At 50.8% G+C, this 57,348-nt stretch overlaps 1 protein-coding gene and 3 long non-coding RNA genes across 8 annotated transcripts; 3 read left to right on the forward strand and 1 right to left on the reverse strand.

The window, feature by feature from the left end:
* Nucleotides 1–14,609: 14,609 nt before the first annotated feature.
* LOC135284310 (uncharacterized) lies at nt 14,610–18,393 on the forward strand. Its single transcript, XR_010349736.1, has 6 exons — nt 14,610–14,736; nt 15,386–15,562; nt 16,137–16,296; nt 16,914–17,048; nt 17,657–17,769; nt 18,184–18,393. It is a non-coding gene; the product is annotated as an uncharacterized LOC135284310 (long non-coding RNA).
* LOC135284311 (uncharacterized) lies at nt 17,872–23,098 on the reverse strand. The gene is made up of 3 exons (XR_010349737.1): nt 22,636–23,098; nt 21,967–22,065; nt 17,872–17,957 (listed from the first exon to the last, which is right to left on the reverse strand). It is a non-coding gene; the product is annotated as an uncharacterized LOC135284311 (long non-coding RNA).
* LOC135284312 (uncharacterized) lies at nt 18,849–24,113 on the forward strand. The gene is made up of 3 exons (XR_010349738.1): nt 18,849–23,217; nt 23,308–23,402; nt 23,648–24,113. It is a non-coding gene; the product is annotated as an uncharacterized LOC135284312 (long non-coding RNA).
* A 19,381-nt stretch (nt 24,114–43,494) lies between these two features.
* Nucleotides 43,495–51,217, forward strand: LOC135284397 (uncharacterized). Of its 5 annotated transcripts, XR_010349803.1 has the most exons (5): nt 43,495–43,753; nt 43,865–44,072; nt 47,136–47,343; nt 50,427–50,603; nt 50,921–51,214. XR_010349803.1 is itself a non-coding variant. In XM_064395873.1 (3 exons), the coding sequence occupies exons 1-2, from the start codon at nt 43,499–43,501 to the stop codon at nt 44,066–44,068; spliced, it is 459 nt and encodes a 152-aa protein (XP_064251943.1). In that variant the 5' UTR covers nt 43,496–43,498; the 3' UTR covers nt 44,069–44,072; nt 44,390–44,597. The 5 variants fall into 5 exon arrangements, 1 of the variants encoding a protein (XP_064251943.1); XR_010349804.1 differs by lacking the exons at nt 50,427–50,603; nt 50,921–51,214 and adding an exon at nt 47,661–47,900; XR_010349805.1 differs by lacking the exons at nt 43,495–43,753; nt 43,865–44,072 and adding an exon at nt 46,732–47,024 and having other exon boundaries at nt 50,921–51,217.
* The last annotated feature ends 6,131 nt before the right edge of the window (nt 51,218–57,348 follow it).

The following is a 57,348-nucleotide window of genomic DNA, read 5'->3' on the forward strand; positions in this document are numbered from 1 at the left end:
ATGACACACAGATTTCTGAGCTACCAGTTTCAAAGACAGAACAGAGGCAGTGAGATTAAAAAAATGGTGTTAACAAATACTCAATTCATGGTGAGTTCGGGGCTATTTTAAGCATAGCAGAAGGGAAATGCTGAGATATATGTAAGAATTGCATATTGTAGAGCATCTATACTTCTATATAAATTTTACTACAACAGAAGAAGAAGAGGGTATTCACAAATATTTAAATGCAACAGATTTAAAATGCATGAAGACATTCTTACAAAACTTTTCATTAACCTTTGGAACTTGTTGCCATGTGGTATCCCTGGGTCAAGAGTGCAGCAGGATTTAGAAAGAGAGGACATTTTTATGTACAATCAGAAGTTCCCTCGTTACATTAGAGAGAATAAAGTGCTTTTACAGAGGACACAAAGTGCAATGCTTGGGGCCATGAGGCAGACACTTGTTATGAATAGAAAGTTGTATTTTTTAAGTTTCAGAGTTAAAAAAACCAAGCCAGACCGAGTCAGACTCCTTTAGGTTCCCTGCCGAAGAAAAGCCCTTAATCACCAGTTAATGGCAGGTGATTAACTGATTGTTTCCCTGATGCTAGCCGTATGCCAAGGAGATACCAAGGGAAACCCTCCAGGGTAAAGAGAATAGGCAGTGACACCAGAGACAACATGCAAATGAGAAATGCAGTGCAACCTGGGTTTTTACAGTTTTACAGTTTTTATAAAAAAAAACCCTAAAATCACGAGCCAACAAGTGACTTAAAGTGACGTCTAAGGATGGGAGCATTGTCCCGTACCTGCTTGAATCTTTTTATTTCTCACCCTAACCTGAAAAGAAACTGATTAAAGAGACCCCCCCCCGGGTTTCTAAACCAACAAACCAAGGACTCAACGACTCTCCCGTGAGGACAGAGTCCCCAGTTCTGTCTGCAGACCAGCAGACAAAACTGCATCATCCTCCTCCTTCGTGCCACGCCTGGGAGCAGCGGCGGCGAGGGCGCAACCCGTCGATTTCTCCCCACCTGAGCTGATTCTTCTTAATAAAGGCATTAAAAAGGAGAAAGATCTCCTGCCCATTTATTTCAGCTTGGGGGACTCGTCTGGGATAGCCACGCCTGAAGAGGACACCAGGACTGGGACGGCCGCCCACCCTGGACCTGCAGGACAGCTGGCTATCGGGACCAGAGAAGATCGGCTTGGGACAGTGACACGGAGCAGCGTCGGATAGGTGAGAATATCCGGCGGCGGGAGAGGGAGGCGAGCGAGTGTGTGTGAGTGAGACGAGGGCCGGCAGCTCGGCTCCTCGAAGATTTTACTGAGAAGAAGTCTCCAAGTTCTTTAGAGTCTCTTGCTCCTCTGGTTAAACCTCTCTTGATCTGTCCCTGCTAATTTGGTCCCCCCTAGGGGAGCACTCTGGAGAAGATTAACCTGGGGTCTTTGGTACCAAGTTGGGCCGACTTAACCAGAATTACTTATTAACAATTTTTAACTTTTACAAATTTCTTAAAACACTTCAAGACATGTTATGATTCTAAACTTTTTTCTTACGCAGTTCATCAGTCTTTTTGAATGTCAGTTTTAAGTCATTTGGTCCTTTTATAATAGTATACTCAGCTGAATTAACTCCTGATGCGGTTGAATCCTGTCCCGAGTTAGGGTGTGAGGGTGGTGTGGAATCTGGTCCAATACCAGAAGGAGACACTGACGAATCTTGTCCAATGCCCGGGGGTGAGAGTGGTGTGGAATCTGGTCCAATACCAGACACTGAAGAATCTTGTCCAATGCTCGGGGGTGGGACTGGTCCTTTAATTCTCGTAATGTGAGTCCAACCTTTTTCTCTGGTTCGCACAGCCGAATTAGTGATGAGGAGTACCTGAAAGGGGCCTTCAAATTTAGGCATTAATGGTCTATAATTCCAGGATTTTATTAAAACCCAATCTCCTGGGTTGATGTCATGTGCTTTTGTATCAAGAGGGGAGGTTTGGGGGAGGTATCCTCTTTTTCTAAGTCCTTCTAGAGTTCTTCCAATTACTTCTAAATATTTCCTTGTAGCTTCTTCTCCTTCCAGGTAGTCTCCTGTGCTATAGGGTGTTAACAAGAATGGCAATCCGAACATCATTTCATAGGGTGAAATCCCTATATCAGACCGGGGTCTTGTCCTGATGCGCAAGAGCGCTAGGGGCAAACACTTTAGCCAATTCATTTTTGTTTCTTCTATCAATTTAGTCAATACATTTTTGAGAGTTTTGTTCATTCGTTCCACCCTCCCAGAACTCTGGGGGTGCCACGGAGTATGCAATCTCCATTTTATTCCTAAAACTTCAATTATATTGTGCAATGTTTGAGCTACAAAATGTGGACCTCGGTCCGAGTCTATGGTATTCACCATTCCGTATCTGGGGATAATGTTTTCTAAGATTACCTTTGCTACTACTTGGGCTGTTTCCCTTTTGGTTGGGAAGGCTTCTACCCAGTGAATGAGATGATCTACTATAACTAGTAAATATTTGTATCCTTGTACTGGGGGCATCTCAGTAAAATCTATTTGTATGCTCTGGAAAGGTCTTGAGAGTTAGTTCTCTCCCTCCAGGTGTTACTTTTCTCATGACTTTCTGGTTTACTTTTTGGCAAATTAAACACCCTTTTGTGATTGCTTTTGCTAGGTCATATGCACCTATGCACCGGTTATTTCTTAGGAAATGATCACATAGTCCTTGGACTCCCCAGTGGGTTAGTTTCTGTAGTTCTGTTAGCACTATCCCAGCAAGTGCTTTTGTTTAGCAACACCCGTCCGTCAGATATTAACCACTCTCCCATATCCCTTGATGTAACTTTAAATTTCACAAAATATGAGTTCTTTTTTTCTTTTTCCCTACTCGGGTGTGGTTTCTGCTTAAAAAAAACTTTTACCAGATCTTCTGGTCTTAAAGCTGCTTCCTTTGCTATCTTGATCAGCTAGCAAAGATTTCACAACTTTAGACTAAACACTCTGGGGGGGGTGGTCCAGTTGCTCCACAGTAATAGCAGCAGCTTTCACTCAAATGGACTCAAGGCCTCTCCATGCCTCCTGTCTCTGACAGTACTGGCTTATCCTTGCCTGCTGCTGGTGGTGGACCCCCCCACTCTTTTGTGGCCTTGTACTTTAGGAAAGAGTTGTTTGCTCCCACACTTTCTCTGGCTACAGCAAGCATGATCTTGGCTTTGGCTATTGCTTTTTCTTCTTCCCTCCTTAAATACACTTTCAATGCTTCCCTCAATAACTCATTAATATCTTTTCCTTGCCAATCCTCAATCTTTTCCAGTTTTCTCCGTATATCAGGCCAAGATTTAGTAACAAAATGGACTTTTAGTAGCATTTCACCTTCGCTGGTGTCCAGGTCTGTTTTGGAGTACAATTGAAAGTTCCGCCTCAGGCGATTAAGCCAAGTGGCAGGAGTTTCATCTTTCTCTTGTATACTCTCAAATGCCAGTTTTGTATTTGTTCCTTTGGGAATTGATTCTCTGATCCCCCGAATTATCAAAGACCTGTACTCCATCATGGCCTTCCTCCCTTCCTCCTGGTTAGGATTCCAATTGGGATCCACTAGTGGCAATTTTTCTTCACCTGATGGCACTTGGGGCCCTGGACGGTTATCTTTTTCCCAAACTCTTATGCTTGCGGCCCTAATCATTCGGGACTCTTCTGGGGAAAATAATATATTAAGAATGGAATTCATCTCTCCCCAAGTGTAGAAATTTGGACCTAAAAACTGATCCACTTGGTTAGCAATGCCCACAGGGTCTTCAACTAGATTCCCTAACTCCTTCTTGAATCCTCTCACCTCAGAAGCAGTTAGAGGAGCATTTACAAAACCAACACCTCCTGCTACTCCTCCCATAGGAACTTCTCTAAGGGGAAAAAGTCTCTCTGCCTTGGAGGTCTTGGATCGGGTACCACAGTATGGCCCATCTTCAGACACAAGATTGTTCACTTGAGGGGTAATAGCATTAACTTGGATCTGCTGTAGGTTAACGGCTATACCTGGTGATAAGGGGTTATTAGATAAGGAGGTATTTATGTCCCAGTTAGGAGGAGGTGGAGGGACTGCCGTAGGAGGGGGAGAAGAGCTTGGGTGCATGTTAGGTGGAGCTGGAGAAGGGGTGGAGCATGCAGCAGGTGTAGTAGGTATTAGTGGTGGTGCAGAAGCAGCTGAAGGAGTCGAAGGGGGTGGTGAGGGAATGGCCCCCATGGCAGCCGGGAGAAGAACTGGATCTGCTATTTGAGGTGCTTGAAGGAGAGGGTTATAAGGTGGAGGGGCATCAGGAGGCAAGTAGTCTAGTGGGTCCCACCTTTTACCAATTTCCTTAATTCTAGCATCTTCTCTTTCATTCCCTTCTTTCTTGCTCTGCACTTTACAAATTTGCACTCCTTCTTTCTGTATAGCATTCAACCAACAAGCTATATACAATAATTCCTCAGCATCAGTATTTTCTCTAGCCGTCAGATACTGACTCAGTTGTTGACACATCCACTTGTCTTTCGTCCCACACCATGGCCATCCTCCTTGCACTTCTAATTCTGGCCACACTTCTGAACAGTAATGAATCATCTTAACTTTATCTAATCCTTCTGTGCCTTCTATAAAGTTCCATTTCTCTAATAGTTCACCTAGGGGACTGTGGGAAGGTATATTCTTCAATCTTTGGCCACTTTTCTTACTACCGCACCCTCCCATTATTTTCTGCCTCTAAACAAATCACAAAGATGTCTTTTTCTCTAAAGGAAATATATCTTATTTAAGAAGTCTCGACCTCCTGCCAAAACTCCAATTTCACTGACCCTTTTCGTCAGGACTTTGTTAAGACCTTGGCCTTCTTGCCAAGACTCAACAAACAACCAAAATACAAAAAAACATCCTCGAGGTCTTGACCTCTGAGGTTCGCTTGACCTCCTTCGTCAGGACTTAGAGAGACCTTGGCCTTCCCTTGCCAAGGCTCAAACAGTCAAACCTCGAAACCCTGGCTTCTGAGGTGCCCGACCTCTTTTGTCTGGGCCAAACTGCCTGATATCCTAAATCCTAACTTCTTTCGTTAGGACCTGTATCAGGGCCTTTGGGGTGCGTGCCACTCACACAGCTATTTCCTCCGCACGCCTGGAGGGGGGTCCTCTTTACCCCTTTGGAGGCGCCTCAATCACCAGTTCCACTCGCTTCCCCCTGTTCCCGGCCGGCCCCCTCGCGGGGGTGTGGAACCGCGGTACTGAGGGGTCCAAACTCGCTTCGAGGAGCCGAGCTGCCGGCCCTCGTCTCACTCACACACACTCGCTCGCCTCCCTCTCCCGCTGCCGGATATTCTCACCTATCCGACGCTGCTCCGTGTCACTGTCCCAAGCCGATCTTCTCTGGTCCCGATAGCCAGCTGTCCTGCAGGTCCAGGGTGGGCGGCCGTCCCAGTCCTGGTGTCCTCTTCAGGCGTGGCTATCCCAGACGAGTCCCCCAAGCTGAAATAAATGGGCAGGAGATCTTTCTCCTTTTTAATGCCTTTATTAAGAAGAATCAGCTCAGGTGGGGAGAAATCGACGGGTTGCGCCCTCGCCGCCGCTGCTCCCAGGCGTGGCACGAAGGAGGAGGATGATGCAGTTTTGTCTGCTGGTCTGCAGACAGAACTGGGGACTCTGTCCTCACGGGAGAGTCGTTGAGTCCTTGGTTTGTTGGTTTAGAAACCCGGGGGGGGTCTCTTTAATCAGTTTCTTTTCAGGTTAGGGTGAGAAATAAAAAGATTCAAGCAGGTACGGGACAATGCTCCCATCCTTAGACGTCACTTTAAGTCACTTGTTGGCTCGTGATTTTAGGGTTTTTTTTTATAAAAACTGTAAAACTGTAAAAACCCAGGTTGCACTGCATTTCTCATTTGCATGTTGTCTCTGGTGTCACTGCCTATTCTCTTTACCCTGGAGGGTTTCCCTTGGTATCTCCTTGGCATAAGGCTAGCATCAGGGAAACAATCAGTTAATCACCCGCCATTAACTGGTGATTAAGGGCTTTTCTTCGGCAGGGAACCTAAAGGAGTCTGACTCGGTCTGGCTTGGTTTTTTTAACTCTGAAACTTAAAAAATACAACTTTCTATTCATAACAACACTCAGGGGGTGAGGAGGGGTGTTTTCAGCTGGCAGCTTGCTCTGTCCTGGCCCCTGCAGGCTCCTTGGAGCTGCTGCCATGCTTTGGCTGCAGTCAGGGGCAGGTGAGGCTGCTGCCAGCCCATCGTGGCATCACAGCTCTGCCTGCTTCATCTCTGCTCCTACTGCTGCCCTCGGTTTTGTTCATTTATTCCTTTGCAGCACTGTTTTGCTAGCTGTTTGTGTTACAGGCAAAGCCAGCCTGGCAATCCTGTGTACGCTTTGCTCAGTAAAGAGAAATGGCTGTGATTTCCTGTGCAACACATCTGCTGCATGCTCCTTTTTTTGAGGCAAACAAGCTGCTAATCCAAGGCAGATGTTGCAGTATTTGTTTCACTCTTCGCCAAAGAAGCCAGCAGATCTCCTTTCAGGGAAATGCTTTCAACTCAACTCACTCGTCTATTAATTCTTGGTAACTGATTGTAAGAACTGTGTTAGTAAAATTGATATTTCAGAGCTGCCCTGCAAGGGATATTTTTAACACGCAGCAGCACAGCCCCTGTCTCTCGTCACTCGTGTCATGCTGTCACCGTGTGTGCCTTCAGACACAGGCAGGATGCTGCTAATGAGCTCACCACTCCATGTTCCTCTAACATGGAGTTCACTACTAATGAGAAAAATCCCCAGACTGTACTCACACTCTAAATCAACTTGGCAAGATTGATCAAAATATTCATTAAAACAGTTTGTTCTTCAGCTCAGCCTGAGCCCTGCAGGCATAACTCTCCTGCTTCTGGGAGGGTTGGTGTGTGTGCCTGCGTGCACGCATGAGTGTGTGAAATTAAAACAAGGGGCTTGCTTTTCCTCCTCACAGTGTTCAAGCAACACTTTCAGAAGGGAAAAAAATAAAATGAAAAAGAATAGCTGAATTGTCATTACTCTTTCCTCCTTGAAAAGTGCCCAGGAGTCCAGAGAGGCTAAGAAAAATATTCTGCACTCCTCTTCTCATGTGCCTGTCATCAGGAGGCCTGAGAATGACCAAAATGAAGAAGCAAATTGTCGTCAAAAGGGCAACAAGCAAAATAACAAATGGAGATCTGTCAGAGAAAGAGAGACATCACTGGCCACACAACCCTGGGAATTTGATGTATCTTCTGCCTGTCATCTGCATGCTAAATTTCCATGTCCTCCTTCAACAGAATTTCCTCTTGCTTTGTCAGCCTTGATAAGTATAGGTTAGCTCACACTGTCTACTTTTTCACATGCATTTCAAGATAAAACACAGCCCAGAGAGGCAGGAATGACAGTAACTGACTAATGCTCAGTGAGCTGGACTCTGCTCAGAAGGCTCTAGACAGAAAACCAGAGCAGCATAAATTGCAGGGAGGGATGAGCAGGGGATAGATTTAAAAATCTCAGCTATGATGTTATCTATCCCCCCAAAGGGACAAGAATAATTCTTGTTGGTACCAGTTTGAAAGCCAGACACCTTGACTAGTCATATATTATATATTTCTGGTTCATTTCAGCAATAGAGAAGGTTGCTCTTGGTCATCTGACTTCACTATTCATTGCCTAGACATCAGGAGCTTTTTCCAAACGACTGAGAGAAAACTTAAACCAGACATGGTTTTAAAATACATCATGTGGTACTGTTCACAACATTGCAAACCCCTTTAGTTTAAAATGTTAATGAATTCCCAACAGCCCATTTCTTAGATCTATTATGTGCTATAAAATGAGCTCCTGTGTTCCAAGAAGACTGCATTGGGGTTCTGAATCAATCACTCAGAAACTCCAGAGCAAGCTGCACAGGCAGTGTCCTGCTGAGCTGGAGCAGCAGCTGGTGGTGGGGCTCCCGCAGTGGGGCATCAGGAGGCACTCTGCCTTGGCTCAGAGCACAGAGCCTCAGCAGCTCAAACTGCAGCAGGCAGAAAGGATTCCTCCAAAAACTGCCAGTGGCACACAAAGGCTGTGATCCAGATTTCGTTGTTATGTCATTTCCACAGCTTTGTATTCCAAAGGTGCCAAATTGAAAGTGGTTGCACAACTGACTGGGACATGGAAAGCTCTTTCACCATGTGCACTGTGGTATGAGATTTTCTTCTCATTTAAACACTGCTGGCTGTTCAGAAACTTTTGCTGTGGCCTGCCTGCATGCTGAGCACCCCAGAGTTCCCAGAGCAGTGTACCAGCAGCCAGCGAGGCTCCAGGCAGCAGGTGCCCATCCAGGCTGGTTGAGTCTGCCTGGAGGAGCAAGAGCTCCTGCAGTGCAAGCGCTCACAAATGAAACCACTGCTTCAATGCAATGATGCCAGCCTTCTTCACAAGAACAGTCCAGGCTCTGCCAATGCAGAAAGCTGTTTCTTTTTCCTTTAAAACAGAAAATAATGCTGCTACAAAGCAAAAAAAAAACAAACCTGTAGTCATATTGTCCAGACAGGTTCTCTGGAGATAAGGTGCTATTAATCAAATGCTCATTTACAAGCATATCATCTGCCATAGAAAGTGAGGACCAGCTCTTAGCACTTTCCTTTCACAGTGCAAGATGCTGCTTCTAATGTGCTTCCTGCTCACCCACTTTCATTAGGCTGGTGAGGTTTATTTCTCTTGACAGAAGCTGTCCCCAGGCATCTATTTCCACAAATGGAGGGAAAAGCAGATACTGGAACTGCTTGACTCTGTTCTGTGGATAGACTCTACTGAAGGCCTTTGAAATTTTCATTAAAAGAGAAGTTTTAGGGAGCCCAAATACTAACATCCTTTTAAAATATTTTTTTCTATTTATGCAAGACAACAGCTTTTAGGAATGAGTTAATATTTCGTTTATTCAGTTATTGAAAGTATTTCTGCTAAAATTTTAAGTCAAAAGTAAAAAAAAATCAAAACATGGTGTCTAATAATAGAATATTGTCTACTAATTCAAAACATAATTTTGTCTAAAGGGGTGTGTCTCAAGTAGGTTTTGTGAAGATTTTGCTTTCTGCACTGGATTAATAACTGAATAGATAGCAGAGAAAATTAAGCACACAGTTCCTCCTTCCCCTTCTTTGATCTTAATAGGCTGATTCATTCATTTTAAAATCATGCAGGAAAAATATTAATGAAAGTCATCTATTCAGAAGAGTGAGATCTTTGATTTACAAGAGACTTCTGAATCACTCCATATTCCATGTATAGCTTGTTTTAAATTGTCATGTTTCTTTTTCTGTAGCTTTGAAGCATCTCAGACATTTTCATCATCAGCTGGAGATTACTTTGCTTAGCACAGTTTTTTATTTATACATTTTTTCCCTCAGATTCTTAGGCAGTAGGTACAGAAGGAGGTAGAGAAGTTTGGTTCAGTGGCAGAAAATGCCTTGGCTTACTCTTGTGATGTTCTCTCTGATTTTGCCCCTCACTTCCCACCAGTGCCAGAGTGTTCTCGGAGAGCTGCTGCAGCCCATGGCTGAAGGGAAATATTTCACCTCCTCCCGGAAGGAAGGAAGGGCGCCCAAGGGCGCTGGGGCGGCATCACCGGCTTTTGGCTCCGCCTGGCCCAAGCCTGGCCCCAGCCCCGACTGAGGGTCCAGTCCCGGCCCCGACCCCGGTGATGCACCCTCTTTTTAACCTCTAAATTCCTGCAAAAGCTCTATGCCCAGCCAGGCCAGTCATTTCCCCCTCAGGGTCATCTTTCTGCACAAAGGGACAGCCTACTCTTGCTCCTTCAAGATTTCTTTTTTGCAGTGTTTCCATCCTTCCTGGAACTCGTTGTTTTTACAGGCTGTTTCTCTTTAAAAAATCAGTACCTGATTTGGTACTTCCCAAATCTGCGTCCTCAACAGGCCGAAGTCTGCCCTCAAAAGTCCAGTGTAGAAGATTTATTGATGCCCCATCTTCTTTTACAGAATATTTAAAAACTCAATAATTTCATGATCACTGTGCCCCAAACAGCCTCTGACCAGCACATCTCCCACCAGCCCTTCTCTGTTCATGAACAGCAGCAGACAGAGCTTTCCTTGGGAGTGGGGATTGCAGGAAACATACCCAAAGTGCAGCTTGGAAGGTTCAGCCTGGAGCTGAGGAGAAAGCAAAGTCCCTGCCAGGGTGGAATTGTGGTGCTCGAGGTGTGGCAGCGTGAGGCTGGGCCATGGCCGGCTCTGTGTGCCAGGAGCCGGCAGCGCTGGGTGCAGGGAGCCCAGGGAGGGCACAGAAACGCTGGGTGAGAAATGCTGGGGCACAGCGAGATGGGCGAGTGCAGCCGGCCAGGGCACAGGAGCAGCATGCACAGGGGGCACAGCCTGCAGGACAGATGGCCGAGGGCTGGGCAGGGCTGGCAGGGCCACAGGCACCCAGGCCTTTGTGCCCTGGGCTCGGGCAGCGCCTCTGGAGGCCCCACAGCAGGAACTTTCCTGGCAGGGGCTGCACTTTGGCTCTCCCTCGGCCTCCCTGGCCAGGCTGGCAGGGGCTGCAGGTTGATGGCATTTGTCCTTGCTGCCCCTCACATCCCCCTGCCCCACAGAGAGCCCCGAGCCACCCATGAGGGACAGGCCCTGCTGGCCCAGGCTGGGCTCAGGGCTTGGCCTTTCTGCTTCCTGCAGCCAAGCCAGGCCTTGCTCAGCATTGCAGTTCCCTGCCTGAGCCTTGGGCTCCCTGCACTCCTGGCCTCAAGGATCTGCTCTCACCAGTCCCTGGGGAGCCTTTGGCACTCCCTGCCCTCACTGGGGCCCAGCCATGCTCCACGGCACTTGGAGTTTTGCTGCTGACTCCTTGAGCAGCTTCTTCATCCTTCTCTCAGTGCCTGAGGCTCCTGGACCCAGCCCCAAATCCACCGTGGGGCTGATTAAAACACAGAAAGCCCTCAGGAGCTCTTTGTCTCCCTTCAATTGTCTTTAAGTCTCCAGGGCTTGTGCAGTGATTGGAGTCAGTTTGGAGTTCTGTTAAGGAGGAAGATGTCAAAGTGCACCAAACACATGATGTTTGGATTTAATCATATGGGTGGTTTTTTATTTTTCAGTTCAGAAAAGAGGTGATAGAAGCATTCCTGAAGTGATCTTGATTCTGAATGTCTGCTTAGGAGGTCTGGGCATGGAGAAGAACAAGCCCCTTTTTGGGCTGACCCTGTTTGTACAGCCTGCTCCTCACCCCAGCCTCACCATGTCTGACATGGCCCAGCTGGGACTGACATCCTAAAACATGCAAAAATGTTGCTGTAATTTATTCTTTTATTTCATTCTGTAACAAATTATTTTGTGTTATTATGTAACTACATATATATTTATTATATTCATTTCTATTTATAATAATAACATTGTTTTTTCTTACCTAGTTTTTATGTTGTGAAATACAAAGCTATGTTTTGTGTCAGGTACATGCAGGCAACCTCTGTATCTGTGATTGGGATATGTGTGGAAACTGACCATGGGACAGTTACAAAGACAATTCTAATAAATAACTGAGGAAGTAAAGCATGGAAGAAGGCCTTTGAACCTACCCTTTGTTCGCAATTAACCTTTATAACTCTTCAGTTGATTTAGGAGCATTTGAATTAAAGCTTTAAGGATGTTGCTGCTTGACAGGAACTTTCTGCTTCTAGCTAAAAAGAGTTTTGCAATAATAACCTTTTGAAGTATAATTTTAGAATATTGCTTGTAGTAAGGATCTTTGAAACTGTAGCTTTAGAAGATATCAAAAGGAAACATGCTTATCTCAACGCCTTAACAAAACAGTGAAAAGCAGCTTGAGAAAGGAAGATGAACATCAACTCTATCAAGGACTGATCATTTCAACCAAGGGAAGTTGGACATCACTCTTATGAGATTTATAGTCCTTGCAATTAAAAGGTGAACCCACATCTGGAATCTGGACCTCACCAGCTTGGAGACTTCTTTCTTCTTTTGGAAGCTGGACCCCACCATACAGGGATACTCTTTTCTGGGATACAACCTGAGAAAAACTAAATCACAATAGTGTATAGAATTGTGACGTAAAAATTTGGAACAGAAATTGCTGAGAAAGCTTATGAGTACCCCTATAAATATCTGTAAGCCCCAACTATCAGCGTGCAGTTGGAGGGAAAATTTCCCCCACTGTACCCAGCGCTGTATTGCTCATACTTTACCATATTAATTAATAAATTGATTGCTGCTTGAGTATTGGCCTAGTCAAGCTTCTCATTTATAACATTTCACATCCTTTTCTCTTGGATGCAGTTGGCAAACTTTCTCATGCTGGCTGCCCAAGGGCAGTGTGCTTCTGCTATCAGGCACGTACACAGAGTTTTTGCAAGCATGCTTCTAAATCCACAGAATGTCCATTGTTTTGCCTGCAGGGTTGTGCACATAGGCTACAGTGTCTGCCCAAAATGCTCTCTAACAGGGAAATCTTTTCCTGAACTGGTAGGGAGAGGGGCTGCTTGAACTTGCTTTCTAGACCGACCCCTTTTGGAGGTTTCCTCCCAAAATTTGCCCTAAACCAGCACAAACAGTTAAAATGAAAACTTCACCAGTAGCACAATTCCACAGCCCACCAGCAAAAGAAAGGACGTGTAATGTTCTCCAAACATTTGTCCTGCTTTGCTGCAAAAGTCGTGCTGCACACACAGTGCAATGTGGAAAGCCAAGAGAAGCTGCAGCTGGTGGCAAATCTTGTGACACAAGCTTGACCTTGCTCTCCATGAAAGGTTCTTGAGAAGAGCAGACAGGAGAAGATTCCTGGAAAACTGAAATAGCTTTCCAGAAGTGAAATGAAAGTGAGAGAAACATTCCACGATGTTTTCCTCTATTTAAGTCTATGATGCCCTTTCCCATGTTGCACTACTTCTCTATCCCATTCATTCCAAATGCACCTCACCTCTAAGATCAGTGACTTAGCATGTTTTAGACACTCTAAAATACCATGAGACACACAACAGTTTTCCTTCCCCTGTTTTTACTGGAAAGCAACACTGCAGATGTAAGTGCAGTGCTTGGGTCAGGTAGGAATCCTACACCAAGGGAATGTGCCCCGACAGTGTTTGACCCGCAGCAAGGACAATGCACAGCAGCGATTGAGGGGATTCCTCTGCCGGCGTGCAGCAGTCAGGGCTCTGCATGTGGGCTCAACACTGCCAAGTTCCCGTGTTTGGACAGACCAAGGGGCTGTCCCGGGGCACGCGGGGCTTGCCCGTGGGGCTCGAGCGGGGAACGGACACGCGGACAAACGGCCCCGGGGCTTCAGCTGCAGAGGCAGCAGCAGCAGCAGCAGCAGCAGCAGCGGCAGTGGCAGTGGCGGCAACAAAAGCAGCGCAAGACCAGAGAGTCTAAAACACTTTCTCTTTTTCTCTCTCTTTGTCACCCTTTCCCGCTGTCGGGCACCCTTTTCTCCGTGTCCGTTTCACGGCGTCCCTCTCCTCTCCCCGCCTCCCTTTCCCCGTGCCGGGCCGGGCCATGCCCCCGGCCCGCCCCCGGCCCCGGGCGGGGCTGCCCCGTGCCCGCCCCCGGCCGTCCCGCAGCTGCTCGCCTCTGCCCGGCTCTGGCCGTGCTGGCGGTGGTGCTGCTGGGCGGGGATCAGTGCCTGGGGCTGGGGCGGCATCGCCGGCTTTTGGCTCCGCCTGGCCCGCGGCCGAGCCCGGCCCCGGCTCCTCCCGGGGCCCGCGGAGGACGCAGGCGGCGTTGCCTCTCCCGCCGCCTCCGCTGCGGCTTCCCCGTCCCGAGCTCCGCCGCTCGGCAGCGCAGCCGCCGGCCCCGAGCCTCCCGTGTCGCTTTCCGAAAAGCGAACGCCGGGGGATGGCCGGGCCAGGGCGCTCGGGGGCCGTTGCTGGCCCCGGGCCGAGCGCTGACAGCCGCGTCCCGCCCGCAGGGAAGGCGCAGGAGGCCCTGCAGGAGCGCTACCGCCTGGGTTCCCTGCTGGGGCGTGGAGAATTCGGCAGCGTCTGCTCGGGGACGCGGCTCTCGGTGAGCGGCGGGGCCAGCGGCGGGCGGAGGAGGGGGCGCAGGAGGAGGAGGAGGATGGGGCTCGGCAGGGCGGGCGTTGAGCCCAGCCCGCTGCTCCCCTTGGCTTGCAGGTGGCCATCAAAAAAGTGCCACGGAACCGCATCTGGCATTGGAGCGAGCTGGTGAGTGAGCCGGGACAGCGGGAGAAGCCGGGCCGTGCGGGGCGGGGATGAGCCGAGCCCCAGCATGGTGGAAGCCACCAGGACGTCCCGAGGGCCAGCGGGCGTGGGGCCAGCGCAGGGTGCAGAGCATCCCGGGCTGGCTGAGGGGTTTCCCAGCCCTGGCCTGGCATCGGCCCCACTGACGGCATCGTGCTCCTCCCGCAGCCCGACGGCACCAGCGCTCCCCTGGAGGTTGTGCTGCAGGACAAGGTGTCCACTGGCTTCCCTTGTGTGGTCCAGCTGCTGGAGTGGCTTGAGCTCCCCAGCGACATTGTGATGGAGCTGGAGCAGCCATAGCAGTCTCAGGACCTCCTGCATTTCATTCAGGCACGGGGGTTCCTGCCGGAGGAGGAGGCGCGGCAGCTGTTCCGCCAGGTGCTGGAGGCCATGCGGCACTGCACCAGCTGCGGGGTCCTGCACCGTGACATCAAACCAGAGAACATCCTGGTTGACCTGGCCACCGGGCAGGCAAAGGTGATCGACTTTGGCTGTGGCACCTAGCTGCAAGAGACAGCCTACACTCACTTTGCAGGTGAGCCTACACAGGGCTGTGCTCCCCCTCCTGGCATCTCACAGCCCAACATCTCACAGCCCAAGCTGGGTGTGGAAGCGGGGATTCTCCCTTTTGCTGCCACTCAGGGGACTGAATCTGCAGCTGAGTTGCTTTAGAGCAGGGGTGGATGGGGAGTCATCTTCCAGCCCTGCTGGCAGCCTTTGCCCACCACTGTGCCCAGGACTGGGTCTGGGCTGGGGCAGCCAGTCTGAAAAAAACACCTGTGGGTGGGGGTAGCAGAGAGGGAGGCTGGAACCTGTGCCTCAGCCAGTTTGGTGTGCAGGCAAGAGGAAGGGCTTGGACTGCTCCACTCGCCCTGTTTGCCTTGGCTTCATAATATGTTTGGGGCAATGTAGGCAGGGAGAATGAGGGCATGGTTTTTCCCCAGCACGCAGTGGGTTTTTCCTTTGCGTGTCATGGTCAAGCCTAGCCAGGGCTTCCGCTGTCCCCTTCCCACACCAGTGGCTTCTTTTCCAACCCAAAGTTTGTACACCAGTCCCAGGTGCTGGTGAGAGGGCAGTGCGTCCCCCTGTGTGTCACTGGGGCAGCCCCTGCACACCCAGGGATGCTGGGGCCAGGCTCTGGGAGCAGCAGCATCCCCCTGATGAACTCCATCTGTATTCCACAGGAACACCATCATACAGCCCCCCGGAATGGACCCATTTTGGCTGGTACTATGGCAAGCCAGCTACCATCTGGTCCATGGGCATCCTGCTGCACCAGATGGTCTGTGGGAAGATGCCTTTCAGGAGGGACCAGAACATCAGCTGGGGCCAGCTCTCGCTGCCACAACGGCTCTCTCCAGGTGAATCCTCTTCTCTGGGCATGGGGGAAATACCAGTGCTGGGAGACAGCAGCGGGCTCGGGAGCGTCCCGCTCTGGCAGCTGCTGAGGAGGTGGCACATGTCCTGCTCTCCTCCAAAACCAAGAATTGATGGGAAAGTTCAGGCCCAGCTCTGAGCGCATCCATCATGGCCTGGGCAGGGAGAATAGTGGAGCAAAGCAGACAGGAGCCTTCTCCAGCTGACGGGCAGTTTCTGGTTTCTCTGCCCAGAGTGCCAAAATCTGATCGGGTGGTGTTTATCCATGCACTCCTTGGACAGACCCTCATTAGAAGAGGTGCTCTGTCATCCTTGGATGCAGGATATTCATCTGCCCTAGAAGAAGGGAGAGAGTCACAGGCACACTGTGATCCAGGGCCCTGGTAAGTTACAGCTGCACACATGCCTTGGCAATGAGAAGCAAAGGAACCCAGCCTGTGTCACTGCACCAGGGTCATGGGATGGGAACATGCAGCCCTTGTGCTGGAGCTGAGCTGCTCTGCCCAGCACTGGTGGCTGCCATCCAAGCAGGTTTTGCTTGTCCTGGTTCCCTGACAGCTGGGATCCTGGGCAGAGCCCTGACAGCTTGGTCTGAGCCCAGGGAAGGAGAAGGAGCTCCCAGAGAAGCTGTACCAGGTGGGGCTGCTGCTGCAGGAGACAGCGAGGATGACATCAAGGATGACAACCTCTTCCTCTACCTGGCCACCAACAGCTGAAGGTGATGCACTTTGATTCTGGCACCTTCTTCAAAGCCAGACTCCACAGGGAATTTGCAGATGAGTCCACACCTGGGGAAATGCTCCCAGATTTGGGCATTGCCCAGCCTGGCTGGGAAGCAAAGGTTCCCCCTTTGCTGGTGCAGATGCAATTAATTCTTCAGTCGGCTGCCCAGCTGCTTTTTGGCAGGGCTGGTGGGATGGGCTGGGGTGGGTACGAAATGGGAGTGGGCTCCTGGCCCTGCCAACAGCCCCCAGCACCCACCGTGCCCCAGGCTGGAGCTGGGGCTGGGGCAGCCAGTCCAACACAAACAAACCCCCGTGATGGGAGCAGAGGTGGGATTCCAGAACCTGTGCACAGCTGCTTTGCTGTGCAGGCAAGGAAGGGCTTGGGCTGCTCCACTGCCCTTGTTTGCTTTGGGATCATGGTTATTTTGGGGGCAGTGCAGGGGGGAAGAGAGAAAGTGCGGACTTCCCTCAGCCATGGCTGGGTTTTTCCCTAGCATGTAGGGGTTGGGCCTTCCTCAAGGCCCTGACAGAGATATGATTTTTACCTTTGTTCTTCTTTTCCCTTTTTGTCTCTAACCTCTTTTCAACAATTTGTTGTTTGTTTTCCTAGAGGAAGCAATCTAGATGGTTCAGTCTGGATCGGGAAATGCTTGGGAGCAGCTGTGGCGTGGATGGGCCGTGCCCTTGGAGCAGGCTGAGGACATTGTTTGGGACCAGCTTTTCTTCCAGCCATGGATGGCATGAGGTGGGTGCCTGTCTGCTTGGCATGATGGGATCAGAGCTTTTGGGAGATGGCAGTGAGCACAGGAGCATCCCGCTCTGTGCAGCTGCTGAGGGCTGCATGTGCCATGGCTGGCTGCAGGCTGGGCACATGTCCTGCCCTCCTGCTCTGCTCCCAAAGGCAGCACTCATGGGCAGCTCTGGGCACAGCTCTGGGCACAGCCAGCACAGCCTGGGAACCGTGGGCAGCTGGGACAAGGGGACAGGAGCCTTCAGCTGACGGGCAGTTTCTGCTTTCTCTCCTTGCAGCCGGGCTCTGCAGATGCTGAGGCTGCTCTGGGCTCTGCCAGGGCTCTGCTTGGCTCAGCCCTGGACACAGCTGGGTTGGCTCTGCCCTCACATTGCTCTGACAGCTTTGCATCAGACGAGCCTGTTCCGAGCACAGCGCCTGAGCTTTCTGCTTTGGCAGGTGCAAGGCAAGAGATTGCAGTTGGGGACACACATCCAATTGGCAAGAACCCAAACTCTCCCAGTCCAATCTAAATGCCTGGATCTCCACAGGATGTTTTGTCTGTCCCATTCTTCCTTCTTTATTGGCTGGAATTGTGCAGTTGCACTTTCTTCCTCCCCTAGAAGTGCCACGAGTGGGCCAACGTGGCGAGTGGGCCGTGTTCCTGAGGCAGTGCAGTCTGGAGCTACTGGATGGAGAATTGCCCTTCTGCACTTCCAAACCAGAGCAAAAAGCTGTAAGTGGGACTTTGTGTCTTTGAGAAATCCCTGACAGTTTCAAAGGGAATGTGCAGCTCATTAACAGGGGGAGAAAGAAGGTCATCTTCTAAAGGATTGGGGTTTGACACAGTTTTTATTCCCAGTGCTGCTTGGAGCTGGAAGGGCACGCAGCAATTTCCTCTTGCTTCGACCACAATTTGAAACACTGTTGGAAACAAAGCCCAAAATCTTTTAAAAGGCTGCTGAAGTCAGTAAGATGGATCCATGCCATCAGCACATTTACAATGTAAATACCTGAGTTCTCTTTTTAAATAGAGCCTTTACCTCTTAATGCAAAGTTACAGAAGTTTTTTCACTAACCCTTAGATTTTACTTTTATCTTTTACAATTTTACCAATTTTTTTCTTTCTCCCTTTTTTTCTTTTAAATAGAAAACATGTCCTGTAAAAGAAGTGTCCTTTTCTCCTGGTTCCCGTGTGGAGCAGCTCCCTTCCCGCTGGCTGAGCTGCTCAGGCAGAGCCAGGCAGCTCCTGGCCCTGCAGGGCTGAGGCTTTTCCCCACTGCTGGGCACAGACTGATGGAGCAGCACAGCTGAATACAGGGGCACACACAGAGGGACCAGGAGCAGCTGCCTTTGGCCACCTGAGGCTCCAAGGCCCAAACTCTGAGCAGCCAGGGCTGGAAGAGACTCGCAGGCTCCCTGGTGGCTGTGCTGCCCCACTTGTGCCCAGCCCAGCTTTGCTTGGGGCAGAGGGAGAACAAGGGGCAGCTCCCTCCCAGCCCAGCCCAGGGGCCCCTCCAGCCCCGGGGCTTGGGCCACTGTCAGCACCTGCTGCTCCAGCCACCGCTCCTGCTGGCCCTGACAGCAACACCCAAACTGGGACTGATCCCGAGGGAGCAGCAGCAGGGCCTGGATCTGATCCCTGACTCTGGGGCCGGGCTGGACAAATGACCCCACAGCAGCAGCAGCAGCAGCAGCACATGGAGCTGACTTTCAGCACAGCCCCTGCCACTCTTCCCTCCTGTGTGCAGCGGTGTCACAGCAGCCTGAGGCACCTGGGAGCCCCCAGTGCCAGCAGGGACTTGAGATGGCAGCCCTGGGCTCCTGGAGGTTGTGCAAGGAACGGAGATGGAGACTCCCTGTCCATGGGGAGCTTCCATATGGAAAAGGCTGCTGTGTCCAGGCAGCTCCAAGGCCACAGCAAGGAGGGTCTCGACCACTGGATCTGTGCCAGTCCTACAGTACTGGGTAGCAGCCACTGAGCCCTGGGGGAAGAGAGGGCACAGCAAGAGGGACAAAACCAGGCAAGGTCAGAGACTGGGAAGAGGCAGAGCCAGGAGCAGGAACAGCTGCTCCATTGCACTCTTGGAGAAAGCTCCTGGCTGGTTCAAAGTGCTGTAAGCCATGAAGGGCAGAGAGGAGGCCTCACCAAACAATGCTCCTGTTTCCACACCCTCCCCTCTCTGTGTCCCAGAAGAAATTGCATGGACTGTATTCATCTCTCCGAGTCGTCTCGTTCAGCACGAGCAGCTTAGCACCAGGAGCTGAAGCAGCTGCCACCATAGGCCACAGGAGCTGAACACTTTTGGAGCAAAGTAATGCTGCTCAAATAGACCTAGCTGAATGCAGTGGATATAATAATGGAATCACAGCATCCTTTCTGTTGGAAAAGACCTCTGAGCTCATCCAGTCCAGCCGGTCACCCAGCAGTGACAAGCCCGGCACTAAACCACGTCCCTGAAGTGCCAAGGCCTGAACAGCAGGCCCTGAGCCAAAGGTGGCCTCTGGATGAACCTTCCAACCAAAGGTTATCTTTGTATCTGCTTATTAATGAAACATGCATGGTCATTAGCACTGTGGTAGATGTAGCCACTCCTTAGTGACACATGTATTGATCTTTTTGTATTTGCAAGCCAGACAAGGCCATGAAATCTGACATCTGGCCTTGTTTGGGGCTGAAGGATCAAAGTCACCTCCCTTGGTTCCTCCTTGAGCCCTGGCCAGGCTTTGGGAGGGATCCAAGACGAGGATGAAACCAGATGTTCCCACACTAGAAGTGCTGTCAGTTTGTTCATTCAGCACTGTCAGAGCTGGGCCCTCTCACAGCGAGGTTGGAGCCTCAGCTGTGGCTGGAGGCACCTGCAGGAATTCCCAGTGTCCAGGAGTGGCTCTGCAGCCCTTGGCTGGGACAGCTTCCCCTGCTGCTGTGTGGATCTGGGGGATGGTGAAGTCTGAGGGTAAATGATGCTGGATCTTTCTTAATCACTGTAGGCAATCTTTGGTGCTGATGATTGGGTGCATTGCTGAGCTGCTCCTTTTGTGATCCTTTGCTGCTTTGAGCTGCAGTAAATGACACTGATTCCTTCAGTTGGAGTCTGTGTCTTTGGTGCTGACCCTGCCCACTGGTAAAACAAAACTGGCAGAGTCTGGCCAGATCACAGCAAAATGTCTCTTGTTAAATGTAAATGTGAAGAATCAGTGCCATCAGAAATTCCCGGATGGGAAGCCCTTCCCTGGAGTTGGCTGGCTCTGGAGTGGGCTGAGGTTGCAGCACTGTGTGAGCAGTGGGGCAGTTGGTTAAAAGAAGCTGAACCCCTGGATGTCTTAAAATGTATCCAAAAATTGCATACGGAAAAGGAGAAGGACTTGTGGGTTTGGGCAGACAAAGATGAATTTGTTAACAGTACATTGGAAGCAGCACCTTCAGAAGGAACAATTCTTGTTGGAATGCTCCCACATGGAGCAACAGAAGAAGGTTTTAATCTTGAGCTCCAATGCATTTGTGCAAGTGAAATATTAATATGATAAATAATTATGTACATATTTATAGTATAATAAGACCTTAAGATATATATATATATATATATTTTCTATGTATGTCTATACCTATCTAGCTATATCTATATTTCTATATCAATACCTATATCTACGTATGAAATAGTAATAATGTTAAATAGTGCTGACAATACTGATTTGGTAGCTTTGGCTGCTCAGGGATGTAACACTAAATACTCTACAGAAAAGGATTGGCCATGACCCTAATGTCAGAGGTAAACCTTTGAAATTGTATACAATGAAAAAAGGAGGAGGGAATGAAATTAGCTATTTTTACAGGGTTTGCTGATACTGTGATGCAGAATGCTTTGTCTGTTACTGTAAAAAATTCAGTGATTAAGACTGCTGGGTTTTTCATATCCCAGACAATCCACAAGCTGCAGGATTGGTTAAATGGGTGAAGGGTTGTTAAAAGAGCAGTTGACAAAATGAGGAGATGGGAACCTGTCCCCATGGAAACACCATCTCCCAGGTGTGCTCCATGCCCTTAACAGTAGCCCACTGGGGAAATGGAAACCCCTGGCTGTGCACAGCTGCCCCCAATTTACATTAACAAGCTAAATTGATTATTAGACTAAACAAAAAATGATGCTGTGAAAATATCCAATAGTACATCCTGTGAGATTCAACAAACACGAACGGGGCTCTGCAGAACCACACAGCCTTGGATTATCTGCTTGCTGGCCAGGGAGGAGCCTGGGCTATTCTAGGACAGGAATGTTGCAGGGATGTCTATCAGTGCTGGGTTTGAGGTCCAACAGTCAGCAATCCCCTTGACAGAAAGATCAGGACAAGAGTGGCAGAAAGAAGAAAATTCTTCCTGGTGGGATTGGCTCCCAAATTGGAGGCTGCTGTGAAATGCATTCGTGGCAGTCACTGTAATCATTGCAATGTGAGCACTTGGTGTGTTATGAATCCATGTTAGAGTTGTTGTGACACCTTGTGCTGGAAATTGAGTACTGAGACATGTCTAAAAACAGACATAGTCTCAAGAAAAAAGGAGCATTTGATAAAGAACAGAGAAGAGCAGCTAATTAGGGCTCTTTTAAAAGGAATGCAAATTATAGCTCTGAGTAATGAACTTGAACAGCACTTAGCTGAAGAACAAGACCTGATGCCTTTATGCCTTATACCTAAATCTATGGTTCTATTATTGAAAAAAATGTTTTGAAGGTTGCAGTTCATCTGTAGGTCAAAGCACTGATTGAAGTCCTGAGGCCTCATCAGGCCCTGACTGTGGCCTAAACAGCAGGCCCTGAGCCAAAGCTGAGCTCTAAATGAACCTTCCAACCAGATGTTATCTTTGTATCTGCTCATTAATGAATCATTATTAGCAATATGATTTCTGTATGTGTTCATTGATGAAACATGGATTTACCTTTCTGTGTTTGGAAACTGGACAAGGCCCCATCTGGCTTTGTTTGGGGCTGTGGGATCAAAGTCACCTCCCTTGGCTCCTCCTTGAGTCCTGGCCAGGCTTTGGAAGAAGCCAAACAGGAGAATTAAACCAGTTATTCCCACACTAGCACTGATGTCAGCTTGTTTGTTTAACAGTGTAAAAGCTGGGGCCTCTCACAGCGAGGTTGGAGCCTCACTGGCTCCAAAGGTGGAGGCACCTGCAGGAATTCCCAGTGTCCAGGAGTGGCTCTCCAGTCCGTGGCTGTGAAAGGGTTAAAAGCACTGCCTAGGCATACTTGGGCAAGAATAAGAGACATTGCACTCAAAATGGAAGCTTGCAAAAATTCAGCCACAAGCTAAAGACACAGGATGAAACTTGGCAAGAAATAGGGAACAAAACTGGCAGAAATGAAGGGCAGAGCTTGCTAAAACCAGTGAGGAAATTGCTGAGACTGCCAACAAGAGACTGCACATGCCTAGAGGAGAAAGGTGAAAAGGGCACGGCGATAAAAATGTCCAGCCTTCATCAGGAGACCCCCGAGGAAGTCGTGGAGCCTTCCTCAGTGCCATCACCAGTGTGCACTGTGCCTGTGCCTCGTGTATGCTAATGATTGTAATGAGTGCTGAGAAATCGTTTACATAACCTCACCTTTTCTGAGGAGGAACATGAATATGCATAGAGTATAACCATATATTGTAATCTCCTGTGTGCGCTGTCAGGAGGAGATATCCCCGCACACCCGGTGTGCTGAATAAAGCAAATCCCTCTCCTTGGGCTTTGTCTGGGAAGTGTCTCTTGGCCTGGTTTGGGGCCATTCACATCCATGGGGTTCTGTCAAGTCACAGTGGAACCTTGGTGCCCTGTTGTTGCACAGCCTCACAATGCTCTCCTGCTGCCATGAGGTCCCTCCCTCAGTGACACACTGCAGCCCTGGTTCCATGAGGGGCTCTTGGGTGCAGGCCTTTTTCACATCTGAGCCTTGCTTCCATGGGTTCCAGGGACTGACAGTGGCCCTCTTCATTCCATGGGGCCCAGCTAGATCACAGCAGAGCCTGGCTTTCATCAGGTTCTGATACCTGTTCTGCCAGCTGACTGGGGTGATTTAAAGAACACAGAAACCAATGGGAAGAATGGTCTTATTTACTGGGAGTGTTAAGGCAACACAAAAGTTAAATTATGCATTCAATAAAACTACATGCTTGGATTTAGCAACAAGCAAAAAGAAGCAAGGTAATGCACTAAATCATTATTATAGGAGAGAAAGGATAGGGATTGAGAAAGACACATCACCAGTTGCCTAAATACTTTACCATCATCCAGAGTCTGCAGTTGCTGAAAGGTCCCATTTCACAGCAAGGTCCTGGAGAACTCTTCCAAGAGATTGGGAAAATCTCATGTGGTGCATCCACCCATAGGTGAGTTCTCCAAATTTGTTCCAAATGCAGGTCCAGCTTTTATAGGCCCAAATCAGCAAGCCAAAGTGACTTGATTATATTTTTAGCACATAAACTCCTGGGTCTCATGGCACTTTTCCTGGCCAGGAGGGGCCAGGGATTGGCCAGAGTACAGTTGTCAGCTTGGAGGGTTTCCCCTAAAATATCCTACAAGCCTCTATTCATGTCAATTGGGGAAATTTCTTAGAATGATGCATTTCTTGCAGGTAACTACACAAGATTATGTGGAAGTCTCCACAGCAGCTGGTTTGGTTTTAAACAGCAGCAGAATCATATGGGTCATCTCTTTTTAGCTCAATAAAACTGATGGTGTTAGTCACATAATGCCCAGGTTTTGTCCTGTAACCCAGCTCTGGCTGAGGCTGCCACTTAGGCCTGAGCACATCAGAAGCTGAAGTGACCACGACTGGGAATGGCAAAAACACCCCACTGGGACTGGTCCAGAGGCCCTGGGACTCCCTGGCATGGATCACCTCAGGAAACAGTATTTCAGGGAGCCCAAAGGACTTTTGGGAGAGATGCTGTGGAGACAGAGGGAATTCCACAGCTGAATCCCTTACCTGGGCTCCCAGAGAACCCTTCTGCTGTGGGGCTGCTGAGGGTGGAGGAACAGCAGGTACCCATGGCCACCCCAAAACAGGGCCCCGTTGGCAACACGGCACCGAGCGGGACTGCGGGACCCCATTGAGTCAGGAGCTGCAGAGCTGGGACTGCTCAGCCAGACCCGCTGACCCTTCGGAGCCCCACACGGCCAGAGCGTGAGCCCAGCGGGGAGTGGCCACTGACAGGGACTGTGGGGCCTGAACCAAGTCCCAGCCCCACGGAGAGCGGCTGTGCCGGACACGCTGGAACTCCAGGAGCAGCTCGAGTCCGAGGCAGCCAGGTGGTGCCACCATGGATGTTCCTTTCTTCCCCCTCAGAAAGGACACTGGGAGCTGGGGAAGTGTCAAGGAAAGGAGTAGGGATGGTGGAAGCTGTGGAACAGCACTAACAGGAGAATCCCAAACTCTTCTGAGAAAGGAGGGCAGAAATCCCTGGTGTCCAGCATCCTGCCAGAGAAACCCATTCCCAGAACTGCCAACATGAAACCATGCTCCAATTCTCTGGATTGTGCTGCTCCTGACCCACTAACACCTGCCCACCAGAGTGAAGCTCTGAGGTGGGATTGATGGAGGAAACCTGAGGCCTGAGCCATGCCAGGGTCAGTGCCAGGAGCATCTCCTGGCACTGTTTAACAGCGGCTCTGCAGGAACTGGGGATGCAAACAGGATGAACCTGAACACCTCCCACCAGCAGATACCTCAGAGCTTACACAGCAACACAGCCGTGGCTCTCCCAAACTGGATTTAGGAATGGCACACCTACTGCAGCCATGGGATCCAGATCTGCCCAGATCCCTTTGGGACTCCTGCTTTTGGTGTCTCTGCCTCCTCTCCCTGCCCAAAGGAGGCTCCTCTCTCCCCTCTCCCTGCCCTGACAAGACAGTCACACAAATAAAGATGTGAGATTGCCGGTGCTGAGGGGTTGTAGAAGGAGCTTCTCCAGGTCTGGCCTCTTTCCAAAACCCATACAGTCTCCTGCAGCAAGGAACCTCCTTGTTCACCCTCCCCAAGGGTGTCAAGCTCAGGAAGGGACTCCTGACACCCTGTCCAGCTGGGAGAGCTCCTGTGTCTCCATATCAGGGGATAAAACTAAACAAAGGAACCCCGGGGGGACTGAGATTGTGGCATGGGGACATCTGCATTTATTTCCCAGTGACAAATAAATATTTGGTATGATGCCAGAGCTTGTTTTGATCTACATCAACCATTGATAAATGTCCCTCGTCCTGACAGCGACTCCTCTGCAGCTGCTCCGGGAGATCTCCCGGGCCAAGTACAGTAAGAGGAGATGTCAGTGGTGCTGAGGTGCCAAGGGGGCCATTTCAATGCTCTGCTGAATTCCAAGGATAATGTGTTTCCCCAAGGAGGAACATTCCTTTCTGGCACTCACTGCCCATGAGGGACATTATTCAGCTGCTGCTGTTGGGTGAGTTCCAGCTACAGGGAGAGGGAGGAGGAGATGATCCCACCCATGGCTGCTGCTGGGCCCAGACATCTGGGGAGATAAAGCTGAGCCAGAGCTTCAGCATCTCTCCCAAAATCACAGAATGACTTGGCTTGGAAGAGACCCTAAAGTTCATCTCATCGCACCACCAGCCATGGGCAGGGACACCTTCCATTATCCCAGGCTGCTCCAAGCCCTGTCCAACCTGGCCTTGGACACTGCCAGGGATCCAGGGGCAGCCACAGCTGCTCTGGGCAAGCTCTGATCTCTGTCCAGGTGGGCAGGGACAGGACCTGAGGGAATGGCTGGAGTTGGGCCAGGTTAGGGCTCGGCTGGAGATCAGGAAAAGCTTCTTCCCCCAGAGAGGGCTCAGGCACTGCCCAGGCTCCCCAGGGAATGGGCACAGCCCTGAGGCTGCCGGAGCTCCAGAGGCCTTTGGACACCACTCCCAGGGCTGCTCAGGCTGCGATTGTTGGGGGGTCTGTGCAGGGCTGGGGGCTGGACTTGGTGATCCCAATGGGCCCCTGCCAGCTCAGCCCCTTCTGCAATTCTCACCCTTTGGCTCAGCCTTTGTGTCACCTCGAGGCACTGGCAGAGCTGTTGGGGACAGGGCAGGAGTTGTGACAGCCCCAGCGTTCCCCTGTCTGTGACACCCCAGCGATGACAGCCCCGGCGTTCCCCTGTGTGTGACACCCCAGCGGTGACAGCCCCAGCGTTCCCCTGTCTGTGACACCCCAGCGGTGACAGCCCCAGCGCTCCCCTGTGTGTGACACCCCAGCGGTGACAGCCCCAGCGTTCCCCTGTCTGTGACACCCCAGCAGTGACAGCCCCAGTGTTCCCCTGTGTGTGACACCCCAGCAGTGACAGCCCCAGTGTTCCCTCCCTGCAGACGCTCCAAGGGAAGCGTCCAGAGCCGCGTCCAGTCCATGGAACTGACCGGCCACTGCCCAGCCCAGCCTGGGCTGATGTGGATTCCTCTGCACACAGCTCGGGGAAGGTCCCCCTGGCCACCTGCACAGTGCCACAGACAAGTGTCAGACACAGTTACAGAGCTCTGCCCAGAGATGACAGGGAAAGTTCGTTAAAAAAAAAACAACAAAAAACAAACAAACAAAAAAACCCCAACAAATAGCCAAACAAAACCATACCAAAACAAACAAACAAACAAAAAAACTACCACCACCCATACAAAAAGAAAGAAAGCCAAACAACCACAAAAAAAAAAAATAAAACCAAACAAACCAACAAAAGCAAAACAAAAATACCCAAACCAAAATAAACAAAAGAACAACCAAAACAAGAAAAAGAGAACACCCTCCCACAAGAGCTGTTCCATCCTTCAACTGTCACACCTGCACTCACGCAAGGCCTGGGGCTGCAAAAAATGAGGGTTCATTGGGCCCATTTGCAGGAAAAGCAGGTGTAGGACAGACTCTCAGCAGAACTGTTCTCAGCTGAGCCCCTTTGGCAGCTGCAGAGCCATTGGAAATGCAGAGCCTCAGCTCACAGGGCAGAAAAGGGCTCTGAGCTCCCCTCCCCTGACACCAAACCCTGTTCCCAGGCTGCCTCACACACAGGATTCTTCTGGAGCACCGCGCAAAGCTGAGACTGGGCTCTGGCTTCTCCATGGTGCGTGTCCTAAAGCTGCCTGGGAGAAGAAATTTCGGGTCAGCTCGGCTGGTACAATCCCTGCTGGCACAGGGCACAGCACCGGGAAGGGCTTTGTGTGCCGAGGCTTTGCTGCAGCCAAGGAAAGCTCCTGGCTCAGGGTCACCTTTGCTGCTCAGCCAGAGCCCCGAGTGCCCCAGCAGCAACAGCAGAGAATGGCAGCATTGCCACGGGCTAGCACAGGAGGGGAGATTTCCCCCTGGAGAGAGGCTCCTATTGCAGTTTTTGCACTCAGGCAGCTGCAGATGGCTCAGCTTTGGCTGCACAGCAGCTGGAAATGCAAGTCCAGGAGCTCTGTGCATGGTCAGCCCCAGCAGGTGACAGCAAGGACAGGGCCCTGGCACAGTGACATTTGCAGGGAGCGCCTTCAGCAAGCGCTGGGGGCTGGGACTGTGTGCAGAAAACGCCCTGGGGGTCTCTGCAGCCAAGCAAAGGGAACAAAGTTTCAGTTGTGGCCTGGCCAGGGAGCACCAGAATCGATTGTCTTCCATTGCCGGGTGTTGTAGGAGCCCCAGAGGAGAGCCCAGGGGGCCAAGGAATGGAGAGCGGGCACTGTGCAGGAGCCGGAGCAGCGAGAGAGGCCGGGCTGAAGGCGCGGGGCGGGCACGGGCTGGGAGGGGGCCCAGCCCGGGGGTCCCGCAGAGCCTCCCTGCTCCAGAGCCGCAGCTGCGACAGCGGGGCAGCTGCCGGGATCGCTGTGCCAGGGACGGGCCGCAGCTGGGGCTTCCGAGGGGCTGGGCTGGAGCAGCTTTTTGTCCCGATGCACCGGGGGCATTGCTGCGGGGCTGGGGTCCCTGGGAAGGCGCAGCAGGACAGGGTGGCAGGGGTTGGTTTGTGGATTTGGTGCTGGGATGTTTTGTTGGCGGCCCCGGGCGGACTGTGGGAGCCGGGAGCGGCCGGGCGGGCCCGGAGCCGCCCCTCGGGCCGGGAGCCCCGGGCAGAGCTCTGTGCTCGGGGGCCGGGCCGGGCAAAGGCTGAGGGAGAGCGGGGGAAGCGCTGGCACAGAGGCGCCGGGCTCGCCGTGCCCCCCTGGCCACGCAGCCGGGCTCGGGGCCGCCTCGCTCAGAGCCGGCCCCGGCTGCGGGGGTCCCCGGGGCTCCCTGGGCAGGGGGCGTCGGGGGCTGCCCGAGCTCTGTGCCCGGCGCTGGGCGCGGCTGCCGAGGCAGCGGAGGATGCAGGGTCCCCCCGTGCTGGGGCTGGCTCTGCCCGGCCCAGGGGCTGCACTGTCAGCCCAGAGCCACCTGGGGATCGCCCGGGACCGGCAGGGCTGGCAGGGAAACCGGCACTGGGGGGAGCAGAAACGGGCAATGCGAGAGCTGGGGGTGCTCCAGAAGCCTGGACATGTTGGCAGCATGGACAGGGGGGATCCATGGATATCCCAGGACTCTGAAACAGGGACCCCGGAGAGTGCTGACCCCTGGGATGCCTGTGATGCCAAAGTGGTGAGCCCAGAGAAGGGGAACCTGTGGGATTGCCAGCAGCCCCAGCAGTCCAGAGAGGGGAACAGCAATACAAACCTGACCCGCAGCAACCCAGACAGGGGGGCCTCCAGGAGCCCAAAGTGGAGAGACCAGAGAGGGGAAATCCAGGGTTGGTTTCTTTGCCGAATCTTGGTCATTTGTGTATTTTGGGGGACTAAATCTCGGTGTTTTGGGGGTTTACACGGGCACCAGATTCCCAGTGACTTCTAGAGTGTGCAGGCACAGGGGCCAACATTGGAACTGCAATACCTCAGGGCAAAGGTGACCAGGGTCAGAAAGAGACACCCCTCTGAGGACAATGGTCTCACCATAAGCATTTGCAGGCTCATGTGAATGCAGCAGGCTTCATTGGTATCACCCAGTCCAGCTGCCCTTTTTTCCTTATATGTACTCCCCCTAGAATGTTCTCTCCTCTCTTGTCCCCCATTGGTCCCGGTTTACTGCAATGCTCCGCCCCTGTTACCTCATTGGTTCCCCAGTTGGCTGCCCCTCCTCTGCGCCACCTGTGCTCAGTTCCCATTGGCCCTTGGCCCTCAGACCCGCCCCTTCCCCCCTTATCAAACCCTGTGTCCTCAGCCCCATTTTGTATCTGTTCCTGGACCCTCTGCATTGCAATAAACTGTGTTTGGAGCTGTGCACACAGACCCGTCTCTGGCCTTGTCCATCAGCAGGTTAAGCAAGCGTGCTCCAGGCTCTGGGAGTGCAGGTTGCTCACAGGGGCTCGTTGTGGATGTGCTGCAGCACTAGAGATGGACTTGGGCAGGAGGAACCCCCTAACCCAATGTGCTCATACATTATGTTTTTCCCCAAACCAGGATTTCCCATTCCCAAACCTTGGCCGAATGGAGGGGGTGGCTGTGAGGAAGAGGAAGAAGCCCCGTGACACCGAGACAGGTGAGGCAGAAGTCATTGCCCCTTTCCTGTGGAGGATTTTGTGAACAGCTGGCTAGCTAACAAAGGTCACACTGACATAATACCGTTAGTTAGGGATGAAGGAGATGGGTATAGGAGTCAGCAGTCAGTGTCCAAACCTGGCAAGGGCACTGTGCCCTTGGTGCAACATCAGGATGGGGGAGAGGATCGTTAGTTAGAAACATGAAGAAAATATGTGAACAGCTGCAACATAGTAGCCTCAAGAATGATAAGGTAGGCGTAGTTAGCTGATAAGTAACTAACCAATAATGAGCTCGCCTTTTGCAATATGTATTAACCTCATTAACACCAATATAAATGTATGTGCCTATCAATAAAGTTTTGAGATTTGCTGATCACTCATATTGAGTGCCGCATTTCTTCCGCCGATTACCACACTTTCCCTCTCTCTCCTGCTCCATCTTCCGGCCCATCATGGCTGTAAGACAACCTCGCTGCTAACGCCATCCTGCTGGGGATGCACTGGGGAGATCTCCTTCCCCTTCCCTATTGCACAGAGTCAAATCCCATCCTCTCCTTGTCCTTCCTCCCCCAGACAAGGATCTGAGGATGGAGACCAGGGAGGACAAATCCCCATGGCAGAACCTCATGGCAGAGGCTGTTCTGAGCGATGCCACAGGGCAGAAACCCAAGGGGGAGAAAAAGCCTCAGAGATCCCACAGGAGGAGGGCCTGCAAATCCAGCCCAGGTTGCTCTGAGGGGGAAAGACCCACCCTGTTCCAGGAAGGTAGACAGAGCTTCAGCCAGAGCTCAAAGCTGTTCTCCCATGAGCAGCTTCATGATGGGGAGAAGCCTTACAAGTGCTTGGAGTATGGGAAGAGTTTCAGGCAGAGCTCCCACCTTCTCTGCCACCAGATGATCCACACTGGGGAATGAGCCTGTGAGTGTGGGGAATGTGGGAAGGGCTTCAGGTGCAGCTCAGAACTTGTGAGGCATGAACGCATCCACACTGGGGAGAAGCCGTATGAGTGTCCCGAGTGCCAGAAGAGGTTTACCACCAGCTCCAGTCTCCTCCTGCATGAGCAGATTCACACCAAGGAGAAGCCCTTCTGCTGCCCTGACTGCAGGAAGGGCTTCAAGAACAACTCCAACCTCATCAGACACTGGTGCATCCACACCGGGGAGAGGCCCTACAAGTGTCCCCAGTGTGGGAAGAAGTTTCAGACCAGCTCCAATCTCCTCCTGCATGAGCGGATTCACACAGAGGAGAGGCCCTTCCGCTGCCCCGACTGCGGGCAGGGCTTCAAGCACAACTTGACCCTCATCACCCACTGGCGCATCCACACTGGGAAGAGGCCCTACGAGTGTCCCCAGTGTGGGAAGAGCTTCACCCAGAGCTCTCACTTGACCCAACACCAACAGAGGCACCAGTAAGGGAAGCCCTGCAAATGCCGTAGTTGCAGGAAGAGCTTCATGCCCAGTTGCAGCTTCATCCCCCATTGTAAGACCCACGTTGGGAAGAGCCCTGGTGATCGATGGTCCCTGTGATACATGCTGGGAAGACACCTGTACCTTTTCCTACCCTTGCCAACGACATGATGTGGGATCAAATAACATGAGGGTCAGGCCATGGCCCTGTCATTACATTCACTCCCATCTCTAGTCAGTGCCAGGAGCACGAACGAGACTCCCTGTCTCCCTGAAGAGAAGGGTGTCCTTCCCAGGAGCGAGGATAAACATGGTTGGGTAGAGGCAGTCAGTGGTAATGTAGTTTTTCCTGCAAATCCTTTCTCTTCTTCCCTGCTGTTATCGATATTGTTTCTGTTGCTCTTTGTTCTTTGTCTTGTTGCTATTCCCAATAAATTGTTCTTATCCCAGCCTGTGATCCTTGCCTTTTGTGCTTTCGATGGGAGGTGGGAGGGCAGTGAGGGCAGCGCGGTTTTAGCGGGAGCAGGAAACTGGGGACCCGAAGTCCTAAACCTCAGCCCGTGGAAACCAAGCCCTGGTGGCCATGGCAACAGCCTTGGGAGCGGGTCCCTGGCTGGGGCTGTGGGAACCTCTTCCCGCTGCTGCCCAGGGACAGGACTGGAGGGAACGGCTGCAGCTGAGTCGGGGCAGGCTCAGGTTGGATCTCAGGAAAAGGTTTTTCCCCAGAGGCTGCTGGGGCACTGCCCAGGCTCCCCAGGGAAGGCTCCCAGCTCCAGGGCTCTCTGAGCTCCAGCAGCATTTGGCCAGCGCTGCCAGGCCCAGGCTGGCATTGTTGGGGTGTCCTGTGCAGGGCCAGCAGTTGGACTCCAGGATCCTGATGGGTCCCTCCCAGCTCAGCCAATTCTGTGGATCTGGGATCCCATGACCCTGGGGATGGGACCGCCAATGGTTGCCATGGCAATGGGCTCTGGCTGCAGGCCTGCGCTGGTGTCCATGGCACCCACCCCTGGCATGGGGTCTGCATGGAGCTGCCGAGGGACTGACCATAGCAACAGGGGGCTGGGGATGGTTGCCATGGAAACTGACCATAGCAACAAGGGGCTGCTGATGGTTGCCATGGAAACTGGCTATAGCACCAGGGGGCTGGGGATGGTTGCCTGCTAAGGATCAGATTTGTCACAGGCACTCAGAGGGGCTCCATAGTCACTTTCCAAGAGTCTCCAGGCTGTTCAAGAGCTGGAATGTCACAGGCAGAGACAGGGGCTCCATGGAGACCTCCCAGGGGTTTCTGGGAATGGTAAAGAGCCCTGTGTTCAGAGGCTGTCACAGCCATTCCACAGTGACATCCCAGGGCACCTTGGGCTGCAAAGGCACCGATCTGTCACGGGGGCTCCACAGTGACATCCCAGGAGTCCCCAGGCTGCCAAAGAGCCGGGATGTCCCAGACACTCACAGGGGTTCCTGTCATAGGCACAGTGGGAGCTTCAGGCAGAGTTTACTAGAGAAGCTCCTTTTAGGACACAACGTGCAGAGAGGATCCCCAATAGCCCTCATAGATTCCCAAATGTCATCACTGATTCAGAGATGACACGGACCAGAAAGCTAAGGGCTAAAAGCTGCCTATTTATTCAATCCTCTTCTTTCATACCTTGGTTTGCTACAGGTGGACCTCATTGGTCATTTAATCAACACATTCATTAAACATCTTTATGGAAAAAAACATCTTATTACAAATACCACCTGTGGATAGTTTACAATTCTTTCTCTCCAGCTCCCTAAATGTTCCCAGACCAATTAATGAGAAACCTTATCTTGTTATATCTCTCTCTGACCACAGTGCCATATCCACACCCAAATTCCCCCAAGGACCTCCAGGCTTTCGAAATTCTTTCTGTGAGAACAGCATTGGAGGAGCTGGTTCCAATGTCATCTCCAGACTTTTCAAGCCTTCATGTGTAAAGAATTATCAAAGTGGAATTAAGCCTTTATAGAATTTGTCCCACAGGATGAAGGATAGCAAACCAAAGATATTTATGTAAGTATCTACTATGGTAATGATGAGACAAAATTATCTTAATCTGAAATTTTTACACCAAGATATAAGAGTAACATATTAATTTATATAGACCACTCCGAAGTGATTTCAAAGCAACTGTATTAAAACAAAACCAGTAATTAAACAGAGATTGATGTCTCTCCCCCAGACCAATGATCATGGGCATATCTCTTTGGTGTAGCCTTGAGGAGTGACCTTGAGGGGTGTCTCCACTGCAGGGAAGAATCTCCACACTCCCCAAGAAGGGAAATGTCAGGACACGCTGCTGTTAAAATCTGGGATGGGGCTTTTCTAGTCTGAAGTGCTGCCCTGTCAGTCAGATGTGCCCAGGCTGGGCCAGCTCAGCAGCTCTGCAGAAGCTCTCATTGCTGTCCCTTGGTTGTTCCTTTCTCTGGGCATTTTTCCAGCTCTGCCACAGCTTCAGCTCCCTCTGAGGATGTTGAACTTTGGGATGGAGAAGTCAGGCTGGTTTCAGCTTTATTCACCCGAAAAGCAGCATGACCCTCCTCCTTCATTTCCCACTGGGGGCTTTGCAAACGGCCTGGCTGGAGTTGTTGGAGCCCATTGTAGGCAGAGCCTCCTGCTCCAGCAGGAACTGCCTTTCCTATGCCAGGAGCAGGGCAGGTCCCGCTGCAGGAAAAGCCCCAGGCCAGCCCCAGCACAGGGAAGGGCTCGGGCACAAGGGCAGAGTGCCGTGCTGGGAGCTGTGCCAGACAGAGCCTGAGGCACCAAAGGCACCTTGGCAGCAGCAGCTGCTTGCAGGGCATGGCCAGAAGCCTCCCTTGGCAGCCCGGCCTGGTGGCCAGCACTGCAGAGCTGCTGCCTCAGGGCTCATTTCTGCCTGGGCTCTGAAAAGCCACTTCTGCTCCAGGAGCCTGGCTGGGAAGCCATTGGCCCCTGCACCTTGGGGACAAGATATTCATGAGAAAACTCTTCATGCCAGCAGAGACAAGGCAGGGGCAGAGGAAAAGGCAGAGCCAGGCCCAGGGGACAGGGCTGCCATGGTGATGGCTGTGAGGTCACTGCCCCTGCAGCAGCCTGGCTGCCCTCAGCAGACGTTCTGGCCAGAAGCGTTGTGAGGGCACCCAGCACATCAGAGAACCCACACAACAGGAATTCTGTCCTTTGGGATGAGGGGGTTTCAATGGGTCCAGTTGCACAAAGCTCCTGCTCTTGGACAATTCCGAGGATGAGGCATCTACTTCTCTGGAAAAACAGTTGCAGTTTTGTGCCACTCTCATCATTGTAAAATATTTCCTCCTTTTAAGAAATGTAAATCCACCCTCATTTAGTTTAGAGATACTGACCCTTGTTCTGTCACTGCAAGATTTGGGAGAAAATAACTTTGACCACTATTTTTCCATTTTCATAGACCTGGAGAATACTGAAAAATCTCACAAGATGGGGTTTGGAGGCCTCATCACATAACCAGCATGGAGAGGCTGATGGATCTGGGCTCAGTGGTGTGGTGTCTGAGGACAGAACAGGAGTAGTCCGGGAGGGAATGAAGGGTTGTATCAGAAAGGAGTTTTTCTTGTAAAAAGCAGCTAGAGAAAGAAATAATGGCACCAAGGGTGTGGAGTGCCCCTGCCCCATGAGGTAGGGATTCTACCCAGACAGACACCATCGGGCGATGGGTGTAATTGAAAGCAGATTCCACCCCTCCACCCTGTGGGGTGTCCGTCTGCAATCCCGGGAAAAGACACTCCACCCCATTTGGTAAAATAAGGAATGGGCCCAGAATGTTGTTCCTTTTCTGTACCCTTATTGGTTTAAATTCTACTGCAATGTCTCCAGCTTAGATTTTTTTTTGGTTGTCCTCCTCGATCCACCCATTTCCAGTCCCCTGCTCCCTCTGCTGTTGGACCCCGACCCTAAACTTCACCTCTAAACCCATGACCCCACCCCCTTCATTTCTTGTCTTGGTTCCCTGGCACAATAAAGGATCCTGGGTTTTCCTAAAAGAGATCCATCCTGTTGCCATCCTTTCCCTGTTGGTCATCCGTGCCTGCCTGAGGTCTGAGACTCCGGGGCCCTGAGGGAATTGTTGCGCCCCTCACTGTGGTGGAACACAACACAGGGGCAGCTGGGGAGCCCCAGACTGGACATGAGGAGAAAAGAATTCCCCTCCCAGGGCAGGGCTGGGATGCAACACATCCCCCAGAAGGACCCTGGAGCAGCCCAAGGCTTTGTGTGGGCAGGCAGAGGCAGGCAGGAGGCAGAGCTGTCAGCAAAGGAAGGGGCCAGCCAGGTGGGGCAGCCGGGGGATGACAACAGCCTGCAGGGACAGAGGCACAGGGCAGGGACACCGTAGGACAGCCTGGGCTGCACAGGGCACAGGGATGGGCAGCAGCTGCAAGGCCCTGACACAGCCAACTTTTGCAGACACAAAGAGCACCAAAGCCCCAGAGGGTCATTAAAGTCCTTGTGCTGTGTCTGTGCTGCTGAGCTGGGCCGGGCTCCTGGCCCAGAGGCAGCTCCTGGCAAGGGCAGCGCTGCAGAGAGACAGCTCTGGCCAGAAGCAGCTCCTGTGCACAGCCCAGCAGGGCTGGGGCACTGGCAGGGCAGCTCAGGGACACCAGCAGGGCACAGACAGAGCTGAGAGGGGCTCAGCACTGGCAGGGGCTGGGGGATGTCCCAGAGGGGGCTGTGTCACAGCGGCACCTCTGTGGCTGTGTCCTAGAAGCACAGAGCAGCTGTGATGTCAGCAAGGGGCTGTGTGACAGCACAGAGTGGGCTGTGTGAGGTCACAGGTTGGGCTATGACATCACAGAGTTTGTTGTGTGAGGTCATTGAGTAGCAACAGCATCACAGAGGGGATTCTGTATGACATCATAGAGCAGGCTGTGATGTGAAAGTGTGTGCTGTGACATTACAGAGTGGCAGTATGGCATCACAGAGAGGATTGTGTAACATCACGGAGGGGGTTGTGACATCACAAAGCTGTCTGTTACATCATAGAGTAGGGTGTGAGGCCATGGAGTAGCCTCTGCCATCATGGAAGGTGACTCTGTGACATCAGACAGTGGGTTGTGACATCACCGCGTGATGGAGTAACATCATAGAGCCAGCTGTGACATCACAGAACAGACTGGGACATCACATGGTGAGTTTGTGACATCACCAAATCTTCTGTGACATCACAGTGCAGATTTATAATATCACAGAATGGTATCCCAGCACTGGCCCTTTGATATCATGAAGCTGCATTGTGACATCACAGAGCAGGCTGTGACATCACAGAGCAGTTGTGTGCCATCACTGAGTTGCCTGTGACATCATAGAGTAGGCTCTGTGACATCATAGGCTGGACATCATAGAATGGATTCTGCCATCACAGGGTATCTGTGTGACATCAGAGAGGGGTTGTGACATCACAAAATGGCTGTGTGACATCCCAGGGTAGGTTGTGTAATATCACTACAATAACTGTGACATCGTAATGTGGGCTGTGACATCACAAATGGGCTGTGTGATGTCACAGGGGCTTTGTGACATCACAGGAGCTGTGTGAGGTCACAGGGGCTGTGTGAGGTCACTGGGGAGGTCACTCTGCCCCAGCCCCCCTCACAGTTCCCCCAGAGCAGTCCAACGCTGCTCGTGCACAGCGGGGTCCCCTGTCCCCCAGGGTCCCCCCGCCCCCAGCGCCGCAGCCTCTCCCAGAGGATGTTCCATGAGATTGACCCCAGAGCCTGACACGGGGACGGGGGGCCGGGGCCATGGGGGGTGGAACAGGGGGACAGGGACCCCCCGGCAGCGTCCCCGTGTCCCCCAGGGCCAGAGCCTGGGCCAGGGCTCCTTCACCCTGTTACAAACGAGGGCTTGAGAGCACTGAAAAAATCCCCAGCAAGAGATCAGCAACAACCAGATTTAATATTAAGTGACAGCACCACAAAGTTCCTTGGTAAGAGTCACTCTTGACTGGACACTTCAGGCACACCAAGGAAACAAAGCAACAACAAAACCATACAAAATCCCGACAATCAAACCAGAAATAAACCAAGACCTGACCCTGTGTGTGTGTGTGTGTGGTGTGTGTGTGTGTGTGACAACAGGACAGTGAAGGCAAGGACAAAAGGAATACGGCCTAAAAGCTGAACAGGACTAAACAGAGCTCAAGCTTAACAGGACTTAACTTATACCTTAACCTTAACTGATACCTTAAACTTCACAATGAAGCAAAAGAACAGCACTTAACAGTATTTAACCTAACTTATAACCGATGACTTATCAATTTAAAAGAGGAATAACATGTAACAATATTTAACTTAGCTAATAACTTATATTAAATGTAACAACTTAGCAAAAGAACAATTCTTAGCAGCATTTAATTTCACTTACAGCTTATGATTTAACCTCACTTACGGGCCTGACTGACTCAGCTATCCAAGGCACTCCAACCCCTCAGAGAGCAGCATTTCTGCCACACTTCCCCAGCACAGGCACTCCTGTGTGCACACAGACACAAAGAGTCAGTGCAAGGCACCTGTGAGAAATTCCCCTGAGGGCAGGAAATGCTCCCTGTGGATGCTTTGGCATCTACCCAGCAGGTGAAGGGTTGAGGCTGGAGGAGTGGGGGGATCGGCCCAGGCTCCCTCGTTGTTTGGGATCCCTGAGTGCAGCAAACGGGCGAGTTCCCGGCTGGGAGAGGCCCCACTCAGAGGGAGTCGCTGGCCCAGGAGAGCTCCAAGGGGCTCCTTTTGGAGCGCTGTTTGTAGGGCCCCAAGAGAGGGGCTTCAGTCACAGCAATGGTTCATCCTGGCCGCACTTGGCATCAACAGCTTTCTTTGGCAGTGTGAGAACAGGGATGTTGTGCCACTGAGGGAACAAAACCAGTTCCCAGGGCTGCTCCTACAGAAACCAGGAGCTGGTTGGGCAGCAGCAGTGCCTGGAGCAGACAGTGTTTGTGCTGAGCTGCAGAGGAGCTGAGCCCAGGGGCTGTTGGCCAAGGCCAAGGCCCAAGGAGCATTTCTGAGCTGGCAGGGCTCAGAAGGGGAGGGGGGAATGCAGCAGCACAGGGCCCATGGAACCAAGGGACCATGGTGACACTGTGGGGCCCTGTGACACCAAGGGACCATTGTGACATTGTGGGCCCCTGTGACACCGAGGGACCATTGTGACACTGCAGAGCCTCATAGAATCATGGAGAGGACTATGACATTGCTGAGCCTCCTGGAACCAAGGGAACAGTACTGACTCTGTGTGGCTCCATGGAATGTAGGGATCGTGGTGACACTGAGAGGACCCATCAAACCAGGTGTCCATTGTTACACACTTGGGGCCTCATGGAAGTGTGGAGAACATTATGACACTTTGAGGTGTCATGGAACCAAGGGGCCCTTGTGATACTGAGAGACTCCATGGAGCCAAAGGTCCATTGTGACATTGCAAGGCCTCATGGAACCATGGAGACACCATTAAGAGACTTCACAGCCTCGTGGAACCAAGGAACCATTGTGACACTAAGGGGCACCATGGAAGCAAGGAGACCATTGTGATACTGAGGGTACTCATGGAATAATGGAGACCATTGTGACACTATGAGGCCCCATGGAATAAGCAAAGCATTGTGACATTGTGAGGCCTCATGGAACTAGTGAGACCATTGTGACCCTGGAGGTCCCCACAGAACCAAGAGGACCATTGTGATACTATGGGGCCTTGTGAAACCAAGAGGTCTTTGTGACACTGCAAGGCTGCATGGAGCCAAAGGTCCATTGTGACGTTGTGGGGCCTGATGTCATCAGTGGTCCATTGTGATACTGGATAATCAAAGGAGACCATTGTGACACTGCAGAGCTGCATGGAACCAAAGCTCCAGGGTGACACAGAGAGGCTTCCTGTCATCAATGGTCCATTGTGGCACTGGGGTGCCAAAGGAGACCATTCTGACACCGCAAACATCCAGGGTGCAAAGGTCCATTGTGACATTGCAGGGCTCATGGAGCAGAGGAGTCGCGTGTCATTGTAGGGCCTGGGGAACCATGGAGACCATTGTGACACTGCAAGGCCTTATGGAATAATTGGGACCATTGTGACACTGCAAGGCTTCATGGAACCCAGGCATCATTGTGACACTATGAGGCACCATAAAACTAAGGGAACACAGTACAGATCTGGCTGGTTTGGCCTCCCAGGTCCCCTGACTGGTCCAGCAGTCCTTGACATGTTGAGAATCTCTTCTCACCTCCTACTGAAATACTGAGGCTCTGTGGTTTCCTTCCTATGGAAAAGAACTCTCCTTCTCCTCCAGGCACCCATGGAAAAGAACTGGGATTTCACCTCCAAATTTCCTTATATCCAGGGATTGTTCCCACAGGAATATTGCCAGGACAAGTCTGGCTGGCAATGGTTTCATGGTCATTTCCCATCTGTCCCCAAAAGCCTGGGGAAGGCTCCGTGCTTTCCTTCCTATGGGAAAGAACTGTCCTGCTTCTCCAGGCTCCCATGGCCACCACTGGGCTTCCACCTCCAAAATTCCCTATATCCAATGAGAACTCCCAGAAAAATCTGCCATTACTGACAACTCTGGCAGGCCTTGGCTCTCACTTGCCTTCCAAACACTGGGGCTCTGTGCTTTGCTTCCAATGGAAAAGAACTGTCCTTGACATCCAGGTGCCCATGGCCAGAACTGGGATTTCACCTCCAACATTGCCTACTGTGACAGAATGGAGGAGATTGTTGGCTCCAAACATTTTGTGTGTGGGGGAGAAAGGGGCAGATCCAGCCTTGCCCTGCCCTGGAACCCCAATCCCCCCAGAGCCTCTATCCCAGCCCAGCAGTGGCTGCCAGTCCCTGGCACAGCACAGGCAATGCTCCACAGCCACCTCTGGAGCCCCAGCCCAGCTCCTGAGTGACCAAATGAGCCCAAGTCCCACCTGGGGAAAGGGCCCAGGAAGATCAAGGGGTATTGAAGGCTGACCACAAGGCAAGCACACATCTTGACCTGACCTCCTCTTGGAATTTCCATATGAACACCGCTGGAATCCAGGAGTTGGTAGCTCTGTGTGTGCTGCTCTATATCTTTTTTGTCTTTCTCCCTTTCTGTCTTCTATTTCGATCCATTTGAAAATATTGAGTAAATTAAAATGGAACACGCTTAGAGTTTGTAAAGATGAATGGGCCAAGTTAATGCTTTGAGAAGTGTATTTCGGTGATTGAATGTCCTATGAAAAATTTTTCTAAAGTGTTTCTGATTTTCTAAAGTTCCCTGTAAAGGCTGTTTTGTTGTTTTGAGCTCCTGAGAATCTGTTGTCAGTATTTCTCCAGTACATCCAACTCAGAAAAGACAAACAACTGTAATTCCTTTTAAATGTCTCACTGAGAGAGTTGTTTGGGGGATGAGAGTCAGGGCCTTGTCTGTCCTGCTTGGCACAGCCCAGGCAGGGCTTTCCCAGCCACATTCCACACTCCATTTCCCAGCTGGAGCCGCTGGTGCCTCTGAGTTCTGCTGGCCCAGCCCCAGGGACGCTGTCCTTGTCTGCCCATTCCCCCACGGTCTCTGGGCAGGGATGGCCTCAGTGGGGGCTGCTGACATCCTCAGCAACTTGGAGGCTGCTGCTGGATTTCACTGCTCTAGAGGCTTGTTCAGCCTTCAGTTCTTTAGTTAAGGAATTCAGTGTCCCAGGGCTCATTAACATTCCGAACACCTTAACAAGCTCATCCTCTGGGAATAATTTTATTTAAGTGTTTAAAGAATTTGTGGTTAATTAGAGAGATTTCAGAAGCCTATTCAAACTGAATATATTCTATTTAAAGACAGAAAACATTTTTCAGATCCTGTTTAGGTATTTTTCCTGTTAATTCATTGATATATGCAATCTCCAATTGGCACTGAATCCAAGTACCTCCTCATGCAGTCTGAATAGATATGAAAATCAAGACCCTTCATGGCTGACAATCAATCAGACTCTGTCCCTACCCCCACCCCACCATTTCCCCCATCCAAGCCCTGGCACTCAGAGCAGCCTTGTGCAAATCTGAACTCCCTCCAGCCCAGGCTGGTCCTGCAGGTTTCAGCTCTTTGGCTCCAAATCCCACCTGCTTTCCTTGGAGAAGGAGCTGCCCAAGACACAGAGGGATGTTCATTTATTGTCAGCCAACAAGGCCAAGGGAAGGCACAGCTCCATCCAATGCAACAATCATTCTTCTCCCTGGCTCTGCTCTGGCCCTGATCCCCACAGCCTGTCCTGTTTCCTTTTCATTTGCTGGAACATTTTCATTCTATTGTTTTTTGGAGCAGTGTTTTAATAGATCTGGCTGAGGCTGCTGAAAAGAGTACAGCAAGTTACTTTTGTGAGGGGTGGGAAACTGAGCTCTTGCATATCCAGTGTTTCTGTTGTTGGAAGTCTTCAATCCCACCTCTCTGATGGGATGAAATAGCTGCTACTAATCTAATTTCTAAAGTATCATGCATCGAACTGACACTATTTGAAGACTTAAAAATAAAGCCAATTTAAACAAAACTCAGCTCTTTTCCATTTTCTCTGTTCCACAGTTGATAACAGAAGACAGGAGAGAAAGATTGTTTTGGGAACAATGATTTCAGGACTCTAAAAATAATATCAAACCTGCTCTGCCACACTCTCAGCTGTTACAGCCCCAAAAAGCACTGGTTGTCTTTGCTCACAGAGTCACAATTGTGGTGGGATTTCTACCACACCACAGGACAGCCAAGTTTTGGGTTTTTCCCTGGCAATAACTAGAGCACTTCTGGGCAGCAAGGCAAACATGTGGCTCTTCTAATGGCCCTTGAAATTGGACATGTGAAATGAGGGAGACAAAGCCAAAGGCCAGCTGAACCTGGGATCTCTGAATGGGTCTTCCCATTCTTCCCAGGATAATGAATGGCAATCACTGTTCTGCCAAGGAAAGGGCATCTGTTCGGAATGTGGTGTAGAAAATGTGCTTTCTGCTCCTCTCAGAGCCAAAATTCCTACCCATTACTTCAAAGTCCTTCTTAGATAAGGACCATGTTCAGCTGAGTGACAGTGAAGCAAAATGGCAAGCCAGGAATACATTGCCCTGCACACAACATCCTCCATTCCCATGGATGGTTTCTCACTGGCACACAGGAGGAAGGAAGGAAGGAACACAAATGCATCATTGTACATCAAGTCAGACGTGTTGAGGGATGAACAGATCTCACAGGGATATGGAAACCTGCCCTGAAAAGCAGTTCAGAGAAATCCTGAGCTGTTTTGTGGTCCTAGGCATGAAGATGCTCAGGATCTTCCACAGATGCTCAGCAGGCAGCAGGATTGTGCCTGGATGTCACTCTGGCAATGCCAGTGGCTCAGCTGAGAGCTCTGGCAGTGACTGACACTGCACTGAGAGGGGCCACAGTCCTGCAAGGGGCTTTCATCAGGAGCAAGGAGCAGCCTGGAGGGTGGGCAAGGCTGGATCTGTACCACTGCGTGCTCATCCTTCACCTGAATGTGGAACTGCCCCCAAAGTTACCATGCATCGCTTTTTCTTTTTCTCCTCTTGGGTATATTTTGGAGCAGCTGTTCTATGTGGCTTTTGATGGTGATCCTGTGGGAAGCAGCCATTTGCCTGCTGTGCTATCCTCGCAACTAATACTAACTCCTCATTCCCTGAAGTTTTATTTGGGGATTTTGATCTATTTGTTTGATTCGTTTGCAGCAGTTTCTTGTGTGTTTGTTTGTTTGTGTTTTTGTCTGTTTTGGTTTGGGTTTTTTGTTTGCTTTTTTATAAATGACTGGTGAAGTTGGCATAGCCAAATTTAGGATAATGTAAAGCAGGCTTGACTTTCCAGAAATTCCTTTTGGCTGGGTTTAGCTGCATCCCCCAGGCTCAGAATCACTAGTGTATTTTCAGGTTTTGCCCAGCATCATCAGCCTGCCCAGACTGTGCTTGGTGTTTCACAAATGGAGAAGACAATGGACATTATGCCAAGCTTCCTTTCAAACAGAAAAACCTGGGTCAGCATGACAGAAAAGAAGAAACAAAAAATCACCAGTTAGAAGAGAACCAGTGTCCCACCATCTTCCTCTCCACTGTTCTTAATTTTGTACATTTAGAGGCAAACCTGGGTCTAAAGTTTGCATCTCTCAGTTCCTGATGCTATTTGCTACCCTTCCGCCTTGACTGGCCCTGATGTGACTGACTGCTGGGCAAGTGGGGCTGGGGATGCTCAGCCTGGAGAGAGGAGACACTGGGCGGCCTCACTGTGGCTCTGCAGGACTGGAAGGGTCCCGCAGGAAAGAAGGGGACAGAGTGTTCAGCAGGGCCTGTGCTGACAGGACAAGGGGGGATGGCTTTCAACTGCAGCAGGTTGATTGAAGCTGCATCTAAGGAAGCTGCTCTTTTCCACTGGGGGTGGTGGGGCACTGGCCCAGGCTGTGCACAGAGGCTGTGCATGCCCCATCCTTGGCAACAGGGCTCTCAGCAGCATGCTCTGGGGGAAGACTGCTCAGCTGGGAACAAGATGTTGTTCTTCAGGCTCCCTTGCAAGCCCAACCGTTCAGGGACTCCATCATTCCATGGTCTCCACTGTGCACTTCAGATGGAGCCTGGGAACTGTGATGTCACAGCCCACGCTCCAGCTGGAACGTCCAGCGCCCAGCAAAGGGCACAACACAACCCTTGGCCGCTGTGTTGACACGCTCTGCATCTTGCTCCTGCCCTCGCCTTTCACTCTTCTTATCCCCCCGATACCCCGATCATTCCTGACAGCTCCTGAGTGCCAGGATTTCATCATCCAGCCCTGCAGGATGCTCCCCTTTGTCCTGAGGGAGGTATGGTGCCATTCCATGGAGGTGGACACCCCCCACCTGCCCGGGTGGGCTGGAGCTCTGTGGGGATGGAGTGGGACAGGGACCCCCTCTGAGCTTTTGCTACCTCTGCAGGCTGTCCCAGACAGAGAGGAGGAGATGGAGGTAGACACCAAGATTGATATGGAGGAGGAGATGGAAATAGACGGAGAAGACCCTGGAGAGGAAGAGATGGATGTGGATGAGGATGTTGAAGAAGAGATGGACGTGGACGTGACTGAGGACGAAGAGATGGATGTGGATATGGAAGAGTCCATTGAGAACATGGATATTGATTAAGAAGGTGAGGAAGAGGCCATGATCTTGGGCTGAAGAGCTATGCCAGCAGCCAGACAGGCAGAGTGGGTCTCCTGCTGCCAGGCTGGGGCTGGGCTGGGTGCTCCCTGCTCAGGGACATTGTAGCCAGGGCACTGGATTCTGGTGGCCATCCACAGCCTGTCCTGTGCCTGCTTTGCTCCACACAAGCTCCATGCCAGACCCAGCCAGGCTCAGTTCTGGTAGCAGAGTCCTGCTGCTGGGCCAGCATGTGCTAGCCTGGGGGCACATGCAAGAGCCCTGTGTGCCTGACTGGAGTGTCCGTGCCATTTGCTTTTCTTCCAGGTGCGATGGACATCACCGACAGAGGCACTACCCTTTTGTATATATGTTTTACACTTTGTTGTTGTTCTTTAGAATATAGGTTTTAGGGATTTTTGTCTTCTGTAAATACGTTTCATATATTTTTTTTAGATAGGTTTTTATGTATATATGTTCTATCGATTGTTGTTGTTACAAATATTCTTAGAATGTAAATATCTTCTGTATTTTTGCTGCTGTTCTTCTGTAATAAACAAATTTTATTTTTCACACCCCAGTTCTCCTTGCATTTGCTTCAGGCACAGGCAGCTTTTTGCAAAGTTGTAGTTTCCACTTGCTCCAGGTTCCCAGGGCTGGAGGTCAGAAGTAGATGAAGGGGAAAAAATCCACAATTAAGAGTGTCCAGGACACCCAGAGCCAAAAGAAGCCCAGGGAATCAGGAAAGAGGGAAGCATGTGCTCCAAACAACAGCAGAAATGAAGTGAGAGCTCTGGAGGGAACAAAAGAAAGAGGAAGCCTGAAGAAAGGAAAAAAGTCTCCCCACAAGGTGTTTTGCTTTTTTTCATTGAGAGTCTCTTCTATCATGTGGTGGAAACCCAGAAAAATAAAGGTCAGGAGAAGCATGGTTTATTGGGAACATTCCTGCATAGTAGACAATCCTTGTGCAAATCATTCCATGCAGCACTCACATATTTAATTGCTTCTCTTCCTGGGGAAGCAGAGTTGCTTTATTTACTCCAAGCAAGATTTTCTCCCTCCTCCCTGGCAAAGAACAAGCTCCCATCCTGGCGAGAGCTCGCTGCTTTCCTTAACACTCATCACACCCATACTAAAGGAGAGTGGAGCAGGTTAATTTATCACTTGTTGCAAGTTCTAAGTCCTTCTTAGATAAGGACCATGTTCAGCTGAGTGACAGTGAAGCAAAATGGCAAGCCAGGAATACATTGCCCTGCACACAACATCCTCCATTGCCATGGATGGTTTCTCACTGGCACACAGGAGGAAGGAAGGAACACAAATGCATCATTGTACATCAAGTCATACATGTTGAGGGATGAACAGATCTCACAGGGATATGGAAACCTGCCCTGAAAAGCAGTTCAGAGAAATCCTGAGCTGTTTTGTGGTCCTAGGCATGAAGATGCTCAGGATCTTCCACAGGTGCTCAGCAGGCAGCAGGATTGTGCCTGGATGTCACTCTGGCAATGCCAGTGGCTCAGCTGAGAGCTCTGGCAGTGACTGACACTGCACTGAGAGGGGCCACAGTCCTGCAAGGGGCTTTCATCAGGAGCAAGGAGCAGCCTAGAGGGTGGGCAATGCTGGATCTGTACCACTGCGTGCTCATCCTTCACCTGAATGTGGAACTGCCCCCAAAGTTGCCATGCACCACTTTTTCTTTTTCTCCTCTTGGGTATATTTTGGAGCAGCTGTTCTATGTGGCTTTTGGTGGTGATCCTGTGGGAAGCAGCCATTTGCAACTAATACTAACTCTTCATTTCCTTTGGTATTATTTGGGGTTTTTTATCTATTTGTTTGATTGGTTTGCTGCATGGGTTTGTTTGTTTGTTTGGGTTTTTGTCTGATTTGGTTTGAGTTTTTGGTTTGCTTTTTCATAAATGACTGGTGAAGTTGGCATAGCCAAACTCAAGAAAATGTAAACCAGGATCAGCTTTCCAGAAATTGCTTTTGGCTGGGTTTAGCTGCATCCCCCAGGCTCAGGATCACTAGTATATTTTCAGGTTTTGCTCTGCATATCAGCCTGCCCATACTCCGCTTGGTGTTTCACAAATGCAGAAGACAATGGACATTGTGCAAAGCTTCCTTTCAAACAGAAAAACCTGGGTCAGCATGACAGAAAAGAAGAAACAAAAAATCACCAGTTAGAACAGAACCAGTGTCCCACCACCTTCCTCTCCACTGTTCTTAATTTTGTACATTTAGAGGCAAACCTGGGTCTAAAGTTTGCATCTCTCCGTTCCTGATGCTATTTGCTACCCTTCCGCCTTGACTGGCCCTGATGTGACTGACTGCTGGGCAAGTGGGGCTGGGGATGCTCAGCCTGGAAAGAGGAGACACTGGGCGGCCTCACTGTGGCTCTGCAGGACTGGAAGGGTCCCGCAGGAAAGAAGGGGACAGAGTGTTCAGCAGGGCCTGTGCTGACAGGACAAGTGGGGATGGCTTTCAACTGCAGCAGGTTGATTGAAGCTGCATCTAAGGAAGCTGCTCTTTTCCACTGGGGGTGGTGGGGCACTGGCCCAGGCTGTGCACAGAGGCTGTGCATGCCCCATCCTTGGCAACAGGGCCCTCAGCAGCATGCTCTGGGGGAAGACTGCTCAGCTGGGAACAAGATGTTGTTCTTCAGGCTCCCTTGCAAGCCCAACCGTTCAGGGACTCCATCATTCCATGGTCTCCACTGTGCACTTCAGATGGAGCCTGGGAACTGTGATGTCACAGCCCACGCTCCAGCTGGAACGTCCAGCGCCCAGCAAAGGGCACAACACAACCCTTGGCTGCTGTGTTGACACGCTCTGCACCTTGCTCCTGCCCTCGCCTTTTACTCTTCTTTATCCCCCCGATACCCCGATCATTCCTGACAGCTCCTGAGTGCCTGGATTTCATCATCCAGACCTGCAGGATGCTCCCCTTTGTCCTGAGGGAGGTATGGTGCCATTCCATGGAGGTGGACACCCCCCACCTGCCCGGGTGGGCTGGAGCTCTGTGGGGATGGAGTGGGACAGGGACCCCCTCTGAGCTTTTGCTACCTCTGCAGGCTGTCCCAGACAGAGAGGAGGAGATGGAGGTAGACACCAAGATTGATATGGAGGAGGAGATGGAAATTGACGGAGAAGACCCTGGAGAGGAAGAGATGGATGTGGATGAGGATGTTGAAGAAGAGATGGACGTGGACGTGACTGAGGACGAAGAGATGGATGTGGATATGGAAGAGTCCATTGAGGACATGGATATTGATTAAAAAGGTGAGGAAGAGGCCATGTTCTTGGCATGAAGAGCAATGCCAGCAGCCAGACAGGCAGAGTGGGTCTCCTGCTGCCAGGCTGGGGCTGGGCTGGGTGCTCCCTGCTCAGGGACATTGTAGCACGGGCACTGGATTCTGGTGGCCATCCACAGCCTGTCCTGTGCCTGCTTTGCTCCACACAAGCTCCATGCCAGACCCAGCCAGGCTCAGTTCTGGTAGCAGAGTCCTGCTGCTGGGCCAGCATGTGCCAGCCTGGGGGCACATGCAAGAGCCCTGTGTGCCTGACTGGAGTGACTGTGCCATTTGCTTTTCTTCCAGGTGCGATGGATATCACTGACAGAGGCACCACCCTTTTGTATATATGTTTTACACTTTGTTGTTGTTCTTTAGAATATCGATTTTAAGACTTCTGTAAATATGTTTCACATAGTTTTGCTAGGTAGGTTTTTCCGTATATATGTTCTATCGATTGTTGTTGTTACAAATATTCTTAGAATGTAAATATCTTCTGTATTTTTGCTGCTGTTCTTCTGAAATAAACAAATTTTATTTTTCACATCCCAGTTCTCCTTGCATTTGCTTCAGGTACAGGCAGTATTTTGCAAAGTTGTAGTTTCCACTTGCTCCAGGTTCCCAGGGCTGGAGGTCAGAAGTAGATGAAGGGGAAAAAAAACCAACAATTAAGAGTGTCCATGACACCCAGAGCCAAAAGAAGCCCAGGGGATCAGGAAAGAGGGAAGCACGTGCCCCAAACAACAGCAGAAATGTAGTGGAAGCTCTGGAGGGAACAAAAGAAAGAGGAAGCCTGAGGGAAGGAAAAAACGTCTCCCCACAAGGTGTTTTGCTTTTTTTCATTGAGAGTCTCTTCTATCATGTGGTGGAAACCCAGAAAAATAAAGGTCAGGAGAAGCATGGTTTATTGGGAACATTCCTGCATAGTAGACAATCCTTGTGCAAATCATTCCATGCAGCACTCACATATTTAATTGCTTCTCTTCCTGAGGTAGCAGAGTTGCTTTATTTACTCCAAGCAAGATTTTCTCCCTCCTCCCTGGCAAAGAACAAGCTCCCATCCTGGCGAGAGCTCGCTGCTTTCCTTAACACTCATCAAATCCCATGCTAAGGAGAGTGGAGCAGGTTAATTCATCACTTCTTGCAAGTTCTAAGTCCTTCATAGATAAGGACCATGTTCAGCTGAGTGACAGTGAAGCAAAATGGCAAGCCAGGAATACATTGCCCTGCACACAACATCCTCCATTGCCATGGATGGTTTCTCACTGGCACACAGGAGGAAGGAAGGAACACAAATGCATCATTGTACATCAAGTCATACATGTTGAGGGATGAACAGATCTCACAGGGATATGGAAACCCCCCCCCCCACCGAAAACCAGTTCAGAGAAATCCTGAGCTGTTTTGTGGTCCTAGGCATGAAGATGCTCAGGATCTTCCACAGGTGCTCAGCAGGCAGCAGGATTGTGCCTGGATGTCACTCTGGCAATGCCAGTGGCTCAGCTGAGAGCTCTGGCAGTGACTGACACTGCACTGAGTGGGGCCACAGTCCTGCAAGGGGCTTTCATCAGGAGCAAACAGCAGCCTGGAGGGTGGGCAAGGCTGGATCTGTACCACTGCGTGCTCGTCCTTCACCTGAATGTGGAGCTGCCCCCAAAGTTGCCATGCATCACTTTTTCTTTTTTCTCCTCTTGGGTATATTTTGGAGCAGCTGTTCTATGTGGCTTTTGATGGTGATCCTGTGGGAAGCAGCCCTTTGCCTGCTGTGCTCTCCTCGCAACTAATACTAACTCTTCATTTCCTTTGGTTTTATTTGGCGTTTTTTATCTATTTCTTTGATTGGTTTGATGCATGGGTTTGTTTGTTTGTTTGGGTTTTTGTCTGATTTGGTTTGAGTTTTTGGTTTGCTTTTTCATAAATGACTGGTGAAGTTGGCAAAGTCAAACTCAAGAAAATGTAAACCAGGATCAGCTTTCCAGAAATTGCTTTTGGCTGGGTTTAGCTGCATCCCCCAGGCTCAGGATCACTAGTATATTTTCAGGTTTTGCTCTGCATATCAGCCTGCCCAGACTCCGCTTGGTGTTTCACAAATGCAGAAGACAATGGACATTGTGCAAAGCTTCCTTTCAAACAGAAAAACCTGGGTCAGCATGACAGAAAAGAAGAAACAAAAAATCACCAGTTAGAACAGAACCAGTGTCCCACCATCTTCCTCTCCACTGTTCTTAATTTTGTACATTTAGAGGCAAACCTGGGTCTAAAGTTTGCATCTCTCCGTTCCTGATGCTATTTGCTACCCTTCCGCCTTGACTAGCCCTGATGTGACTGACTGCTGGGCAAGTGGGGCTGGGGATGCTCAGCCTGGAGAGAGGAGAAACTGGGAGGCCTCACTGTGGCTCTGCAAGACTGGAAGGGTCCCGCAGGAAAGAAGGGGACAGAGTGTTCAGCAGGGCCTGTGCTGACAGGACAAGTGGGGATGGCTTTCAACTGCAGCAGGTTGATTGAAGCTGCATCTAAGGAAGCTGCTCTTTTCCACTGGGGGTGGTGGGGCACTGGCCCAGGCGGTGCACAGAGGCTGTGCATGCCCCATCCTTGGCAACAGGGCTCTCAGCAGCATGCTCTGGGGGAAGACTGCTCAGCTGGGAACAAGATGTTGTTCTTCAGGCTCCCTTGCAAGCCCAACCGTTCAGAGACTCCATCATTCCATGGTCTCCACTGTGCACTTCAGATGGAGCCTGGGAACTGTGATGTCACAGCCCACGCTCCAGCTGGAACGTCCAGCGCCCAGCAAAGGGCACAACACAACCCTTGGCTGCTGTGTTGACACACTCTGCACCTCGCTCCTGCCCTTGCCTTTCACTGTTCTTATCCCCCCGATACCCCGATCATTCCTGACAGCTCCTGAGTGCCAGGATTTCATCATCCAGCCCTGCAGGATGCTCCCCTTTGTCCTGAGGAAGGTCTGGTGCCATTCCATGGAGGTGGACACCCCCCACCTGCCCTGGTGGGCTGGAGCTCTGTGGGGATGCAGTGGGACAGGGACCCCACTCTGAGGTTTTTCTACCTCTGCAGGCTGTCCCAGACAGAGAGGAGGAGATGGAGGTAGATACAAAGATTGATATGGAGGAGGAGATGGAAATAGACGGAGAAGACCCTGGAGAGGAAGAGATGGATGTGGATATGCATGAGGACGAAGATATGGATGTGGATATGGAAGAGTCCATTGAGGACATGGATATTGATAAAAAGGTGAGGAAGAGGCCATGATCTTGGCATGAAGAGCAATGCCAGCAGCAGGACAGGCAGAGTGGGTCTCCTGCTGCCAGGCTGGGGCTGGGCTGGGTGCTCCCTGCTCAGGGACATTGTAGCCAGGGCACTGGATTCTGGTGGCCATCCACAGCCTGTCCTGTGCCTGCTTTGCTCCACACAAGCTCCATCCCAGACCCAGCCAGGCTCAGTTCTGGTAGCAGAGTCCTGCTGCTGGGCCAGCATGTGCCAGCCTGGGGGCACATGCAAGAGCCCTCTATGCCTGACTGGAGTGACCGTGCCATTTGCTTTTCTTCCAGGTGCGATGGACATCATGGAGAGAGATGCTGCCCTTTTGTACATACGTTTTAGACTTTGTTTTTGTCTTTAGGATAGAAGTTTTTGGGCCTATTTGTGTCTTCTGTAAATGTGGTTTGGTTTTTTTTTAGATAGTTTCTTATGTATACATGTTCTCTCGACTGTTGTTGTTGTTACAAATATTCTTACAATGTAAATATGTTCTGTATTTTTGCTGCTGTTCTTCTGTAATAAACAAAATTTACTTTTCACCCCCCATTTCTCTTTGCATTTGCTTCAGGCACAGGCAGCATTTTGCAAAGTTTTGCTTTCCACTTGCTCCAGGTTCCCAGGGCTGGAGGTCCCTGGCACAGCCTCCCCAGGAGTGGAGGTCCCTGTGCACAGAGGGGTCCCACTGACAGAGGTGACCCTCTGCTTGCAGTTTCTCTGTACACACTTGGGAGCTGTAGGGGCAAAGCCCAGCATGCCCTGGCCCATGGATCCCATGTTGGGGCAGGGCTGAGCCTGTGTGCTCCTGCAGAGCCTCAGCCATGCCTCTTCCCTGGGCAGCCCCAGGGCTAAGGTGGGAGCACTGGGCTGTGGGCAAGCCCTGCTCCTGGGCACCCTGAGGGGCTGGAGCCAGCCTGGAGGGAGCCTCAGCCCTACATGGACCAAGATTTCCTTTGGAAACCCCCTCTGTCTCCAGACTCTGCTGAGCATAACAAGAATTGATCCTCCTAGTTCAAGGTGTGAAGTTCATTGGCACAAATTTGTCCCTTGGACTTTCTAGCACAGTAAATGTCAGTGCTTGTAATCCCTGTTCTGCACTCTCTGCTCAGGCAGCAAAACATCTGAACCTGGGGGAAAATCTGGCATTAGCACCAACCTGCAGAGAGCTACAGGTGGAGAACCTACCCCCAACCACCCCGAGAAATACTTGACACTGACAGTCTGGGGCAGAGCTGAAACTAAAGTATTTTCATGCCAAGAGAGAGGATTATTTTATTGTTGAATTCATTCTCCAAGAACAAGAATGGAAGCTTTTGGTCTCCTCACCTGCCACAGATGTGTATTGCCAAGGTTTTGCTTCTGGCTTATGACTGATTTTGATGAATCTGTTCAGAACTCTGATGCTGTTCCTGGCTAAGGTGCAGAGATGATATTTCAGAGACAGATGAGCTCAGCACATCTTGTGTAATGCAGAATGTCCAGAGACAGACATTCAGGCCATGCAAACTGATACTTTTTCATCTCTGTGCAAGTAGGACATCACTGATGTAGCACACACTTCTCAGATGCTCCTCTGACCAGCTTCCCCATGGCATTGCTCCTGGCACAAAGTTAAAGCCAGGCAGGTCACACATATTCTCTTCCTCTGACTCCTGCTGGGATGACAACATCAAAAAACAGAAAAGAGATATAATTATCAGGGATTTTCATTGTGTGAGCTCAGGATTCCCCAAGCTCTTGCAAAGGGGGAATGTTCATTGGGCAAACAACACGAGAAGGATCCTCAAATTATCCAAAATCTCAGTAAAAATATTATTTCCTATGGAAGCCTTCACCAAAGCTGGTCACACTTCAGGCCCTTTCTGCACCCATTTCCTGATGTGCATCTCCCCGTGAGGTGTTCCCACTGCTCCAGGGACCCAGCACAAACCTTATAGCCCAACACCAACACACCCCCAGGAGCTGCAGCCTTCCCTCCAAACCTGGGCACCTGCAACAGCCACCCCTGTGCTGAGGCTGTTTGTAGGTATGATATTTTATCAAAAATCCTTTGCTAGGATTTTTCCCCTCCTGAGAGCTGAGAGCCTCAGGAGAGAAATGGAAACAATAACTATCTGCTGCTGTGGAATGCAACAGGTGCATCTTCCATTGATGCATGTGGATTGTTTTCACTTGATGACCATTCACAGCCACTTGTGTCGATGCTGTGAACAGTCACAAGATTTTGTTAAGCATTCTATTCTTTTTCTTTGTAGCCTTCCAATGATCTTTTGTCTCAGTTCTTTTAGTATAGTTTTAATGTAGTATTTTAATATCTCATAAGATAATAAATCAGCTTTCTGAGAAACATGGAGTCAAGCCTCGTGTCTCCACACATGGGGAGTTACCAACAATCGGTGACCTCCAAATGTGTGGCATTGATGGTCACCCCAGGAGTGACCATGGAGTCCAGCCTGGAGCTGAAGAAACGAGACTCTGAAGATGGGCAGAGTTCACAGCCAAGGCAAGAACAAGAACCTTTTGGACTTTCCTGGACATTGTGTCCAGAGACCGCAGAGCAGCAGAGCTGCACAGCTGGATCCACAAGGACACTGTCTCAAAGTACTGTTATTTTTTCCCTTCCTGAAGATCCTGCTATTCACAGAATGTGGGAGGAATGTTGGAAAAATGTGCCTTTGGAAGCTCAGGTTCTGTTTACTGTGCCAGAGAAGAAAGTTATTAAACTCTGGCGCAAATGGGGACACAGGGACGGATTGATTTTTTATAAGGAACTGTATTATGAGTTTTTCAGATGGGCAAAATTTCATAGATTTTTTGCAAATGTGGTATACTCCCTCGATTTAGATCTTTGGGATTTCATGAAGTCTGTTTTGAGTGGACAAAGGGCCAAGGTGTTGAACTCCCGATAATGTGTGGAGTGCACCTAGGCCTCTTCCCTGTTTTGAAATGAAGAGAGGCTGTGGGGGGGACTCGTGGCTCGGTGGCGCAGCCACGCCCTGTTTCCACCAGGTTTGGCATGAGAGGAGCCTCTCGAAGAAGACGAACCGCGGGTTCCCAGCCCCCCCCCCCCCCCCCCCCCCCCGCATTGCCCATGGCTGCTGAGCAAAAGTTTTCCTCTGCTCCGTTGGAGCATGAGCAGACAGACCTGCCTTCCTCCCCCGCTCTTTCTCTTGGGAGGGATGGGGAGCCGGCCCTGCCACTTTCGAGGCCGGCTCCACCCGCTCCACCGCTGCATTCTCCGCTCCTCCCACTCCGGGAGGGCACAGAACCAATTCCGCCCCAGCCAGCCCCACGGGAGCCACCGGACCCTGCGGCTCCGCCCGTGGCCCTGCCGCTGCCTGTGCCAGCTCGGCCGGCCTTGATGGCTGCCCCTGCACTGCACTGTCCAGACTCCGGACGAGACTCGGCTGCTGCGCCCAGCCCGGCGGGGGATGGGCCCCCGCCGCCCGTGCCGGTCCCGCTGCTTCCAGCCGACCCGATTGCAGTGCAAGAGCTTGCTGAGAATGGTGCTGAGCCCATGGGACCGCCTCAAGAGCCGACACTAGCGCCCGTGCTGCCCGCACCGTCCACCCCAGCTGTCCCACTGGCTTCCGGAGCTCTGTCCTTTGCATCAGACCCTGCGAAGAGCCTGTCCTTCCGTGGAGGGGGCATGGCTCGCCAGGTGACTACGGCTGCAGTTCGCCTGCCTGTTTTCAAACTCAGCGTGGTTCACGGGTCATTTCGCGTGTGCTCGGGGGCTTCTCCCTGGGGGTTGGGGTGCCTGCCTCCCCTCGAGCGCCCCAGCAGCTGGGGGAGTTGGCTCCTGGAAATTCTGCCTCTGGTTCCCAGCCCAGTGGGGATGGGGGTGGTGCCGAGGGGCAGAACGCAGGAGCAGTGGCATTTTCATTGCAGGAGCAAGCGAAACAGAGCAAAGCAAGCATTGCTCGCTTGCTCTGGGGACAAGAAACCCTCAGATCTGGGATGAAAATTCCTGAGAAAGCTTCTCTTCTCCAGCTGCCGGTGTGCACCGGTGCTGCTGGGGGGAGGAAGCATTGGGTCATTTCTGCTCTGAAGACACTGGCAGCAGGGTCCTGCCAGGTTCTGAGCATGCAGAGCCCGCCTCACAGGCTGGTTCTGGGCCGTTTGGCTCATTTCCCTGGGCCGGGGCCACTGCCCCGCCCAGTGCTGGGTTTGGGGACTTTGCTTTCCCCACAGGGACCTGGGCCACCATTCTGTGGGCCAGGTCTGGGTCTCTGGTCTGTCCACCAGGACCAGGGCCACCGAAGGGTCCTAGAGACCCTCTGCTGCTGCTACTCTTCTTTTGGAAAAAAAAAAAAAATAATAAAGAAAAGTGGAAAGAGCTAGCAGCTCAAAAGCATTGAAAAGCCACAAATTAGCCTCAGCCCAAGTGGTTCAATGAGGGGCTGTGGCCAGGGCATTCCAGAATTTTCTCTCTGAATTGTTTCATGACTGTCAATGAATTGTTTGATAATTCTTGTTTTCTTTAGCAGTTCTTTGTTTCAGAATTCTGCAAGCCTGTTTCAGGACCAAAGGGGACTTCCAGAGATGTCAAAGAAGAACATCTTCAGTCCATGGACTCTGTCCTGAAACTCAGCTGTTTGGACTTGAAACAATGAACTTTCTTTGCATGAGTTTTTGCATTTTCTTATTTTTTAAGATTGTTTTAGTGATATGATATAATTAGATGTTTGATAAGTGAAGAATTTCCCTGAATGTTCTACAGGTGAAGAATTTCCCTGACCATTCCACATCAGCAGATGATTGAGATTTTGATTGGCAACAGATGAACCTCAAGAGGTGTTGTTCTCTCTTCTGCAAAGCCCTAGTAGAAGAGATTGCAAACATTTCTTTTTCTATTTAATTTAATAATTTAAAAGGGTGAGACGTTGCCATGATAATTTAGGGAAAAAGCCTCTGCTAGGATTTTTCCTGTCCTGAGGAGCTGAGGGCCTCAGGAAAGAAATGGAAACAATGGCTATCTGCTGCTGTGGAATGCCACGGGTGCATCTTCCATTGGTTCATGTGGATTGTTTTCAATCAGTGACCAATCACAGCCACCTGTGCCAAGGCTGTGAGCAGTCACAGGATTTTTGTTATTCATTCCTATTCTATTCTTGTCTTTGTAGCCTTCTGATCTTCTTCTCTCTGTTCTTTTAGTACAGTTGTAATGTAGCATTTTAGAATAATATATAACATAATAAATCAGTCTTCTGATCAAAATGGAGTCAAGCCTCGTGTCCTTGCACCAGGAATCAAAGTCTAAGCAAGAACCATATTTCTGGCATACTAGAAGTGAGAAAAAACCCTTTGAATCAGGATTTTATCCTTTCTTCCTCCACCTCCTCCTCCCAAGAATTTTAATCTCTGACGTCTAAGCTCTTCAGCTGCCTCACAAACATTATTTTAATTCAGACAGTCATCCATGCAGTGAGCCACAAATCAGGACCGTGGTGTGAACCTTGAAGCAATGTAGGTTTATAGCACTGAAAATAATAATCCAATACCCAGGTTAAGCCAAGCCAATTGGTTATTTCCCAAATAACTCTACCTATCCTCAGTGATGTTTCAAAAACAATCATTGTAAAAGCTAGGAGCAGGGAGAGCGAATGTTATCAAAATTAAAAATAGAGCTTTCTGAGATCTTTATATTCCTATAAAAAAAGAGTCCAAACTGTTCATCTATGGAACATTAAGTAAGAAGTGAAAAAAGACTGTCAAAATAATTGCTTGGGGAATAAAAAACCCATAAATAAAAACAAGCTTAAATGTAGATAATAAGTAAACCATCATGCAGAGAAAAAAACCAGACCTGCCAAAACTAAAACCAATAATGCTGTTTCATCTGTCTTAATAAAATAAAAACTGAAAAGAATCAGAGCTTCTCAAGGGCATTATTATATATATAGAAACTTCCTGGTATTGGGAAAAACATGAAGGAAACTGTAGCATGCAGTTCACAGATGTAACCTAGAATTTGTTAGTGGATTTGTTTCAGAATTTCTGAGAGCAGACTGGAAAAGCATAGGGGCTGATCATACCACGTGTGGGCATTTACAGCAGTCTGAGGGATTTACAACTGGAGGGAGGAAAAGCAGCACACAATTCCTGGGGCAATCTCTTTGCTGGCTGTGGACTTTTTGACAGTCTGTTGCCTGGGGCTGGGGGAGCTGTCACGGGGCAGGGAGGGCCAGGGGTGGCAGTGGCTGCTCAGGGATGGCTTTGGCCCGTGTCCCTGGCAGCAGCCACTGCCCAAGCAGCTGCGCTGCCCGCGGGCTCTCCTCCCGGCCTGCTGGGCTTTGTTGGCTGGCACAGCCTGTGCCAAGGGCCGGCAAGGTGCCTGCAGGCCCCAGCTCTGGGGGAAACAGAGAACGTCCTGCCCGTATCCACCGTGCTGCCAGCTCAGCAGTGCAGCACAGCATGGGCTTATGCTCCCCATTGCTCCCACAGATGCGGCCGACCCCACAACACGTGTGCCCCAATCCCAGAATAGCTTCAGAATGGGTTGCTGTTGGGGAACCCTCTGTTTGCATGTGATAAGGGCAAGTCTGGCTATCTGTTTCTGCCAGGAAATAATTTGGAAGTGCTCAACTGAACCTTGAATCAGAGTATCCCCACTGCAGTTCCGGTCTTTGATTGTAATTCAGTCCTAGCAGTCAGTTTTATACTCCTCCACTTATTTTGTATTGTTATAGCATATTTTTTTACCAATGGGTTGCTCCTT

This window comes from Passer domesticus, chromosome 20, assembly GCF_036417665.1.
Source record: "Passer domesticus isolate bPasDom1 chromosome 20, bPasDom1.hap1, whole genome shotgun sequence".
In the NCBI taxonomy this organism is placed as follows: domain Eukaryota; kingdom Metazoa; phylum Chordata; class Aves; order Passeriformes; family Passeridae; genus Passer; species Passer domesticus.

Excerpts from the sequence above, each read along its gene's own strand:
- LOC135284397 (XM_064395873.1), top strand. The coding sequence starts at position 43,499 with ATGGTCTCCACTGTGCACTTCAGATGGAGCCTGGGAACTGTGATGTCA. Across the intron at positions 43,754-43,864 it reads TCCCCTTTGTCCTGAGGGAG|GCTGTCCCAGACAGAGAGGA; the intron begins GTATGGTGCCAT and ends CTACCTCTGCAG.